General features: G+C 33.0%; 5 protein-coding genes and 1 long non-coding RNA gene across 6 annotated transcripts; 1 reads left to right on the forward strand and 5 right to left on the reverse strand.

The window, feature by feature from the left end:
* Window positions 1–3,142: 3,142 nt before the first annotated feature.
* On the reverse strand, window positions 3,143–5,578 carry LOC139522483 (homeobox protein araucan-like). The gene is made up of 5 exons (XM_071315981.1): window positions 5,511–5,578; window positions 4,811–5,092; window positions 4,419–4,525; window positions 3,810–4,132; window positions 3,143–3,461 (listed from the first exon to the last, which is right to left on the reverse strand). Exons 1-5 carry the CDS (start codon window positions 5,541–5,543, stop codon window positions 3,238–3,240), a joined length of 969 nt encoding a protein of 322 aa, XP_071172082.1. The 5' UTR covers window positions 5,544–5,578; the 3' UTR covers window positions 3,143–3,237.
* Window positions 5,579–21,873: 16,295 nt separating this feature from the next.
* LOC139524305 (iroquois-class homeodomain protein irx-4-A-like) lies at window positions 21,874–25,062 on the reverse strand. The gene is made up of 5 exons (XM_071319046.1): window positions 24,924–25,062; window positions 24,202–24,378; window positions 23,746–23,876; window positions 22,832–23,154; window positions 21,874–22,380 (listed from the first exon to the last, which is right to left on the reverse strand). The coding sequence occupies exons 1-5, from the start codon at window positions 24,981–24,983 to the stop codon at window positions 21,983–21,985; spliced, it is 1,089 nt and encodes a 362-aa protein (XP_071175147.1). The 5' UTR covers window positions 24,984–25,062; the 3' UTR covers window positions 21,874–21,982.
* A 12,119-nt stretch (window positions 25,063–37,181) lies between these two features.
* LOC139524251 (uncharacterized) lies at window positions 37,182–45,284 on the reverse strand. The gene is made up of 2 exons (XR_011664758.1): window positions 44,583–45,284; window positions 37,182–37,473 (listed from the first exon to the last, which is right to left on the reverse strand). It is a non-coding gene; the product is annotated as an uncharacterized lncRNA (long non-coding RNA).
* Window positions 45,285–53,969: 8,685 nt separating this feature from the next.
* Window positions 53,970–54,548, reverse strand: LOC139525191 (craniofacial development protein 2-like). The gene has a single exon (XM_071320381.1). It carries the CDS (start codon window positions 54,546–54,548, stop codon window positions 53,970–53,972), a length of 579 nt encoding a protein of 192 aa, XP_071176482.1.
* Window positions 54,549–57,521: 2,973 nt separating this feature from the next.
* On the forward strand, window positions 57,522–60,044 carry LOC139525192 (iroquois-class homeodomain protein IRX-3-like). Its single transcript, XM_071320383.1, has 5 exons — window positions 57,522–57,560; window positions 58,031–58,168; window positions 58,572–58,678; window positions 59,008–59,492; window positions 59,758–60,044. The coding sequence occupies exons 1-5, from the start codon at window positions 57,522–57,524 to the stop codon at window positions 60,042–60,044; spliced, it is 1,056 nt and encodes a 351-aa protein (XP_071176484.1).
* Window positions 60,045–63,700: 3,656 nt separating this feature from the next.
* LOC139524307 (uncharacterized) lies at window positions 63,701–69,135 on the reverse strand. The gene is made up of 2 exons (XM_071319047.1): window positions 69,081–69,135; window positions 63,701–64,764 (listed from the first exon to the last, which is right to left on the reverse strand). The coding sequence occupies exon 2, from the start codon at window positions 64,758–64,760 to the stop codon at window positions 63,744–63,746; it is 1,017 nt and encodes a 338-aa protein (XP_071175148.1). The 5' UTR covers window positions 64,761–64,764; window positions 69,081–69,135; the 3' UTR covers window positions 63,701–63,743.
* Window positions 69,136–72,089: the final 2,954 nt, after the last annotated feature.

Genomic DNA, 72,089 nt, shown 5'->3' on the forward strand with positions numbered 1-72,089 from the left:
TAGAGAGCAATACAGTTCGGTGTAAACTACTATCAAGGAAAATATGGGTCTTCTTTCAAGAAAACAATATCAACTCGGAGTATACTCTTATAAACATTGGAACTTCTTAAATAGGTGTTGTCCAGAAAACGAAATTTCTTTGAAAATAAATCATGTGTATTTTAAAATTATTTAAAAAAAAAATTAAACGGCAAATTTTTAAAAATTTAGTGCTTCATATATATGTTTGGTATTTCGCAAGATACATGTATATGCTATTGCTTAGAGTTAATTGTTGGTGCTGCTTTTTATTATTTATTGCATGCTACATGCCTTGTTTTATTTGTTATTGCATATGTTTTTATATTCGGTGAAAAGCTCATTAGAGCTTATGTTTGTACTGTTTGTCAATATGCCGAATCCTTACTTACTTACTTACTTACTTACTTACTTACAGTAGGAGTTATTGCCCTTCACTGAAGACTTTTCTACTATTACCTTGAAAACTATTAGATAGATAGAATTGTGAACAGCAGAAATGACCAGCTATACAAGATCTAAAAAGGTAGAAACTGAAAACAGCAAAACATATCAGCAAATATGTCAGACTGTCAGTATGATTGAAACTATTGACCGACACCTTTCAGAAGAAATTGACCATAATAGACGAGTTTTACTTACATTAGATCGGTTATGTATCATCTCTTAAACTATTGAAAAAGAAAGAAAAGATAAAAATTCAAAAACATAATTCAAAAATGACAATATGACCAAATTTTACTTTTTTTTTTTAGCTTTTGCCATTAAATTAACACATAAGAAGTTGTTGAATTCTTGCTAATGCAACAATATCCCAACCACTCAGTTTCCTTATATAAATAACGTAACTTTCAAATGAAGAAATTCAACACGACAGCAACGTCAATAAATTAATTTCATGAATTAAAAAAGTCAAATAAGTTTAAAGAAATGTTTGTAGTAAGAGGGATAACTCAATTGGATATTAACAGAGTGATAATTCAAGTGTTAATATTCTAATCCTGTAGTATTTCTAGATTTTGCAAGGACAGTCAATTGTTTTAGATAGTCTATCATTTAGGTTTTTCCTTGATATAATACCAATAGTTAAAGATTTAATTTTGATAAAAGTGTCAGTCACTTCGGTTACCATCTGCACATCTTGAAGTACTGAGATGAAAGAAGAAAAAAGTGGTGAGATTTCAATTTGACCGGAGATTAACAGCCCAACAGCCAAATAATTATCTCACTTTAAACCTCTAGCTGATCAAAGAATCATGCTACTATTACTGATCTCGAACTTTTGAACTATGATGTCATTCCTCTCTCTTCGTCATCACATCATATGCTTTGCCAATTTTCAAGAGCAAATCCCGTCACCAGCCCCATTTAAAAAAAATCTATACATTTTACATTAAAAAACAAAATGATATCTCCAATGAAATATTAATAAATTAAAAAGAGTATGTAGAGTAAAGAAAAATGAATACCTGTTGTCTCCCTTATAACTTTATTACTTTTATCAGTATTTATGTTTATAGACTAAGTGTCCTCGCCCCTTGGTCTCTGATTGATGGCTCATTGGTCGTTATACCAAATCTCCTTATTTTTCTAGTTTTCATAGGTTGATGGTTGTTTGCTTAAGCGTTCAATTGGATTAACAATCAACTATCAATCAATTATATCTTAAACAACGGAGATGTTATTCTGTTATTGTAATATGCGCCAGTAGCTAAGGATCTTACTCAGTTTCTGTTGTAAATATAAAAAAGAAGATGTGGTATGATTGCCAATGAGACAACTGTTCACAAGATACCAAATCACACAGAAATTAACAACTAAAGTTCATCATACGGCCTTAAACAATGAGCAAAGCCCATATTGCATAGTCAGCTTTATAAAGGCTTTGTACATTCCAAAAACAAACAGACACTAAATACAGGTATAAGAGTACTCGCAGTTACTGATAGCTTGTTCAAAACCAATAACAACTAATAAAAAAAAACCATGCATCTACTTGAAATACTAAATTACCGAGTACCGAGGAGTGTTTTCGGGTGCAGGAGGGAACGTGATAGGAACTTCATTAGGAGTTCTTTTTTTAATTTAATTTCATTGTTGTATGTACTTTTTTTTAAAATCAGTATGCACAACGTTTTATGTAGTATGTATTTTTTCTTAAATTTGTCGTATGTCTCAATACAAAATAAGCAACAACAAAAAAGAAACACTAATTTGCGAACACTCGAGCAAAATCGAAAGCAAATAATACCTTTTTATTTATTTATTAACTATTTTTCGGGGGAGGATGATCAGGCGAGATAAATATCTCATGACGAAATATCGTTAACCATATTGTTTTCTTTTCTCTACATGTATTCTTAGTCTGAAATTCCTTTTTATTAATATTTAGAAATTTTGAAAGTACAAAAGTATTCATTCGAAGAACGGTTGCAACTGATTTTACAGTTCGTTCTGTTGTGCTGCTACACTTATTTCCCAGGTCAAGGGGGAGTTGAACACTTACAAACAAGTTTAACCCCGCCACATTATGTAAGTGCCTGTCCCAAGTCATGAGCCTGTATGTCAGTGGTTGACATTTGTTCATGTCTGGGTTTTTGTGTAAATTATTTAAATTATTATTTAGGCTGTTATTTTACTCATTTGGATTATTTCAAATATTTGTATGTTGTGGCCTTTAATAGCCGACTATATATACGGTATGTTTTTTTTTTATATTGTTGGAATACCGTACAGTGTGACCTACAATTGCTTAAATTCACTCCAATTGAACTTCGGTGGAGAGTAGTTTCATTAAAAATCATACCATGTCTCCTTTTAATTGTATCTATCAGTGTTTCCTTTCATTTTGGGTATATAAACTCATATTAACATTTTGTTTGTCTTTACTGTTGCTTTCTCTGGTCATGTTGTGTACAATACAGACAGATAGATACTCTATAGTAAGAATGGGTAGTTGCTGTTAAATGTTAAACTTAAATGTTATTTTGGAAAACACAGTGGTGAAGTTTGAAACACCAACCATTTGTTTGAATAAAGCGCTGATAATGTGTCTTTGAACAATATTTTAATTAAATACAAACTCATTCAGTTCTACTTTTTATTAGTTTAGCACTATAAAATATCATGAAAGACAAATCACATATGACGTTTCAAAATTATGAATACTCATATAGTCTTATTGCACTGTAATTAAATAACCAAGAAGTCTTTAACAATCTAGCTCAAAATACTGGACATTGACCATATCTTTGACTTTTTCGGCTGCTCCACACATTTATCTTGAGTTACAGTACCAGGTTTTGTTATTGAATTGTCTCCCTTTGAATCTGTGGTTATGACCGATTCGCTTTTTATCAGGGGTTGGTGTATTTTCATTAACTCGCCTCTTTCTTGGATGTAGCTTGGGAAATTAAGCTGTGGTGGTGGTAGACATGGTGTACCTAAAAACGAGAATACAATGATATAATCAAACAATGAAAACAGAAACTAAATAACTAAATTAAGGCAGCGCATTTCATAAAAAAAATCAGTACATTGTTTTTTTGGTAGATTTCTTTATCTATGACGTACATCCCTATGGAGTTTGATTCCTTATTTTTTTCCATTCAAATTTTTTTTATTTAGTATTCTGAACATGCGAACAAAAAGATATTGAAGAATGCATAACTGCGACAGTGACCAAACAATACAAACTTTTAACTACCAAAGACTTCTAACGGTTTATTTCGAACTTATTATCATTCTGTATTGAACTGATTATCAGGATTTATCGAACATAAGATACTAACCTGTCCTCGATTGTAGGCTATCGGTTGAAGTCGGAGATTTACTGAAGCTGCTTTTATCGTCATCATCTGATATATCGCTGATGGCTCCATCTGATGTGTCTCCTTTATCTTTTTGTTGTTTCATTCGACGCCTTGCATTCGCGAACCAATTAGAGATCTGTGTCATAGTCATGCGCGTTGAGAAGGCTAACATGACTTTTTCAGTTTTGGTTGGGTATGGGTTCTTCCTGTGTTCTCTCAACCATGTTTTCAATACTCTGCTACTCTGTTTTGTTGCCGGTATATCGTTTCCGTTCACTTGATTACTCAATTGTTGAAAGTTCCTAAAATGTAAATTAGATATGTTTGAGTTTATAATTTAAGATTGCATTGCTTATAAAAATTTTATAAAATTTTAGTTTGACATTTTTTTATAAATTGTTCTTTTTTTAATTGTTTGATTCTAAATTTCCCCAAAAAAATAAATTTTGGTTCTTTTATGTTTATTGTTATCTTAAACACTAGTCTCTTTTTAATCAGAATTGCCGGAACAAATTTGATTATTATGCTCACACTAAAGTTGAACACACAATTGTTGTTTTAGAATGATATATATTATATAGTAATTACCAGAAATCGTTGACTTGACTTCGCAACAACTGGTCCATCTGAGCCGTTTGAGCATATGGAATTCCTTGGTGGCCACTGTACATGGACAAATCTGCACTTGAAATGCTCTGAAATTATAAAACAAACACGATAAAATATGTTAGTCCATATTATTTTATTTACATTGAAGTAGAATCAATGAATGTATGTCCTGCATCAAATTTTTGTTGGAAAGATGCTGGAACTTCAATTTATAACATTATAATCAATAAGGTATTAAAATAACGGTAGCTAATAAACAAACAACTTAAATATGTTGAGTGAATGCCGGTCGACAGCATCCTCACAACAGAACGTCAGAAGACGATCAAAATAAACATTTTCCACAAAAAATAATTATTATAAGCACATACCGGTGACATTTGTGGGTAAATAGTCTGCATCATTCCATATGCGTCATAACTTGGTGCGTACCCTGGGTATGATGGGTAATGTAGCGAGGATTGAGGTACAGTCTGGTTTTCTCCGTACGGCATGGAACCAAGGTATGAAGGTGGCGATCCCTGTGGTGAGACGCCTGGCAAAGATGAAGCCATCCTTGAAATAGGACTTGTTGTTTGTGCTTGGTAACACCTGCACATGACGGCATTTCTATGTGGATCAAATACTTTGGGACAATATCTGTCTATGCAAACCTACAATGAAGAAATTTTTACATATTGAATTACTTCACTTCAAACCATTTTCAATGGGTGGAAATATCCATCAATACTCAATACAAATTCATAGAAAATTATGATTTCAACAAAACAATTTGAAAATATCTTGGAAAATGTGCACATCATCTTTTTCATATTTCAATATTTGGAACCTCTTTTAGATGGCTGTTAATCAATTTAATTTTTTTTATTAGAAATCTCAAATATATGTACTTTGTTTTTTTTAGTTTTTTTTTTTAACTTATTTTAAAGTTAAAATCATATAAAAAGATGTATCAGTTCAATGTAATATTAAATTGATAAAAAACATATTTTGTTAAATAAAATCATTTAGTTCACTTTTAATAATTAAATTATAAACAAAATAAAACTTCAAAAGATGAATTAAACTTACCATAGGAGATTCAAAACTTTCTTGGTATGACATATTTATATATTAATGTAAGTACTAGATGTTTGCTGTTTGGATGACAAGTTGAAATGATGCTTAAAATCAAAACTGAAAATTATTTATACCAAATACTCAAGTTGCAATTGCAATAAACGGAAAATGGCAACAATTATGTAAATCTGATAAAATCAGAATATAACATAAATCACTTATTATTTACATGGCGTTAATTGCAATCATCATCTCACAACTGCATTTCGATATGTAGGAATTAAATTTCAGCTGCAGGCACGAAAAACAACCATGTTCGATTTATAATTTTCAAAAATTTAAACAATGATATTTTTTTTAAAACAATATCATGTTACGCCCTTAGGAATTAAGGGAAGTGAGACCCTTGTAAATGTCAAAAATTTTATGGTTTAAATCTCACTTAAAATTTGATAAAACTAGATAAAAATCTTGTGCGATTTAAATTTTATTCAAATTTTGTCACATAGTTTTTCATATAGATGTCAGCATTAATCTATTTCAATTTAATTGCGTGTCAAGAAAAATATAAAATAATGAAGATACCATCTAAAAAATTAAAAATATTTAACAGAAATTTAGAATATTTTATTTTTCAAAATAAAAATGATATCATGTAAAACATTTAATTTGATCAGTTATTTTTTGTTTACATCATGTATCACTAACAAATAACATTGTAAATTAATACTTAGTTAAATTATAAAATCAAAAAAATTTGTTCACAAGGGATAAAAAAAAATGCTTTATCAAAATCAAGGATTTGTATAGTGAGACGTCTCATTATACAAATCCTTGTCAAAATGGATCAAATAATAAGAATACGAATATTTATTGTTCCAAATAAGTGTTCTTGGTGGACAGCAAAGCATTTATACACACATATCAATACTCTGTAACAGAAATACTTTATTTTACATTGAAATGAAATAGAACATGTTCATATATAGATATAAAGCTACATATATTTCTGCATCTTATATGATTCATCTGCATATTATTATAGTCAGGATGAGAAGCATACAATCATTACAATAATCATCGTTCATCATGTATATGACTTTTTTCTTACCTCGAAATAATACTGAATTAAGTATATAATTAAAATTTATTTTATTAAAATTGAACAAATACTTTTGAAAACATGAACAGGTGTATTACATTTTACGTGTACCTAATATAAAAAAGAAGATGTGGTATGATTGATTTAAAAGTCAAAATTTGCAATTGAAAATCTAAAAAACTGACGGCTTAAACATGTAAAATGCACACAGACAAACGATTACGGTTCTTCTATGTAAAAATGGTAATGAATCGGTCCTTCTATTATAAACTTAAAACAATGATCATAAAAAAATAAAATAAAACTGTAAATTAAAAATAAAATGAATTAATAAATCATTACAAACAGTACCGTTTAGTAATGAATATTTTTCGTAAGGTTTTAAGAAAATTTCATTCAGTAGTTCAGAAGAAGCTAGTTAAACGGAAACAAAGTGCGCAGAGAGGAACACGCAAACGGATACATGGACAGACACAACGATTACTAGCGGATGATTGGATAATCTGATATTACATAATCTTAATTGACCTGTTTCTTTAAAACAGAAATTAATTGAAATGTTTGCTAAATCAGAAAAATTGGGGATATTCATAAACTACCATTAACTATATTGCTGGTGTCTTTTTTCAATCAATTTTGGCGGATATAACTTGATAGATTATTAGACTTAAGTCATGTCGTTACTGATGTTAATTAGAGCTCTGAGATTTCTATGTCTCGTTTTACATTGTATTGAGGAAACGCAGAACACTCACGAGTCCGTTCCTAACACGGATCCATTACCATAATGGCGCGAATTGTAATTGTACAGGATGATTGCGCCACCCAAAGGAGCACACCTCTAACCTCAACATGTCATATCGTTACTTTTACTCAAATCATTGTTCTGTTTGTTACATCAACTAAAACGCAGAAAAATGTGGTTAATACCGAATATAGAAAAGTCGTGCTGTTAAGTATTGCAGTAAATGGCGAGTTGATCAAATTAAAAACAGCGGTACATCGAATTTATTTTACATTTGTGTTATTGAGTTGAAATGATGGATGAATTTTGAATACAGGATTAACTACAATTTCCCAGTACGACATCTTTATTACTTTTAAATCAAAACATGGATAAAAAGAACATGCAGAAATATATATCGCATGGTTATTAAAGAAACCATACAAGTATTTATCACTTTGAGGTTACATGAAACTCCATGTGTGGTAAAATACATTACGAAATTGTAAAATTTTTGAAATAATTAATATGGAATTAAAGAAATAGACTTAAATACAAACATATAATTTAATCAAATATAATTAAGAAGTTTAAAAGAGATTTTATTTCAGTGCATCTTATCCAGAACATCTGCACAGAGATTTACCAGTCTTTGGAAGTGGTGCTGTCTGTTTGTATTTTCGTATAGACAGCAAACATACTTGATTTGAATTTAATATACGATTGAGAATATAAAAAATGATTGCCAATGAGACAGCTCTAACCAAGTCTAGAGACAAAATTTATGTCACCGTACAGCCTTCAACAATGGACAAAACACACACCACATATAAATCATTTAAAAAAGGACCTTGTGTATTCAGCAGATATCTATGTATTTCGTCATACACTTTGACTTTCAGTTCTTTTGAGTAGCTTCATTTTGGTAGCAAAGTAAATATAAAATGCGAATCAGGTCAGAAATGAGCTCTATAATTAATTTGAATTTTTTTTTTTACAATTGCATATTCTTTTTGTTGTCCAATACAAAGCAATCCAACATAAACAAAAACATCCAACTAAATCTAATGGTCAGCAATCTTCAGCTATTAACAGGTGCCTATGCAATATATATTTTAGCACTAATTCGTCCTTTATTTAAAACGCTGTAAGAAATTTAAACAAAAACTGCCAAAGAAATGCCGCCAAAGTAAAATTCTCCTGATAAGAACCAATATCTTAAGATATGACAAAGGAGGAAAACCACTGGTTTGGAAAGGCACATTAATATGAAGCAAGTATATTCTTATTATTTTATATCTCAACCCTGTACTTTATAATTGACGGGCTACCGCGGGTGAAGGTACGTGGTTGACCTTTAGCGGGCTTCCACGGGTCTCGACCGCGGGTAAATGAAATTTATGGACTAAACGATATATAAAAGAACATGAAATAAACTTTTTTTACAGGAAAACCACTAAATTTATGATTTAAAAAAGATAACAAAAACATCTTGTCTCAAGCAATGACCGAATATACTGAAAGAAAGTGATAACTACATCTGCTTAAATCATTGCATAATACACTATTATATCAAAGATTGTTTATGCATTAGAATTATTCGTACATCAACAGCTTGAACAGAAGTTTAAGACCCCAGTTTTTGAAATGCCACAAGTATATTGTACAGAAAATTAAATACATAAAAATATTGAACTCCAAGGAATATTCGATACGAAAAGTCTTTTATTTCTCGCTACATTGAAGACTTGTTGGTGACCTTCTGCTGTTCTTTTTTTCTATGGTCGGGTTGTTGTCTCTTTGGCACATTCCCCATTTCCATTCTCAATTTTATTTTATTCAATGGCAAAATTAAAAGCCCTAACACATCAACAAAAAGAAAACAACTGTCATATTCCTAACTTGTAAACAAGATTGAGAATGGAAATGGGGAATGTGTCAAAAAGACAACAACCCCGACCAAAGAGGAGAAAACAGCCGAATGTGTCATGCATTTCCTTCTATAGAAAATAGTGTGGATTAAACCTGATGTTATAGCTAGTCAAACCACTCACTTGTATGACAGCCGTTTAGCATCGGAATTTCATGATATTGACAACAAAAACACCTAGATGCCAAGGTGGTAATAAAAACCAGTACTAGGATAAAAATCAGACGTAACTTGTGACAAAAATAAAAGCGACCAATTATAATTAGATCCACAAACAACTTAACAGAAAACAAAATTTTGAACGTAACAAACACTAACAAAAAAGAGGTTCGGTGAATTGGTCAACTAGGTGCTTCAGAGGTATTAGCAGTAGGCTAGTAGCTGCGTCACTAGGGCATCCATCGTTCGACAAATGCTTTGTTGATAAGTCTTATTTGGTTACTTCACAATCGAATAAATGTTGGACAGAGTTAAGGCTGCGTAAAGTGTTACAGATCCGTGTTTATCTGTTACATAAATCAATAACAGCCAAGAAACAAAAATCACGATGCCGTTTGTCAAACTTTCGAAGAAATTACACCAACGTCACTTTATGATGTTTACAAGGAAGCCATTGAACCATAATATTATTATTGATGAACATGTAATACATGTCACTGAACCGTTCACCAGTCCATTTCAATTCATTCATATTCGTCCTGATATCTATAAAATACTTGGCACTGAACCGTAGACCAGCAAATGTCTCTATCCATCTATATTCGTCCTGAAATGTATGTAATAGTTGATACTGAACCGTAAAAACCAGACTTCCTCAATCCATACATTTTGTTGTCACTGTACCTTGAACAGCAGCCAATCGCCATCCACCCATATTTGTCCGTATATGTATGTTATAGTTTTTACTGAACTGTCAATATCAGTCCATATATATCACTTCTCAATATTTGTCCTGGTACAATGTATGCAAGTTATAGTTGTCACTGAACGGTTAACATCACTCCATCTACATCAATCTCTGTTCTGATATGTGTGTAGTATTTGTCACTGAACCGTTAACACCAGCCCATATTCATATATACGTGTTTGTCTTTAAATATATTGTATAGTGAACTCCATACCTTCCCTATCCGTATTCGTCTTGATAGCCATGTAATAGTTGTCACTGAACCGTTCAAACCAATTCATCTCCATTTACACATTCTAGCATTCGTCGTGATATATGTGTAATAGTTGTCACAGAACCGTTAACACCTGTTCATCTTAATTTATACAACATTAACATATATAACATGCAAATCGGGACGAATATGAATTGATAGAGATGGACTGGTATTAATACAAATATTACAAATATTACAAATGTATCACATGCATCTTATAGTTGTCAATGAGCCATATATACCAGTCAATCTGCAACCATCCACCTTCGTAATGACATGTATGTAGTAGTTGTCACTGAGCCATATATACCAGTCAATCTGCAACCATCCATATTCGTAATAACATGTATGTAATAGTTGTCACTTAGCCATATATACCAGTCAATCTCCAACCATCCATATTCGTAATGACATGTATGTAATAGTTGTCACTGAACCATAAACACCAGTCAATCTCCAACCATCCATATTAGTCCTGATATGTATGTAATAGTTGTCACTGAGCCATATATACCAGTCAATCTCCAACCATCCATATTCGTAATGACATGTATGTTATAGTTGTCACTGAGCCAAATATACCAGTCAATCTCCAACCATCCATATTCGTAATGACATGTATGTAATAGTTGTCACTGATCCATATATACCAGTCAATCTCCAACACGCCATATTCGTAATGACATGTATGTAATAGTTGTCACTGAGCCATATATACCAGTCAATCTTCAACCATCCATATTCGTAATGACATGTATGTAATAGTTGTTACTGAGCCATATATACCAGTCAATCTTCAATCATCCATATTCGTAATGACATGTTTGTTATAGTTGTCACTGAGCCATATATACCAGTCAATTCCCAACCATCCATATTTGTAATGACATGTATGTAATAGTTGTCACTTGACCGTTTATACCAGTCCATCTCAAGCCATCCATCTTCGACTTTAAATGTATGTAATAGCGGTCACTGAACCATTTATACCAGCTAATCTCCAACCATCAATATTCATTCTGATATGTACGTTATAGTTGTCATCGAATCGTGAACACAACTCATTCTTCTTCCATCCATAAACGTCTTGAAATGCATATACTTATTGTCACTTGACCATTAATACCACTCCATCGCAATCCATTCATCTTCAGCCTAGTATGCCTGCAATAGTTGTCAGTGGACCGTAAACACCAGTTCATCTCCTTTAATACATATTTGTCCTGATATGCATGTCATACTTGTCACTAAACCGTTAACACCATTCTTTCTCCATTCATTCGCATTCCTCTTGAAAGGCATGCAATAGTTGTTAATTAACCGTTAACACAAGTTGATCTCCATTTCTTTACTCATATTCGATCTGATATAGTGTGATATTGGTCACTGAACCGTATACACCAGTTGATCTTCATCCATTTACCAATATTCATCCTGATATGTATGAATAGTTGTCACCGAATCTGGAACACAACTCATTCTTCTTCAATCCATATTCGTCTTGAAATGCATATAATAGTTGTTACTTGACCGTTTATACCACTCCATCGCAATCCATTCATCTTCAGCCTGTTATGCCTGGACCGTTAACATCAATTTATCTCCATTCATACATATCTGTCCTGATATGCATCTCATACTTGTCACTGAACCGATAACACCAGTTGATCTCCATTCATTTACCAATATTCGATCTGATATTGTGTAATATTTATCACTACTGCGTATTTGATCCCATCCCTTAACCCATATATATCTTGATATTGTGTAATAGTTGTCGCTGAATCGTTTACACCAGTTGATCTCCATTCATTTTCCCATGTTTGTCCAGATATTGTGTAAACGTTGTCACTGAGTCGTTAACACTGGTCCAACCCGATCCATCAATATTCGTCCTGATACATATGTAAGAGTTGTCACTGCACCGTTAATACCAGTCCATCTCCATCCATAAATATTCGTCCTGATACATATGTAATAGTTGTCACTGCATTATTAACACCAGTCCGTCTCCATTCATTTATATTCGTCCTCATATATATGTTATAGTTGTCACTGAATCGTTAAGACCTATGTATATCCGTCCATTCATATTCGTCCTGATATGTATGTAATAGTTGTCACTGAACCGTTAACACAAGTCCATCTCTTTTAATTCATATCTGTCCTCATATATATATGTAATACTTGTCACTGAACCGTTAATGCAAGTCCATCTCTATAAATTCACATTTGTCCTGATATGTATGTAATAGTTGTCACTGAACCGTTAATGCCAGTCTCTCTCCTCACACTCATATTTGTCCTGATATGCAAGTTATTATAGTTGTCACTGAATCGTTAATGCCAGTCCTTCTCCATCCATCCATCTTCGTCCTGGTATGTATGTAATAGTTGTCATTGAACCGTTTTCACTAGTCCATCTCTATCCATTCATATTTGTACTGGTGCATGTAATATCTGTCACTGAACCATAAACACCAGACCATCTCAATCCGTTCATTTTCCTCCTGATTTGCATGTTATAGTTGTCACTAAACCCTTAACACCTGTCCATCTCCATCCATCATTCTTCGTCCTGGTATGTATGTAATAGTTGTCACTGAACCCTTTTTACTAGCCATCTCTATCCAGTCGTAAACTTCCTAAAAGGAAGGAAATAGTTGTCACTGAACCATAAACACCAGTCCCTTTCTATCCATTCATCTTCGTCCTGGTATATATGTATTAGTTGTTATTGAACCGTTGTCACTAGTCCATCTCTATCCATTCATTTTCGTCCTGATATGTATGTAATAGTTGTCAATGAACCGTTAACACCAGACGATCTCAATCCATTCATCTATTTTTGTTCTGATATGCATGTAATAGTTGTCACTGAACCGTTAACAACAGACCATCTCAATCTATTCATCCATGAATGTTCTGATTTGCATGTAATAGTTGTCACTGAACCGTTTATACCAGTCCCTCTCCACACACTCATATTTGTCCTCATATGTATGTAATAGTTGTCACTGAACCGTTAAAACCAGACCATCTCAATCCATTCATCCATGTTTGTTCTGATATGCATGTAATAGTTGTCACTGAACCGTCAACACCAGACCATCTCAATCTATTCATCCATGTTTGTTCTGATTTGCATGTAATAGTTGTCACTGAACCGTTTATACCAGTCCCTCTCCACACACTCATATTTGTCCTGATATGTATGTAATATTGTCACTGAACCGTTAATGCTAGTCCATCTACATCCATCCATCTTCGTCCTGGTATGTATGTAATAGCTGTCACTGAACCGTTAATGATAGTCCATCTCCATCCATCCATCTTCGTCCGGGTACGTATATAATAGCTGTCACTGAACCGTTACTGCCAGTCCCTCTCAATCCACCCATCTTCGTTCTGGTATGCATGTAATAGATGTCACTGAACCATTAATGCCAGTCCCTCTCCATCCACCCATCTTCGTTCTGGTATGCATGCAATAGCTGCCACTAAACCGTTAATGTCAGTCCCACTCACTCCATCCATCCATCTTCGTCCTGATATGTATGTAATAGTTGTCATTGAACCGTTTTCACTAGTCTATCTCTGTCTATTTATATTCGTCCTGATATTCATGTAATAATTGTCACTGAACCATTAACACCATTTCATATTAATCGATTCATCATTCTTCGTCCTGGTATGTATGTAATAGTTGTCACTGAACCCTTTTTACTAGCCATCTCTATCCAGTCGTATTCGTCCTGATATGCATGTAATAGTTGTCACTGAACCATAAACTACAGTCCCTTTCTATCCATTCATCTTCGTCCTGGTATGTATGTATTAGTTGTACTAGTCCATCTCTATCCATTCATTTTCGTCCTGATATGTATGTAATAGTTGTCACTGAACCGGTAACACCAGACCATCTCAGTCCATTCATCCATGTTTGTTCTGGTATGCATGTAATAGTTGTCAATGAACTGTTAAAACCAGACCGTCTCAATCCATTTCATTCATGATTGTTCTGATTTGCATGTACTAGTTGTCACTGAACCGTCAACACCAGACCATCTCAATCCATCCATCCATGTTTGTTCTGATATGCATGTAATAGTTGTCACTGAAACGTTAACACCAGACCATCTCAATCCATCCATCCATGTTTGTTCTGATATGCATGTAATAGTTGTCACTGAACCGTTAACACCAGTCCCTCTCCACACACTCATATTCATCCTGATATGTATGTAATAGCTGTCACTGAACCGATAATGCCAGTCCCTCTCAATCCACCCATCTTCGTCCTGGTATGCATGTAATAGATGTCACTGAACCGTTAATGCCAGTCCCTCTCCATCCACCCATCTTCGTTCTGGTATGCATGTAATAGCTGCCACTAAACCGTTAATGCAAGTCCCACTCACTCCATCCATCCATCTGCGTCCTGGTATGTATGTAATAGTTGTCATTGAACCGTTTTCACTAGTCTATCTCTGTCTATTTATATTCGTCCTGATATTCATGTAATAATTGTCACTGAACCATTAACAACATTTCATCTCAATCGATTCATCCATGTTTGTTCTGATTTGCATGTAATAGTTGTCACTGAACCGTTTATACCAGTCCCTCTCCACACACTCATATTCGTCCTGATATGTATGTAATAGTTGTCACTGAACCGTTAAAACCAGACCATCTCAATCCATTTATCCATGTTTGTTCTGATATGTATGTAATAGTTGTCACTGAACCGTCAACACCAGACCATCTCAATCCATTTCATTCATATTTGTTCTGATTTGCATGTAATAGTTGTCACTGAACCGTATATACAAGTCCCTCTCCACACACTCATATTAGTCCTAATATGTATGTAATAGCTGTCACTGAACCGTTAATGCTAGTTTATTTCAATCCATCTTCGTCCTGGTATGTATGTAATAGATGTCACTGAACCTTTAATGCCAGTCCCTCTCCATCCACCCATCTTCGTCCTGGTATGCATGTAATATCTGCCAATAAACCGTTAATGCCAGTCCCACTCCATCCATCCATCTTCGTCCTGGTATGTATGTAATAGTTGTCATTGAACCGTTTTCACTAGTCTATCTCTGTCTATTTATATTCGTCCTGATATGCATGTAATAGTTATCACAGAACAATTAACACCATTTCATCTCAATCCATTCATCCATGTTTGTTCTGATATGCATGTAATAGTTGTCACTGAACCGTTAACACCAGACCATCTCAATATATTCATCCATGTTTGTTCTGATTTGCATGTAATAGTTATCACTGAACCGTTAAAAACCAGTTCCTCTCCACACACTCATATTCGTCCTGATATGTATGTAATAGTAGTCACTGAACCGTTAATGCTAGTCCATCTACATCCATCCATATTCGTCCTGGTACGTATGTAATAGCTGTCACTGAACCGTTAATGCCAGTCCCTCTCCATTCTCGCATCTTCGTCCTGGTATGCATATAATAGATGTCACTGAACCGTTAATGCCAGTCCCACTCTATCCATTCATTTTCGTCCTGGTTTGTATGTAATAGTTGTCATTGAACCGTTTCACTAGTCTATATCTATCTATTCATATTCGTCCTGATATGCATGTAATAGTTGTCACTGAACCATTAACACCATTTCATCTCAATCCATTTATCCATGTTTGTTCTGATATGCATGTAATAGTTGTCACTGAACCGTTAATACCAGTCCCTCTCCACACACTCATATTCGTCCTGATATGTATGTAATAGTAGTCACTGAACCATTAACACCATTTTATCTCAATCCATTTATCCATGTTTGTTCTGATTTGCATGTAAGAGTTGTCACTAAACCGTTAAAAACCAGTTCCTCTCCACACACTCATATTCGTCCTGATATGTATGTAATAGTAGTCACTGAACCGTTAATGCTAGTCCATCTACATCCATCCATATTCGTCCTTGTACGTATGTAATAGCTGTCACTGAACCGTTAATGCCAGTCCCTCTCCATTCTCCCATTTTCGTCCTGGTATGCATATAATAGATGTCACTGAACCGTTAATGCCAGTCCCACTCTATCCATCCATTTTCGTCCTGGTTTGTATGTAATAGTTGTCATTGAACCGTTTCAATAGTCTATATCTATCTATTCATATTCGTCCTGATATGCATGTAATAGTTGTCACTGAACCATTAACACCATTTCATCTCAATCCATTTATCCATGTTTGTTCTGATATGTATGTAATAGTTGTCACTGAACCGTTAACACCAGACCATCTCAATACATTCATCCATGTTTGTTCTGATATGCATGTAATAGTTGTCACTGAACCGTTTATACCAGTCCCTCTCCACACACTTATATTCGTCCTGAATTTTATGTTATAGTTGTCTCTGAACCGTTAATGCTAGTCCATCTCCATCCATCCATCTTTGTTCTGGTATGTATGTAATAGCTGTCACTGAACCGTTAATGCCAGTCCCTCTCCATTCTCCCATCTTCGTCTTGGTATGCATGTAATAGATGTCACTGAACCGTTAATGCCAGTCCCACTCCATCCATCCATCTTCGTCCTGGTATGTATGTAATAGTTGTCATTGAACCGTTTTCACTATCTCTATCTATTTATATTCGTCCTGATATGCATGTTAGAGTTGTCACTGAACCATTCACACCATTTCATCTCTATATTATTATTATTGTTATTATCATTGTTATGTCTTTTTATGTTATTTTTTTTAAAGTGTTTATCAAGAAGTGTTTGAATTTTTTACTTCGTATCTGGATATCTGGATAAATTAATACGTCTCAGCTCGAGTGTTTAATAAGACAAAAATACCAGAAAAAAACCTATAGGCGATTCGCATTTTTAATATTATATAAGTACGTAAGATGAAAGACACAAAGCCACATTATAATATTTATTTTTTTCTGTTTGTATCTTAAGGGTTTACAAATGGTAATTAGTTGAAATGTTCTTTACATTTTATTGCATGTTTACATTTACCTTTATATTAACATACAATCTGTTTTGTTGTCTAGTACCGCCTTAAATGAACACTGCAGTAAAACAAAGAAAAGTCCCTGATAGGGATCTAATTTTAAGGGTAATCTTTGAACCGCACACTGATGTCACCTGATTAAGACGTGAAGTAAAAATTTAATCATTTTGTTCATCAATATAACGGTCTTTCCTAAAGGTTTATGTCATTTTTAAAACAAAAGATGATATTTAGTTTTTATAATGCGTAGGATAAAAATACCTAATTTGTTAACAGCTGGTATTGGCAGTGAGCAATATATGCATGCAGGTGGGCCTGAAGACAACATCCGACCCAAGATTATGCGTTATCTTTCTTTCTTATGATTTAAAAGGCTAGTACAGATTACATCAAATTAAAAAGCTTCGTATACTTAACTTATAAAATATGAAAAAAGTGTAAAGATATAAAGGGGGTATTGAAAACCAATGTGTCGAATACAATCTTACAACGTCATGGCGAAAAACAACGAAAAGACGAACAAACTCCAAAAAAATTATTCATAGAAAGTTAAACATTGAGCAACACGAACCCCACCAACAAGCATCGGAGATACTTCTAGAGGTCACGCGGCACCGGAAGTCCGGGAGTGTGAGCAGTTCTTACTTCTAGTGCGACATCCACATTCTTTATAATGAACAAAAATGTTTATGAACGAGCAAATTCTAAAAAAAAACAAATCAATCTGAAGTTCCATATGTAAATATTTAATGTTTTAAAAACAATAGGAAGATTTTGAGAATTGTTTCATTGGTAATCATATCCTATCACCTCGTTTTTATTAAAAAGCTTACGAAATGCATTTATATTTAAAGACCGAATTTTGAGAGATGTAAATAAACACCAAGTATTCCCAGATATAAGTAAAACAGACACATTGTTTTGCGTTCGATGAAAAATTCTGTATATGTAAACCTATTGTTTCAATGTACTTACTTCTTATGACACTGTATACCCGGATGACAAAGGCAATACAATTTAAATACTTTATTATTCCAAACTAAAAGACACATTGAAAGATTTAGAATCGATCCTGATTTGTTTAATAAATTGTTTAAGATTGGCCAATGCAGATAAAAGTCTTATGGTAGCTAAATCGTACTTTGTTCATCATGACTCTGATGCAAAAAAAAATCTCTGTTATCATGCAGTGCTTTTAAAGAGTTCCTTAACTAATATTTTTATCATTAATTTTTGTATTTAAACATATAAAAATATTGAAATTAGTAATTTTTGGCGTGTAAAAAAATCATTGTTTGGATGTTTAAGATAAATTAAGTGCTTTTGATAGTTCTTTTGATTCGGTTGACAGTTTTGACTTTTCCACTCTTTATACGACACTTCCAAGCAATCTTATCAAACAAAGATTTCCTTTTCAAATAGTTATCGTTTGATAAATCTGGTTGCAAATTTATTTTCTGCAACTCTACGTCAAGGCCTTTTTCTCAAATGAGAAAGATAAATATGCTAATATAAATAGACTTGCCTGAGGTGTGATGAGATGATTTAACGCATAATTCTTCTCCTTGACAACATTTATTTCGGTAATAAAAAAAATGAGAAGGGAAATGGGTAATATGTCAAAGAGACAACAACCCGACCAAACACGAAAGTCTGTCGACAGATTGTAGGTATTCCTATGGGTACCAATTGTGCCCTTTTAATAACAGAATTTTTCATGTACTGTTATGAATCATAACTTAATTATGGCCAAACTCAGTAAATACTCGTCTAAATTCCATTTAATTGATGAGTTCAATAACACTAACCGTTATCTAGATACATTTTTTCTATCAATTATACTCTAAATATACTGCTGAAATTTACCGAAAGAAACTTTAAATAAATCATTTTTTAAACCGTAACAACTGTCCTTTCCTAGATTTAGATATTTCGATTTTACACGGGAAATTCCAAACTAAAATTTACGACAAAAGGGACAATGTTTCGTTCCCTATTGTTAATTTTCCCTTTCTGGATGGTGATATTCCTTCGGCACCATCTTACGGTGTAAATATTTCACAACTAGTTGTCTCTGCTCGTGTCTTTTGTGACGTTTTTGATTTTAACCAACGTAATCTGTGTATAACTGGTAAATTATTTAGCCAGGGATTTCGTTACCACAAATTACTTAAAACTTTTACTAAATTCTACCATAGATATAAAGATTTGGTTTTGAAGTTTGGTTGTACTTGTAGAAAACTTATTTCAAACGGGATACATGTAGCACATCCTCATTATTACGGAAATGTTGTTTGCCGTGCCCGGACATTTATAAACGATCCTGGTAAACTTATTGATCCTTTAAATAAACTTATTCTAAAATGTTACCAATTCAACACCGTAATTAGATCATTGAATATTGTTTTTATTGGTATTTATATTGATTTTTTATCAGTAAATTAAAAGCAAACTAAATATTATTGTCATATACATATACACATTCAAGGATCTACAATCTGTCGAAACCTGTATTTTGACTTTGCACAAGGTCATGTTTTTCTCTGAATGTTTATGGCATATATTTACTAAATCGATTGGATGTTGGGTGTGTACTGATTGATAATTTAGTCTTAGATGCATGATTTTTATTAGTTGTTAGTGGCTTTGAACTTCATGTAGCAGTCAGTAACTGCAAGTAATTTTAGATCAGCACTTAGTGTCTTTTTGTTGTTGGGATGTATAGGTACCCGACAACGTCCTCTCTTTGTTTTTGTTAGATATATTTCTATTTGTCCAGCTGATGTGTTAAGCCTTTTTCAACTGATTTTATAGTTCGTTCTTATGAGATCACCCCTAGATTTTATAGTTCGTTCTTATGAGATCACCCCTAGTTTTTGGTGGGGTTCGTGTTGTTTATTCTTTAGTTTTCTATGTTGTGTCGTGTGTACTATTGTTTTTCTGTTTGTCTTTTTTATTTTTAGCCATGGCGTTGTCAGTTTGTTTTAGATTTATGAGTTTGACTGTCCCTTTGGTATCTTTCGTCCCTCTTTTTTTGTACTCTTACACCACTGTCCAATGTAAGGGTGAGGAATGGGATCCGCTAACATGTTTAACTCCATCACATACTGTATGTGTGTGTCTGTTTTAAGTCAGGAGCCTATAATTTAGTGGTTGTCGTTTGTTGATGTGTTACACATTTGTTATTCGTTCCTTTTTTGTACATACATTAGACCATTAGTTTTCTCGTTTAAATTATTTTAAATTTGTCATTTCGGAGCCTTTTATAGCTGACTATGCGGTATGAGCTTTGATTATTGTTGAAGCCCATACGGTGACCTACATGTATAGATGTTAATATATGTGTCATTTTGGTCTCTTGTAAAGAGTTGTCTCATTGGTAATTATACCACATCTTCTTTTTTATATACCTATTTTTTTTTATAGAATCACTGGTTTTAATTGTCTGTCTCAGAGATTTATATGAACTCAACCTAGATTTCAAATAGCATTGGCATTTACTTTTTACTTCAGAATCATCTCAATATGAATGAAATATTTAGCGAACAGAAAAATCACATCAAAGACTCTTTTCACAAAAACGATGTAAGTCTTGAACAATTCAGTAGAAATGATTTTCAATCGTAAGATATTTGGTATGTTCATGATACAAATTGAAAATTAATGTTTCCCAAATAAAACCAAACTCGTTCAAGGTCTAAAATATTTGCCACTGGACGTTAGGCATTTACCAGTCAATTATTCCTAAATCATAATTGACTATAATCAGCTATTATTATTAGATATAAGATTTAGTTTTCAAAAAGGTTATTGCACGATGGGCCAACAGTCGAAATGTATCAAGGCAGCTAATGTCCGATTTGCTGATATTTTTCATATCACTTTCATTTCTAAGGGACATAACTCCCGTAAAAATCAATCCTCTCGGCATCAATTTTCGAATTAATCCAAGATACTTGTAATGCTAATGTATTGTCATGTCATAAATTTCTTTGAGCTTCGATAGGAAATATTGGCGTTGTAGTGCCCTCTCAGAATTGCTTGTCCATTTATTTCTTTATTTTCTTTAAAAAAAAAAAAAATTTAATATTTTTTTTTTTTGGGGGGGGGGTCCAAGGGCTTACTCTAAAAAAAAACCAAACTCAATCGGCGATGAGTTTCGTACGTGTTCAATATAATTCTGATTCAAAATATTGGCATACATTTTTATCAAAATCTGCTTACAAGTGTAGTTCTAATAATGTTGATTTTCAAATACTTACATCTCTAAGGAAAACAATTACAACAAAACTAAACATCAGTGTTATTTCAGAGGTTAAATCTTCGACATAGATTTAATTATACCTAAAAAAAGAAGGCACCATCTAGACTTGTGAAACAAAACAATCCAGGTTTAATCATAAACAATAAATTTATTTCTTTAAAGCAGTTAGTTCGCAATCACGTTATACATTTATTCCTAATCGAGACAGTCACTGGCAAATATACATTTAGCACTTATTAAATTTTAACTATTTCGTCATACTTTCATTGTGTCCATTACGGTTCCTTTGTTCATCCAATAATATTAGATATAGACCAGATTTTAGGCTTGCTAATAAGGGGAGGTAAGAACTTTGGTCTCTCAGGCATGCGCATATCTTTAATTCCACTGTCAAAACTGTTTGAAGCCGATGTACTACATGTATCATCATTGGAAGTATTGCAAATGTTCAATTCCTTTTCTTGAATACTATCGTTGTCCTCACTTTCATCAGAATTGCTGGAATCATTGTTCATTAATTCAGTCTTTTTGTCTCCTTTCGGATATTCTGGTAAATTGTTCATATTGTGATCAATTGGTGTTGACGTAAGCGGCCGACTAGCATGAAAAGAAAACGAGGCATAGCTGTAGATATCGTCTTTCGTCATGCCACTATATCCAGGAAGTTCTTGTTCTAATGTTGTATTTCCTGAAGAAAATAAAGAATTATATTTATATTATATTTGTTAGATATAAATTGTTAAACATCTTATACATTTTTATGTTATAATAGATATAAGAAGATGTGGTATGAAGGACTGTGCCAATGAGACATTTCTTCATCCAAGTCATAATTTGTAAAAGTAAACCAATATAGGTCAAAGTACGGTCTTCAACACGGAGCCTTAGCTCACACCAAAAAGCAAGCTATATAAAGGGCCGCTAGTGTAAAACCATTCAAACGGGAAAAAAATATAAAATAATTGGAACTTAATAATAAAGCATTGAAAAAACAACGAAGCTTACTTTGGACTAGTTAGACTAGGTATTCACCTTATTCTAAAAGTTTTTACTCTGAAGTGGAATTATGGAATTTCAGACTTTTTAGATTGCTATTGTTTCCATTGTAAAATACACGACATAAGAATTAATGTATTTACCATTATTATTAAAATTCCTTTCTGATGTACCCATTGGCTCAGGTTTTGAGCTTTCCTCGTCATCACTTGACATGCTGATGTTATCAAAACTGATATCTGATGAAAATTCTCCTTTGTGTTCTTTCTTGAGTCGCCTCCTTGCATTTGCAAACCATGTTGAAACTTGTGTAAGAGTCATTCGTGTGATAATTGCTAACATAATCTTTTCTGCCTTGGTTGGATAAGGGTTTTTCTTGTGCTCCTTCAACCACGCCTTCAGAGCAGCAGTTGTTTCCCTTGTGGCATTTTTTCTTCTTCCGTTATTTGGGTCAATGCCAGAATGCCTAAAATATAGTTAGTAAATTAGTATAAATTACACATATTTTTTAAAGAAATGTTCAGATTATTAAATCTAAAATTTCGATCAAAAAGAAGGCCCAACTCTCTCAGACAAAGTCGAATTCGGCGGGTTTTTGAAAGATTTGCCAAGTAAAGCCGTTTCGTTATTGTTCCAAATATTTTTTTCCAACTTTCCATGGATTTCAATGTTTTTTGGGTGATTCATAACAAGAGTTATTCAGAAAAGGTATTCTAATACTATTATAATATTACATTTCATGCTTGAGGCCGATTTTTGTTGGGATTTGTTTGGTGTTTTGTTTGCTCAACCCCTTTTCCTATGATTTAATAAAAATTTTTTTTTATTAATTCCATCAGTGAAATGCCTAAATTAAACACGAGATATTAACAGTATCAATAGTTCAATTGAATACGTAATTTTGAACCAAAACAGCATTTTCTTGTCTCAGAATATGTGAGGTGTAAATTAATTACAAAAACTTATGAAACTGCAAATGTGAAAATGAAATTGAAGAATTGAATTGATTTTTTTTTAAAGTAAATAAGAAATATAATGTAATTGTATGTGTACTTACATGTAACTATACATTTGTGATCTAAGTATATTGTCGATGTTATGGTGTGCTGGTGACAGAGTAGGAAATGGAGATCCAAACCCCATGGACGTTAATCCAGGATTATCCCACCTCAGTGCAGGATTAGGATGCTGTTAATAAATAAATAACACGATAAGTTTAAATTACTTTTTGCAATCAATTTTTCTAAATTTTAATTTAGTATTTATTACAGAATATCATAAACAATTAATGTAAGATTAAAAATTATGACCTAACTTCTTTTCGATACAGAAATCACAAAATATGCAATGCTATTATTAAACCGTTTGTAAAACTTTTCGTAATTGTTCAAAATTTAATTTACATTTTCAAATTTTCTCTATGTATTTGCACTTTGTTAAAATACTCAATAAAGAATAACATAATTTGGAATAATAGTAAAGATGATAAAATAATTGTAATGATAAAACTTACCATTGGACTTGAAACTGGAGACGGAATATCTCCATGGAGTGGTGTGTGGAAAAGTGCAGCGCTAAAGTTTGGTGGCATCGTTAGGTGACTTTGTGTTGTGCTGGTCTGATAACAACGGCAGACAACCCTGTTTGTCAGAGGATCGGCTACCCGTGGACAATACGGTTCTCCACAAACCTAGAAAAAAAAGAGTAAATATAGAATCATTTTCATAACAGCGTGGACAACCGCAATACTTATGTTGGGTATCTAAATTGGTTATTCTCATCAAATTATTATGCAAAAACAAAGGTTACAGAGAAGTTGAAATAAAAATAAACTGTTTATTTCTGTGTCATTTTGTCTCTTGTGGAGAATTGTCTCATTGGCAATCATACCATATCTTTTTTTTTATATTTACATAGATTAAAAAAAAACATGCATGCACCCCTGGATAATACTGATATCAACATTGTAGCAAAACTTTAGGATCTGGATAATCCTATATATTAGAAATTTTATGTAAACTTGAAAGAAAAGTTTGATGTTATACATAGATATGAAACTCCAACCAAATTAAATATATATTTTTAATTTAAAATTCTATCTTTTTTCGATTTCGTGACGTTCTGAATTACATATACAGGAAAGAAAATTAGAAAAAAGACAATTTTATGAAACAATGTTAAAAAAGTAACATATATTGTTCTTATATTTTTCCCATTATTTTTATATTTACTTACCAAATGATGTGATAAAATCGTTGATCCTGGATGTTCCGGACTTTCTTTATTGAAAGACATTTCACAATATATCCAGTTACCCAAAAAGATGTCTAAATTATATTTCTATATGATAATGTATTCCCAGATGATCATCAAATCCAAAACAGAAAAAGCTAATGAAGTCTTAATAAAGATATCGTGTTTTATATCAGAATATTCATAACGGTTAATTAACCAACACGTGCTAGAAATTCAAATTCACAAAACAAGATCAACGCCTCTGATTGGATAAAATTAAGATGAACTGATACAAAAATTATGAAAATTATATGGAAAACAAGTATTTCAACCCTTTTTCTGCCTTTGGCATTAAATATGCAAGTATCAGATTTAGGAATGATATGCCGTTGCCTAACAGAGCTTTAATGACTTTGAACATAGTAAAATATGATGTCGACAATAAAATATCCTTTGGCATATACTGGTATTGTTGTAAATATGTTCAAAATATTGTTACAATATAAAAAAATATTTTGACATTTTCAGCCTTTAATCTTCTAAAACATTAGAATATTTGATATCAGATAAAATGTATTATGTTTTTGTATTTATAATTACTCTAATTTTGCAATATCATAATTACTATCTAGTATAATTGAAAGGAAAAACAGGTTGTAAATATGTTAAAATCTTGTTAAGAACTAGGGAAAATTTATTTACATTTCAATAAAGAAGTCAATTAAATTGAAGATAGTTACATAGTTTCTTGAGAAAAAAATGTTACATGGCGTTTATATTATTAGTTTATATGAATTTCATTTCGGGTAAAGATAAAGACGACTTTAACCCTGAGTAAATATATATTTGAGGGAATTCCTAAAAATTGTCATAAAATTAGGACATACATGATATGCTTAATTTATGAATTTTATTTTCCCTTAAGAGGCTTGTCTTTAGAGGCGATACAATCTGCATGATGGAGGCGGATTTTAAAATATATATGCCCGATTTCAAAGATACAAAAATGGTTTTCACATAACTAAAAATACATGGAAACTCTTCAAGAAATAAAACCAAACCAGTCTCATTTTGATTTAAAAAAAAACCTGATTATTTTACATGCATTGAAACAGGTTATTTCAAAATAATCAAGACTTTGAGAATTAATACATCTTTGTATTTTTTCTCATTTTTTTTTCAATGGACTTGCAAAGGCAAACTATCTTTAATAGTCATTACATTACGATAGAAAATTTCAGGGGAATATTAACTGCCAGAATAAATTTCTTCCGGCAAAACATCTTTTAATTGAATATTACATTTAGACCTGTTTCAAAGAAGTATTTTCTGATATTCAGACCGTTAGACTTGACAGAATGACGGACGAGATTAAACACCATTTTGACAGATACAAATCCTAGACTATAAATTTTATAAATGTCATAAAATGCATGATAAATTGTTGTCAAACATTGCCATATTTGATGTACAACTTTTAAAAAACAATCAACGTTCGTATTTCAAATGTAAATACATTCAATATTCCTAAATTGTTTTTTTTTAATTATCCCTTTATCGTTGCTGTATTGCTAAAAAGTATAAAATAACAAAAATACCGAACTCCGAGAAAATTTCAAAACGGAAAGTAAATGAGCGAAATCCAAAGAAGACAATGTGTTTCAGTAAAAATAATAAACTGGATAGAAAAATTAAGTAGGTCCGGTAAGGGCCGATTTCGGCCTCAATTTTCAAGTTCATCCAACGAAAGATTTTAGGCACTTTCTAAACACTTAAGTGTCTATTTCAATTGATTCAATTAGTTAATTGGGAAGATTTGAAAAATCTATCAAATATGCCAAAAATCGTCACTTTTTAGATGGTTTTTGTCAAAAATGAAAGTGGTCGCATCCGTGTTCATCCTGCCCCTTTATATATATTATATATTATCATCAAATACAACTTACATTTCAATATTATGAATGAACACGAATGCGGCCACTTTCATTTCAGACGGAAACCGTCTAAAATTTAACTAAAATGCTACAATTGTGAAGATTTCAGTAATTTAGCATGACTTAATGATGCTAGTACCCGATATATGTGCATTGTTTTGTGAAAAACAGCCTATATTTATGTAGCAGAAGCATTCTACTTTACAATAAATATCTAAACGATTACATTTTCACAATTTTCTAAAACTGCTATATTTTGAGGCTGAAAAGGGGTCTTACTGAACCTACTCCTTTTCTTCGTAAAATATTGAGAGAAAAAATGTTGTCGGGAACAAAAAGTTGAATGACGGCCTCTGCACTCAGTGGGCCGATAGGTATTTATTATTTCTGCCTGTAAGTTTCAAAAGATGCTTAAATGCGAATATGCATGATTTGGAGGAAAATAACTTTACAGAAATCTTGGAACACTGGACTATTAAGTGAATGATTGAATGTGCCGGGTGGAATGTATTCGCTATAAACGTAAACAAATAAACCAAAAAAGACAAATTAATGGCTCTATACATGGATTTTTTTGTTTACCAAATCAAATCAAATCAACTATTTATTGCCATATGAACTGAAAACATTAAGTTTGTGACACACCAAATAAGTAAACAATATAACTATAATTCATATATATATATATACAAACAATCATTCACTTATAGTAAATAGTCCAGTGTCCCCTGTCCTCAGTTCTAATGACCTTTTGATGTAGGACCCCAATTTATTTACTTGTGATGGTGTTGATGGATTGAGAATAAAAATCAACTTATCTTCATCAGATAAATCTTGAACAGAAAAATTAAAATCCAAATTGTTAAAAAAGTTGCTTCTTTGTTCCATATTTAATTTAAAATCTAATATAAAATGTTTTTCGTCTTCTAATGTTTTACATAAAAGGCATAATCTCTGCTCTCTAGGAATATTAGAATGTCTGCCTTTTTCTATATTTAAATTATGGCCACTAATTCTTAGTGTTATTAATTTTCTATAAGTAAAGTTTGATGTTCTTAAATAGTCTTCAACACATAAATATTGTTTACAGAAAGTGTTGCATAAGCAGCAAATAGTATGTTACATATTCATATCATTTGTTGTTTTTTCCATAGACGATAATCATAATTCCCACTCAATTTATTCATACATTGCACATAGCCAAATAGCTTTTCATCCTTTATATATACATATACATATTATTAAAAAAATGTAAGTGCAAATTCTGTCACTCATGATGTATATTAAATAACGACGAGAAAAGGGATAAAACCCCCAAAATGGCTAAGGAAAATATCATATCAAAGTAAGATATTATATGCATTGCATTTTTCTTTTCAAGGATTTTATTTTAAAAAATAAACGAAAATTACGTTTCGATGCTTCCGTCGAAAATATGAAATATTTTTAATTGAACTAAATATTTCAAAAGACCCTTGCTCTCAAATTGTTTTCACTGTTTTTTTTTAAATTCTGTTCAGTATCATCATTTAGTATAATTTAAATAATGGTATCAGTATTATCAGTACTTAAAAGGAATTAAGATAAAATAATAAAATCTCCTGAAGGTGTTGATAACTTTTGTTTTCTGGTTTATTCGGGGATTAAATGATTAACACAATAAAAATCCTTACGGCAATTATGGAAAAAATGCATGCTTTAAGTATGTAAATGATATGTTATAGATAAAATAATATTTTGAATTTTTGATTTAAAGAAAATATGTAAACTGGTTGTGAACACAAGAACAAGAACATTAAATATGTACCGACAACGAGGAACAAGAAAGAAAGAATAGAAAGATAAATTTGTTTTTGGAACTTTAATAACAATTCAGAAAAATTGGCAAACTGGTTATACAATAATAAGCTTTTTCGTTCGGTTTAGAGATATATATATATTATATATATATATATGGATAAATCTGTTGTAGAGTTGTCACTGACTCAGACGTACTTATAAATATAATTATTTTCTGTGACTGTATCTTGCATTAATTTGTAGGATCTTTTACTATAGATAATTTAGCTGATCTGTAACAATAACATCTCCATGCCTTATATATCATGTACTGTAGTACGACGCTAGATTAACACTGACGAGGAAAGGTAACACACGGCCACCGAAAGCTTTATTATTTGTGAAGCCCAGGTGGTCGTGTGGTCTGCAGTGCAGGCGATTTGGTGTCACGATATCTCAGTAGCATGGGTTCGAATCCCGGCGAGGGAAGAACAAAAAAAATTGCAAAATCAAATTTACAGATCTAACATTGTTGGGTTGATGTTTAGACGAGTTGTATATAGAATGAAATTCATAACAGTGTAGCTATGGCCATTCATTGACTGGGGAAAATTAGGTGAACGTTCGTCTGTAATGCCCACTGCTCACGACGTACTTATCATAGAAATTTAAACTGTGAGGTCACCAAAGGTTCTAAACGCCTAAATAAAATAATTAAAAATACTAATCAGGAATAACCTTTGTAATTTGAAAATAAATAAAAATGGCCTTCAACACGGAGTCTTGGCTCACACCGAACAGCAAGCTATAAAGGTTGAATACTTAAAATTCTTTACTTGATTTTTTGTTATGGTTTGACCATCAATTTTCCTAATATGATATCGCACGTTCTTTCAGATTATTTTTTTTACTTAATTGGCTTTAAAAGTTACAATGCATGATGTCGTCTGTTTATGTAGTTCATATGTGTTTTTCGTTTCTCGTTGGTTTTCCCGTTTGATAGGTTTTCCACTAGTAGTTTTGGGGCCCTCTATAACTTGCTGTTCGGTGTGAGCCAAGGCTCCGTGTTGCAGGTCGTACCTTGACCTATAATGGTTTACTTTTATGAATTATTACTTGGGAGGAGAGTTGTCTCATTGGCACTCATACCACATCTTCCTATATCTATCTATATCTATACATTTTTTTTCAACAAAAGAATACATCTCAAGAATATAAGTTTTGTAAGAAACGTGAGAAATTGTGTTGGACTTGAAGATAAGGCAAAGTGACAAATATCTGAAAGAATGAATCGTTTTATGGTATTAAACAAAGAAATCAAATGATTTTTTAATTATCCAGAACTCTTCACAAACAAAACCCACATGTATACGCATTGAATAAAAAGTAGGCCATTCTTAAATGATCACACCGTAGAAGTAGTTATTATTATTAAATACTATCATCTCTGAACATTATTATTCTTATAAATGACACGGTTGTATGTGATGATTATAATAAATATTTAAAACAAATTCCTTTCAAGCTTTGTAAAAAGAAAGTTTCATTTTATGTATCGGAATGTGTAACAAGTGAATATTTCAATCCCCACTGGAAGGCCTCTGACAGACTGGGTGAGCATAAAATCATAGCCGTTGACAAACAAGTTACAACCTACAAACGTTTTACTGTCGACCACAGTGTTATGCAATTAATTCTATATAATAGAAATATAAAATCTATTCTCTTTGGCTGAAGTCCTTTTGCACCAATTTCTTTTTTTCGAAATGATAATTCAAACCAAATTTTAGTTTACAAAGGTTTTCAATTGCACTAAAATACGGTAATTGTTTGTGGCAAATCATATTAACACATGTTTATCGAACAAAATAAGCATTGACAACGCCAAAAAAAGCATAATAATATGTAAGGTCTTTCCACCAAAAACAATGTATTTTAATATGGAAGTTGTAAAATCAAGTTGAAAATGTCATTTCAATCGTCAAATGATAGCTTATTGCACGCTGATTCCAAAAATATATGGTTTCTATGCAATATTTTTTTAAATAAGGAAGATAATTTGTTACTTCCGGTTTGAAAAATGTTACTTCCGATAATATTTGAATATTTAATTGACACTGATTCTGGTTCTATATATTTTTATATTAATAAAGTACAAAAAATAGCTACTTCCGGGTTTTTTTTTCAAGGTTAATGGTTTGATAACTTTTGCCAAAAGTCTCATGGCTTTATCATGTATACATATGAGGTAAAAGCAAAGGTCAAAATCTAGAACATCAAATTAAGCTATGACCTTGAGATCAATTTCAAGGTCATAAACCAAGGACCTGAAATCAAAAGACCATAGGTCTTAATTATATTTGGTTAATGAGTTATATCACCATACGCATATTTTTAAATACAAGAGGGGAGAAAACTCCCTTTTACGTTCAACGTACCCTTGCAATCAAAATTTACGTATTATGACATGTCCCAACTAACAATTTACAAAAAATAATTTGTCGATATCTTATATGGTTTCTGGAAATGAATGGAAACAAGCCAAATTCAAAAAAATAGAATATGACCTTGACCTTTGACCTTGACCTAATTTTCATTTTTTTGGACCAAGGACCTCAAATCAAAAGATCCTAGGTCTCTATCACTTATGGTTTACAAGATAGAAATGCATATCACTTATATCAAATGCATATCACTTATATCAAATGCATAAGGGGAAATAACTCTCATATGGAGCGTTCATATTGCTTCGGTCAAAATAGGACAAACTCTTTCAAAAGCGCATAAACTGTTCGATATCATGTACCAAATATCTAAGCGACAGATTGCGAAACAAATATTTATCGCAAGAACAAAATTAGGCGGAAGAAAAAAAAAATAATCAGAAGAAAAACAATAGGTCTTTCCACAGAAAAGTGGAATGACCTAATAAAAGGGGCCTAATAATTGTTGATAAAAAAATAAAAGAAAAGTTTTTCGAAGACGCATAGAACATAAATAAAATTTCAGAATAAATTGTATCACTATTAATGGTAATTTCAAAAAACGAATGCATGTCGTCTTTAAAGAATCTTCTAAAAAATATGTTGCCAAGGCATGCTATTTTCGCTTTTGTCGGACATGGTGCTAAAAAAAAAGAGTACAAGAAAAGTAGCAGTGATTTTAGTAAACGATTTCTATTGTTTTATTAGCTTTTCTCGACAGTTTGGTTGAGGATTTGATATACGATGTACAAAAGTGATAAGAAAGTAGATGCTTTTGCTGATATAGTGTTTTTCAATTATGTTGATAGCAATTCTTTGTTTTCACCATCCATATATATGAACCTTCCCTTCGAACCTTCCATATGAACCTTCCGTATGATAGAGGGGCGAAAGATACCAGAGGGACATTCAAACTAATAGATTGAAAATAAACTGACAACGCCATGTCAATAAAAGAAAAAGACAAACAGACAAATAATAGTACACCAGACACAACATAGAAAACTAAAGACTGAGCAACACGAACCGCACCAAAACTGGGGATGATCTCAGGTGCTCCGGTAGGGGAAGAAGATTCTACTCCACATGTGACATCCGTCGTGTTGCTCGTGTTATCACAAATCCGATAAATAGTCTAATTCAGTAGGTCACATTCGTGAAAAGGGAACGGGATTGTAGGAACATATCCGATATCATCTGTAAAACTAATATTACATAACGGTCAACAAACTCGTAATAGTGTCCGTAAAATTTACGATGGGATAATTTCAACTTAACCATTTGGAACTCTTGGATAAATAGGTTCCTTATAAGCAGCGACCCTCTCTTTAGGAAATCGTGATATGAAATACAATATCGTATCTATTGGGACATATATACTTCGTATGCAGGCGCTACTGGAATGTTGCTACATAGAAATGAAACGTTCACAATTGGGAAGCTGGAATCATCTCTTTTGTCGTAAAGTTTTGTTTTCAACTGACCCTCATTGTCAATTTCTAGATTTAAGTCAAGATATAAGACGGACTTAATTCTATCTGCTGTATCCTTTATCTCTAGTTCGATGGGATAGATGAGTTCAACATAGTCACCAAATTTTGAATTATTTAGTGAGAGAACATCATTTATTTAGCGGAAAGTAAAGTTAAAGGCTAGTGTTAACTTCTTTTCTTTCTTCCTAAGAAGTTCCTGTATGAATTCAGCCTCATACGAAAATATAAAAATAAGGAACACATGCTTATGGGAAAGAACGAACCAGAAACCAGCAATTAATCAGCTAAAGAGAAAAACATGGCAATGGATTGGGCACACTTGAGGAAAGCTGTAGGTACCATCACTAGACAGGCATAAGAATGGAACCCCAAGGACATTCGAGACCGGGGAGACAATTTGCCAAGCTGGAGAAGATCAAAGCACAAGGAGCTGGAAGATATTGGATATACCTGGAGCGAAGCAAAAAGAACAGCCAAAATAGAGTAAGGTGGAAAGCGACTGTGGCAGCCCTATGTTCCACAAGGAATGAAAAGGATTAAGTCAAGTAAGTCAGATTGCATGTACTCTAAAAGATCTTTGGATGCTTTTAGTGTTAACATCAAATTCACTCCATGTCAAGTTTCCAAGTACATTGTCAATATCTAATGTGTTTATCAAGAAGTTTATGTAATGAGATTTACACAAAAAAAACAGTGTTGTTTTGGGCTTTATCTGCTAGGCAACAACATACTTTTCATGGAGGTAGGACAAATGATTGCAATATTTAGGTGTTAAATGATTGACGTAGCATGAGTAATGATATCATGACACATTCAGTTTCTTAACTCTGGTTTGTATCAACGACATCACAAGCCTTAGACAGAACTCTCTCTATTTTCTACCCCTAAAATGACGAAATCGATTTTCACGCATTAGGGAAAGAAGTGTTATAAGCCACTTACATATATACGTGTACATATTACACTTGGTGTGTTATTGATATTTTTCAGACTACAGTTAGTTTGCTAATTCGGGAAAGAGAATATTATAAATTATACTGCACTCGTTCTATTTAAGCAGTCAAAATGCGTTGACCGTATATTTCTATGTCATATACAGTCACTAACCTGATATCACTTTTCCTCATGAATATTTAAATAGAATTTGCCGAAATTATAATTAATTATTCATACGACCTATTCAACCTGTTCTTGTTTCCAATGTATATAACGACTCAAACTGATTTCTTTTGCAATTTTTAGAAAAAAAACTTCTTTCACTTGTTTATATTTTTTGGTTTTCAAACTATAAATCATTATGTTTTATGCTTAATGTTGATATTTTAGTTCATTCTCGAACAAATTCGTTCACCATCGATTGCAGGTTTTCTACAGGTACTGTACATTTCATTGTATTGTATATTTCTCCGCCTGCATGATATGAGGTCTTTTTATGAAAGGGGAAAGTTTCCCCATATTTAAATCAAATAATAACATTAACACATCAAATAACAATTAAAAATGACTTGACATATCAACGATATAAGGATTCGGCCCGAAACGGGGAAAAAGGTCGTCAGAGCCTCGCATTTCCCCGTTTCTAAGCCTCATCCTTGTATCGTTGATATGTCAAGTCAATGCACTATTACTGTCTATTTATCGTAATTGTTAAGTGTCATATTGACTTTGGTAAAAGTCACAGTGTTGTTATCTTAAAATCGTGGCTGAGATTTTTTTTTATAATATCAGTTATTATGGAACAAAACTTTATACCAAATTAAAAAATAAGTCCTAATAGATCTATATTTGTTTAATTCGAAGGGTCAAAATTATTAGAAAGTTGTTTAAACGTACTGGAATTATACTATCAAGGAATTTATTTAATTTTCTAAAAAAATATGCAACAATTTTATTTTCTTGCTACATGTATCAACATGGTATATGCAGTGCTTCATATTTGTGTTGAATATAAATAAGAAGATGTGGTATGAGTGCCAATAAAAAAAATCCTATCCAAGTCGCAATGAGTAAAAAGTAAACAATTATTGGTCAACGAACGGCCTTCAACACGAAGCCTTGGCTCACAACGAACAGGAAGCTTAAAAGCGCCCCAAAATGACTAGTGAAAAACAATTCAAACAGGAAAATCAACGGTTTTATCTTTATAAAAATCGAAACCATATTGTAATTTATAAGAACATATTGCATTTTTTTTTACATGTTTATGTAAAACTTTGCATCGAAGGACATAATTAACCAAAACGAATTGATTTGTTTCTGAAAGACAATATGTACAATTACTTCCTATGGAATTTTGGTTTTGGTTATCAAATGTCCTTTCAATTTCATTTTTTATATTTATTCAAATTTAGTCAATTTCTATCAAAGTTGCTGTGTTGAAGCATCATTAGGCTTTTGGTGTTTGGTTACATGTTCCGAAATATACCAAAATGTTCTAAAACCTTTTCTCCTCGATTGCATCACTCTTCTCGAGAAGCACTTGCACGAAGTCTATATACATAAAGGACAATCTCAACGTTTAGAGAACTATTGGTTCCCATAGGTATGCTTTCAAAGGTACCAGGAATATAATGTCAGTTATACAGAACGTTTTGTTAAAACAGTTTTTTTTTACAAAGTTTTATTGTCCTCTGTAGAAAAAAAATATATTAGAAGCTACGTTGGCTATTCCATATATATTTTTTTTCTATAGAAAACAATAATCCTTATATCTATAACGTTTTTAAAATAAAGAATATTTGTGTAAAGAAAACATATAAGTCAGATTGAATGTACCGGAACCGTATAATGGGTGAATCAAACCGCTCCTAGAGTAAGTATTTTCACAGCAAATATGAAGCATGATTGCTGATAAAAAAAAAAAGATATTAGTAATAATCAATGGGGATTTATAGAGAAGGATGGGTAAATCCAGCAATACAATGTTGATGTACGGACATTTGTTTAATTTAAGGGTTCAAATAAAAATAAAGGAAGGCACAGTTATCATGCATCTTTGGTTGATTTCCGAAACACAATGACAAAGACTTATGATTGATCCGGATTTTCTCTTTAGTCTGTAGTTTTCTATGGTGTGTCTTGTGTACTATTATTTGTCTGTTTGTCATTTTCTAAGTAAGTATTGTTTGAAAATATATATGTCTAGGTTTGGTTTTCGTCTGTGTTTTAATTTTTTTCATGGGTACCTATTTTCGTGGTTTGAGGGGAAAATGCATATTCATGTATATTTAATTTCGGGGTTTTGGCAAATTCTGCATACAATCCATTAGACAATTTGTAATTCGTTGAACATTTAAATTTGTGGTTCTCCCGTACCAACGAAATCCACGAAAATTGCGGTATCCAACGAATATTAATGAATTCACAGTATAATGTTGTTTCGTTCTTTGTGAGCAGGAACAACAACATATTTTTCATGCAAGTAAAACATGTGTTAAGTACCATTTGTGCCTTTTTTTAAATTTTGGTTTGTTTAATCGACTTTCAATCTTGAAAGTTTCAATGAGCAACAAATGTGAGGACTTAGCGTCCTTGTTTCTTTTAGATACCTCAACTTCACAAAGCTCAGTACAAATAACAGTATATTGCCATCTCTTCTGCATGCCCTACCAGACAACTTCCCGTCAGATTCACCACACTTTAGTCCGCTGTTAAAGAAGATTAACAAAAATACAGTGACACTGTTTACTAACGCTGTGGTATTTACCATATGTGTATTCAAAAGATACCAAAAGAACTTCTGGAAAATTCAAAATCTCACTTTTGTTTTGCAATAAATTCAATCACAACCATAGATTTTTACGCCATTTCACCTCTATACCACATGACAAATAGAAAATAGGTCACAATCCTTTCATTTTTAAAAACGGTGACGTATACACAACAAATTTATTGTTTTGGGATATAATTCGGCTTAGTTTGAAAAATGTGCTGAAAAACTAAACATGCTTCACTGAATATCAGTAGGCTGGAGTTTCTCAGTAATAAAACATTTGTTGAATTTGGAGGTCGAATTTTTCCAGCAGGTTGTTGTCATTCCTATGGGAACCAGCTGTGAAACCTTCCCAGATTTCCTGGAAAAAAAGAATGACAGTCTACTAACTATATCGGCAACATTTGACATTTTAATAGAATTTGCCTTATAATTTAAAGTGTTTAATTATCTATTCTATAATTTAAATAATATAAGGCATAACAGTATAAAAACGCTTCTCTCTAAATATCATAGTTTTCATGATAATAGGAAAGAATGAAAAAATGATAACATTTTTCATTTATGGGTAATAATGGGTAAAGAATTTGTCTAACAGGTTTGAGGTGTATGGAAAATTGGTAGTCAGAGCTCATTGATTTGAACATTTTTGCTCTTTCCAGATTTTCTCTTTTTATAACGGTTCCAAAAATAATAGACAACACTTGCATTTTTCCCCTATGTTCTATTTATAGCTATGTTGACCATTTTGATTGGTAGGCGGGGTCATCGGACATATGTTTAAAACTAAATACTCAAATGATGATTGTAGCCAAGTTTGATTCACAGGTACTTGAGGACAGGACCCTATAGGAGCCTTGTGATGCCCCCCTCCCCCTTTTTTTTTTTTTTTTTAATCGAGCAAAAATATCATTATTTTCGCTTATATTCAGCTCTCTGTATGCTATTTATCACTTCAAATGCAAGGAATACTATCAAATACCAGTTTCTAAAATTTGGGGTTTCTGATATATGTATAGGCGGAAAGGTAAGTCACTCAGGTTTGTTTACATTGAGGTACTGCTCGGGATATTTCTTGAAATTTTCTATTAAATTATGTCCTACCTGTTCCAATATCGTATTTCTTCTTCGCCATATATATTATCCTCACTGAAAACATACATAAATAATCAAAATACAGGTATAAAGTCCTCCTCTGGGACACTTTTCACTCGCGATTTGAATATTTTCAACCACATTTTAGTAGAAGCTACGGAAGTGACATCGCTAGCGACATCTGTGCGGTATTTTCAAAAGGGCGGTAACCATTTCACATGTTACCTATTCTGTAACTCCCTCCTAAATCAAGAGAACCATAATCACTCCCGATCGATCGATTTCCGAATGGCAATGACGACAACGGTAAAACGCGAGAATTCCGAATATATTTTAAGTAATTGTTTTGGCGCAAAATTATGAACTGAAAAAGAATGACAAATATAAATGAAATGTCAAATAAGTCTAATTTGTTCAACTGGATAATTGATAACATTGAGGAAGGGGCTATAGATGAATCAATTGATTTAATAGATATTAAAGAAAAAACTGCAGCTGAAGGGACATCAGTTGGAAATTTAATAAAACAAATATATAAAAATGTGAAGGTGAAAAATGCACGCAGCAAAAGTAACTGGTGCAAAATGACCAAACGTTACTTTGGTATAAAGTGGAAAATTAATACACCAGTTGTGCTAGATATAAGCACATTTGGAACACATATCCCCATTGATTTTGTCTTGTTATCAAAAACTTTAAGCTGTATAACTATAGGTCATTTTAACAAAACCATAATAAATGGATTGAAGGTGCTTACTGAAGCTCAGTTAAAATTGGACCAAACTTGGACTTTAATGGTTATGGGTAAAAAGATAGACCCTGTTAGCTTAGGGGTAGACAAAACATTTAATTTACCATCATGTTTTGAAATAATAAGACAGTTGCGTTATTGTAATGGTGTTGAGGAAGTTGATGAGTCAATGCAAAATAAAGACTTCTTAAAAGAGCATGTTTCAAAACTTTTTGATGAAAACTCAGAACAAATTAGATACAGGTCAAAATTATGTCAAAAGGTGCTCCCATTTAAAAAATCACACAAAGCATCAGCATCATGTGTGCATTGTAAATGTTTGGAAAAAGCAGTTATTGTTAAAAATTTTCAACTTGAAGAAACAACGAAAAAACCTTTGAATGAGAATTTAAATTCCACAAATGCAACTTGCATAAGATCAAATACAGATCAGGATGTAATACTATCTACAGAAGATAATAATGACATGTCAGAAATTCTAACAAAAATTTTCCCTGAATGTAGTGATAAAATGAAATTATTTTTAATGTCGCAGAAAATGGCAATTGAAAGAAACCCACATGGAAGGCGTTGGAACAGAGACATCGTTCGTCTGTGTCTAACATTATGGTGCAGAAGCCCTAAGGGGTATACAGAACTTAGAAATAGTCAGTTTGTCATCCTCCCTTCTGAGAAATTACTACAAAGATTTAAAAATACTGTAAATCAAGAAGCTGGAATAAATAATGATATGCTTCATTGGATGGCAAATGAGGCCAAGCTAAAAAATATACCACCCGAGGGTTATGAAGGTGGGCTCATTATTGATGAAATGTCGATTCAGCAAGATCTACAGTTAAAAAAGATAAATGGAAAAATAGAATTGATTGGATTTACTGAATTATCTCCAGAGTCAGTAGTTTTTGATAAATTGAAATCCAACAAGAACGAAAGAATTTTAGCGAGTCATGCACTTCAACTTGTATTCCTAGGGTCGACAGGTTTTCGGTTTCCTTTCGCACATTTTCCTGCAAGCACTGCATCTGGACATGAACTCTATTTATTAGTATGGCAATCTGTGAATAGGTTAATGAACTTTGGGTTTAAAATCATGTTTGTTAGCACTGATGGGGCACAGACTAATAGAGACCTCTTTAAGCTTTTAATGCCTGAATTTAGTTCTGCCAAACCAGTAACATGCTCCTTTAATAATATTTACAGTAATGATAAGATAAGTTTCATCATGGATGTTTCTCATGTTATTAAAAAAATTAGGAACAATATCTTAAAAAGTGGAAGTGAATCTCAATGTAAAAGACATATGAAGTTTGAAGGTAATTTTATTGAATGGAATCATTTCAAAAGGGCTTATTCATGGGATATTTCAACCCATCCCTTTCCAGTGCATCATAAATTGTCACAAGATCATTTTTATCTGACATCAGAGGCAAAAATGCGCAATCACTTAGCAGAAGATGTACTGAATGCTGATATGTATCATTTGATGAAGCTGTATCAACAAACTTTGGGAGAATCAGGCTCTATGTTAAATGCTACTGTCAAATTATTGTCAAATACAAGTGTTCTGATAGCAAATTTTAGGGATAATAGGGCTATAACTGACTTAAGTGATGACAGATTAAGACAGAACCATGATGTAATGGATTTTTTCATTAAATGGGAAAAAAGTATTCAATTGGACACAACTGTCAAGCAAAAAGAAATGTGTATGATATCTCACCAAACCAGGCAGGACATAGTTTCATGTATTTTAGGATTTGAAGAATATTGTCAGTATAGGTTAAAAAACAACAATGCCTCTGTTATCCCCAGTAGACTAAATAGTGACGTTATTGAGAACGTATTTTGCCAACAGCGCACTTTACATAGTGGCGCCAACACAAATCCTACATACCTTGGTTACTGTCATGCAATGAACTCCGTCATCTTGGGCCAAACAACAGTGTCAAGAAAATCAAATACTGGTGGTGATACAGCACAACCTCCAACACAACAAAATCAAGTAAAGGTATAAAATAAGTCACTTCCAATATATACATTATGTACACTTTATCTGTTTTCATGTAGTCCTGAAATTAAAAAGAAATGTCACAAATATAATGCATGCATAAAATAAATAAGAACAATTTCATTACTAGCTGCCATTTATTATGGCGCTTTTGTGTGATGAAAGGGAGAGTACTGTAAGTGATGAGATACATGTATAATTCAAATTTAGATTGAAAAAGTATATTCAATACTACAGAACAAATTACTCATACTGAACATGCTGAATTTAGTAGTTTGAATAAAAAAAAAGATGTGGTGTGATTGCCAATGAGACAACTCTTCACAAGAGACCAAATGACACAGAAATTAACAACTACATGTATAATATGTTACTATACTTCCTTCAACAATGAGCAAAGCCCATACGGCATAGTCAGCTATAAAAGGCAAGAAATGACAAATGTAAAACAATTCAAAAGACAAAACTAACGGCCTAATTTATGTACAAAAAAATATCAAAAAACCCATATGTAATACAGCAACAAATGACAACCACTGAATTACAGGCTCCTGACTTGGGACAGGCACATACAATGTACATACATAATGTGGCAGGGTTAATGGTTGAAGCTCAAAAGATCTTCTTATAATTTCAAAATAAGGTTTATTGAGATTTGTTTTCTTTAAAAGGTAATTATTGGTTTACTTTTATTATAAGAGTAAGGAGGAAAAAAATCACCTCCCCCCCCCCCCCCCCCCCCCCCCACAAACACACACACACACACATTTTCTGAAAAAAAGAATCAAGTTAATAAAATGAAAATTGTGTTAGATGTATTATAACATATATAGATGGTGAAGATTGGATCAATTGGACATCAGTGTTGAAATAATATTTTCTTTGCCAAAACATCTGTAATTTCTTCTTTCCTTTTCTTGGAGGAAATTGTAATTGTAATGTCTTTGCAAATTAGTAATAAGTCTTTTTTGTGAAAGAGCTGTCATTTAAAAAAACAACATTTTGGCTTGCTATATTTTTTAAAGAACCATACCCCTTTCCCTCCTATTGCAAAAAAAAATCCATTATTAACAGAAGCTTTTATTCAACCATCATTCTTAATTTGAGAGAAATTTCAAAATGAGTTTGTATTAAAAAAAGAAAACCCTCCAAATTATTTTCTCTAACCCCTCTTTTAACTTGGAATTATCTAGTTCCTTAACATAATCAAGTATACTTGCTTACTTTATTATAAGCACAAGGGACAAGTGAATGACCCGTCCTCCTCAGTCAAACATGCCCATTCTGCTTCATCCTCTAAATTAACACATTGCCGATGAAACCATAATGTGCAAACATCACAATTAATCCAATCTTCACCGTCTATATATGTTTTATTACATATAGCACAATTTTCATCCTCTATTGTCTCTTCTACTTTCTTGGTTTTTTTCCCTTTTCCTTTCCCCTTTCCTTTAGATTTTTTTTTGCCATAATTTCTTGTCCTTTTTGTTTTAGTCAGTGTTGAAGGAGCAGTCCCAGACAAACTAGTTTCTGGTTCAGAAGAAACATGTAGAGAGCCAGAGGGCCCAATCATGTCATCATGCACTGATTGTTCAGAGACAGGCACAGACTGAGAGATCCCACTAGGTCCGGGCTGAGGTTCATAAGAATCAGGTATATTTAGAGTTTCAATACATGTATCACTATCTAATATTTTCTTTGCCAAAACATTGGTAATTTCTTCTTTCCTTTTCTGGGAGGAAATTTTAATTTTAATGTCTTTGCAAATTAGTAATAAGTCTTTTTTGGTGAAAGAGTAGTCATTTAAATATTTTGGATTCTGAAGAAGTTCTGATTTAAGACGCAAGAAGGATGACTGTTTATTGGTTGATTTGTCTTCGGTATAAAATTTCATGTCAAACTTTTTGATAGATTTCTTTCCCTTTTCAGTCACTTTTTTTCTCAATGCCTTTCCTTTTTCTCTTTTTAAAAAAGCCAGAAAATCTCTTCTAAACTGACTCAAGCTTACTTTCAGAAACAAAGTCACAACTGACTGGAATAAAATGAGAAAGTTGTCAACAGCTGTTGCCATGGAATTAAGTAATGTGCGAATGTCATGGTCATTCTCACATTCATCCTCAGAAGAGGTGGTAACGGATGAGGTCACGCACATTAACCATGCCTCATATAACTCGTAGTCATCAAACAGTTGCTTTAAAGAATCATTATACAAATTTTTACCATATATGACTAAATTTTCATGGGTCAATTTTTGGCGGCATTGAATTTCAAGCTTTTGAAAAAAATCAAAAGCAGAGTCAGAAATATTTGTTAGTCCCTCACGCTGATTTTGTTTACGCTTAATTTCATCTAAACTAGTTTTATCAGTAGATACATCTACTAACTCACCAAAGGTACAGCACATTGAATTCAAAATGTTCATTTTATTTTGTAAATCTTTCAGTTCCTTTTCTTTACCTTTTGCAAATAATGAGTTTCTTATCTTCTGTGACAAATTGTGCTTTAATTTTGCAATCACATACCCACTGATATATCTAATTTTGCCCTTTCCAGCAGGATCTAACTCTTGAGTTAAAGATGGTTTAGGTAAGGGTTCAGGTGAAGTCAGATGCAGATGAGAAGATAAAGTTTCAAAAAACTTTCTTTCAATGTAAAATAATACAGATGTTAAAAGTCTATAAGCTGGACCTTTCAATTCTTGTAGTTCATACTTTTTAAGCAGAACAGAAGTGCTACATTCATATTCTTCTGAATTTATGTGTTTATTGAATTTAATAAAAAAATCATTCCTATGCTTCTGAGTGTATTTATCCTTATCTTCAGGGAAGCAGTTCAGCCCTATGTCATCAATAATTGATGCCTGCTGATCAAACCAATCATTGAATAAATTAAAGTTTTTAAGAATTAATTCTTTAAAATATAAGATCTGCTCTTCTGCAGGGGTATCCAAAAATTCTAATAAAACATTGTCAAAGGCCAGCTTTGAAGGGAGAGGATCAGTAGAGAATACTTTCTGGTTGTCATCAGTTAAAATTGTATCTAAAAATTCAAGTTTTTCTATTTCAGAATCTGAAAAATCTGAATCATTATCAAAATCAATAAAATCTTTCTCAAATGTTTTGCTGCATGCATCACTATCACTAGAAGCTGATTCAGTTTCTGAATATGAAAGTTTTTCAAGTTGAGTTTTATTTCGGCAACATGTTAAATCTTGGTTAAGCTCACCTACACTGAATGATTCATAAAAGTTCAATACATATCCTGGATGCTTTTTGCAAAGATGTTTTTTGAAATTGACTACTTTTAAACCATTTACAGACACTGCTCTTCCCACTGCGACACCTAATTGACCTGGTTGAACACTGTGTTGGCAATTTACTGTTACATTTTCTAAACTCATACCTTGGGCTTTATGAATTGTAAGTGCATAAGCTAATTTTAATGGCAGTTGAATGCGCTTTGCAATAATAATTTTCCCAACAGGATCATAAGTGGAAAAAATTTCTGCTCCAATATTTGCCGTAACTATTTTCTCACCAATTTTGAAATTAACATCAACAGATTTATTATGCAGTTGAACAGCAATACCACGAACACCATTCACTAAAACATCACTAAGATTTTTGATCAACATAACAGGACACCCTACCTTTAGCCCTAAATTCTTTGGCGCTAAAAACTTGTTTATATAGTGTGCAGAACCTTCATCTACTGAATGGTATGTTTGAAGCTCTCCTTGTATTTGATTTAGTTTATTATAATTGAACATATCAACGTCAATGTTTCTAGCAAAAAGTTGGACACTGCCTGCTTCATCCTGCAGAGGTCTATTTAATGATTGTAGAAATGCTACTGATTCATCTGAAGGATCCCCAACCTCTAATTCATTAATACATGTTATCAAATTATGTTCGTCTTGTCGGTGTACAATATGTAAATTGATCTTGTGGGGGAAATAACTCTCAAACCATGGTAAACGAAAACAGAGGTTGCCAGGGTCACCATACAGTTCATTTGAAACTGGTGGAAGCTGATAAAAATCTCCTACAAGAATAACTTGAATGTTTCCAAATATATCTGGAGAGTTCCTAATTTGCCTACACAAAACCTGGACCTGATTTAAAACTTTAGAGCTAACCATTGAAATCTCATCAATAATTAAAGTTTCAACAGATTCAATATTGGATTTGGCAACTGTGTATCTCTCATCTGTTCTAAGTAAATGAACAATTTCCTCTATTAAATACCTTCCGTCCCTTATTCCTGACCACTTGTGAAGTGTTTGTGCACCTAGGTTGCCGTAGTGTGTGGCAGCGATACCAGTTGAACACACGATAGAGACGTTTTTCTTTTGACTATATCTCATAAATTCAACAATTTTCTCAACAAGAAATGTCTTACCAGTGCCTGCTTGGCCTGAAATCAGTAAATTATGGCCATTAACGGCCAAATTGAATGCGAATTTCTGGTCTTCATCCATTATTGTTGTTGTTGTCTGTTGTTATAAAATTTCCCGCAAAATATATTCGGAATTCTCGCGTTTTACCGTTGTCGTCATTGCCATTCGGAAATCGATCGATCGGGAGTGATTATGGTTCTCTTGATTTAGGAGGGAGTTACAGAATAGGTAACATGTGAAATGGTTACCGCCCTTTTGAAAATACCGCACAGATGTCGCTAGCGATGTCACTTCCGTAGCTTCTACTAAAATGTGGTTGAAAATATTCAAATCGCGAGTGAAAAGTGTCCCAGAGGAGGACTTTATACCTGTATTTTGATTATTTATGTATGTTTTCAGTGAGGATAATATATATGGCGAAGAAGAAATACGATATTGGAACAGGTAGGACATAATTTAATAGAAAATTTCAAGAAATATCCCGAGCAGTACCTCAATGTAAACAAACCTGAGTGACTTACCTTTCCGCCTATACATATATCAGAAACCCCAAATTTTAGAAACTGGTATTTGATAGTATTCCTTGCATTTGAAGTGATAAATAGCATACAGAGAGCTGAATATAAGCGAAAATAATGATATTTTTGCTCGATTAAAAAAAAAAAAAAAAAGGGGGAGGGGGGCATCACAAGGCTCCTATAGGGTCCTGTCCTCAAGTACCTGTGGTTTGATTGTATTTGTCTCAGTAGTTTCAGAAGAGAATATTTTTGTAAAAGATTACAAAAATTATCAAATATTGCTTAAAACTAATAATAACTTTGCTTAACATAATTGTTGTTTACAGTTTATCTCTAGCTATAATATTATTCCAAATTATAATCGAAAAATGCAAAAGTTCATTAAAATTACAAATATAGGGGCAGCAACCCAACATCAGGTTGTCAAATGCGTATGAAAATTTCAGGGCAGATAGATAATGACCTGATGTACATTTTCTACCTTGTCGTATTAGCTCTTACTTGCTTAAGTATCAGAGATAATAGCCAAAAACTTCGTTTTACCACCATGATCTAATTTTAGCCATTGCGGCCATGTTGATTATGGGTAGGGTGATGAGAAAAGCTCACTTGGCCTTTTTGGGCCAGTTGAGATTAAAGCAAAAAGGAGATCAAAGAAGCTTTACCATTTAATTTTATATACGGGTATATTGACGATGTTCTTTCCATTACCACAATTTTCTGAATGGGTCATGTTAAGATACCCTCCTGAACTAGATATTAAAGAAACCTCTCAACAATTTCTTCTGCCTCATTTTTAGACATACTAGTATACCTCCAACTTGAATACAACATACATCTCAGTACCAGAATCTATATAAAAAACAAGACGACCTTATGCCACTTGTATTACAGCTGTTCCGGTCGAGCGACAAGAGATTAGATACACATCGGGGGCAAGCTCATCATGTGCAAATGGACAGGGAAGAATGAACTGTAGCATTATGTACCTTTCGGAATGAAGAGGATATTAAGTAAAATTATATAGGAACTAAACTTAATTTAAAACATATTATATAGTGCCACACATATCAAATTTCTAAATATTTTGTTATTTGTTGATGAATAAGTTTTTAATTTGTTTTATTTTTTTTTTTTTACAAAAAACGCCTACTTCAGATTTAATGACAAACGAAAGCAGATTACTTTCAAAGAGAGATAACCCAACTTATGTGCAGATATTTGTACCAGGCTGAGGCTAGCGAACACATATTAGTGTTGCGTCACCACAGGATTAATGTAGATGTGTTACTTACGTATTTACAACAATGTTTACAAGGACAATCCCAGGGGCGTAGCTGCCGTTAGGCACTTTAGGCACGTGCCTACACATATTTTTTTCACAAATATTTTTTGGTTAAAAAAATAATAAACAACGTTATCTGTAGATGAACGCCAGTGAAGTTGTCAAAACTCTTTAATTATCGAATGTCATGTGTACACTAGTCTCTCGTCCTTAGTGAATGGAATATTTTGGATAGAATTGAATGTTTTATATGATTTTATTACCTTATATAGTCAGAAACTATAAACTAGAACTTTGGTTCAGATCATTTCACTTCGGTCATCAAAAACTTAAATGAACCTCAACTTGGACACGTGATATTTTTTAATTAGTTGTTGTTAGTTTTCAACTAGCTTTCCACTTTGTCTTCACCCGACCTACAATAAAACCCTTGTCAATGTTGGTCGTCCGTTTGGCTGTGCAGGATGTATAAATACACAGTCACGTCTGGTCAGAATGGGGACATTAAATCCGATGCCTAGCTGTAGAGAGAATGCCACTCTTTAAGGAGTTCGTTGTTGGTCTACTGAAAGGCAAAATTTCTGCTCCTATCCAATAATCCATCATTTTCTTATGTATGGCATTTTCAAAATTTCCAGACCTTCGTCCTGTATGACATCTGTTACAGGACCTAGCTCCTGTTGTATTTATTTTATTTTTTTTGTCCTGAACTTGCAAAAATATTTGACACTGGATGTTTGAAAATCAATCAATCAACTAGCTTCCAGTAATTTAGAGTAATTCTGCGTGTAATGACCACAATTATTCAAATTCCTTAGCAGGTAGGGATTTTACAGTAGAGGATATAAAGACATAGGAATTTATTGAATTGTGTTACGATAGTATGAACAGAACAGAACTTTTACATTAGGCATCGACTATATGTGTATGTGTTTGTGTGGCTTGGGTGAAGGTTTAAGAATCAAAAGATAGATGGTTGATATCTAGCCAAAAGGAGTTTTATTATATAGCAATATCAGTGTTTAGGTGCTTATTTTTTTAATGAAGGATTGTCAATATGTACTATTAATTAAGCTAAACGTATATATCAGTCAAAACGGAATAGATATGAAAATACCAAACAGGGTGTACTGCTTAATTAAAGGGATACGCTGATCTACGCTTAGCAATGCATATTGTGAATATTTTTTTTTATATTTCCGATTGTACTGCGTTATTTAATTTACCAGCCAAATGTTATGGTAAATTATTCATAATTCTTCGATTTTTTCATCATGTATATTGTAATTTTCATAATTAAATAACCAGTAAATTTAATATTTTTGTACATAAAATTTTGCAGCTAAAACGCTGAAAACCGTTTTCCGTCGGGCCTGAACCTCCTACAAGGGCTTTGCCCTGGACCTCCTGGGGCCTTAAACGGCCCCCTGACCCCCTGTCGACTGGTGCCTACAGTTGACCGAATACCTAGCTACGCCCCTGAATCCCCATTCGATGATGATCCTATCAGAAAAGGAGTACTAGGACAATGGTTAGTCTGTTATTATGGTGAAAGAAGCCAAAGAACTCGCAAAATCACCCTTCTGACGTACTGAAATCTCAAGCGCTCCAAGTCAGAATCGAACTCGGGACCTTCAGCACTGTAGTCATCGGCGTTAACCACTTAGCAATGTTACGAACCCATTTGAAGTTCCAATTCACGACAATACTAAAAGGCTTGATATAGCACCGTATAGTTAATTCCGGACGTTATTTGCGTATTGAAGCGGAGTTGAAAATACGAGTTCAAATTATACTTTCCTTCAAAGATCAACTGCAGGAAAATGATGCATATAATGCTTATAGAGCAAAGGTTGGCGCGATTCTTGACAATTATTGTACATAATTTATATAACATAAACACCTTTTGTGTATTTGAAACAGCATTAACATATCGGGCTCTTGTGTACTTCTAGTTCTCGATAGAGTGTCTTTATGCTATTTAAGTTATGTTTTATAGTGATTAAGATCTTAGCGCAAACTTGACTGCTGTTCTCCAGACGAATGGGTCTAGACGCAGTGAAAAAAATCCCCCACCCGGGCCTTAGCTGGCCCCTAAATAAAAATATGTACTAGTTCAGTGAAAATGGACGTCATATTAAGAAAACTGAAGACCAGTAAAGGTCAGAGGCTCCAGACTTGGGAGAGGCGCAAAAATTGCGGCGGGATTAAACATGTCTTGTGAGATCTCAACCCCCCCCCCCCCCCCCCGCATCTATACATCTAGCCAATATAGAATAAAGAAACATACAGCAATACGCACAGTAAAAGAATGTCTGTTGTTGTCAATATAATGGATTTTTATAAATGTCATTCATGCAAGTAGGGGTCTAGCTAGCTATAACACCAGGTTCAATCCACCATTTTCTACAGAAGGAAATGTCTATACCAAATCAGGAATATAAAGTTGTTTTCCATTCGTGTGATGTGTTTGAGCTTTGGATTTTGCCAGTTGATAATGGACTTTTCGTTTTGAATTTTCCATGGAGTTCGTTATTTCTGCTATTTTACTTATAAAGTTTTGTTTCGCGGTCAACTGAACACAAAATGTGATAATGAGACAGATGTGTGTTCATAAAAGTTGTAAGGTTTGTTTATAAAAAAGGTAGTTTTATCATAAATTAATGGTTGTTAAGCTTACATATAGCGGTATGGATTTTACTCATTGTAGAAGGCAGAACGGTGGTCTATAGTTGGTTACTCGTACGTTATTTGGTTTCTAGTAAGTAAACATATAAAGCTATGGAGATGTGGGACGATTGACAATGATACAAGTACTAGTTATCAACAAATGACTAGTTTAAAATGTAAACAAATATATGGCATTGAACGGCCTTCAACAATGCCCAAAACCAAAATCATCGAGTTAGCTGTAGCAATGCCCTTTTGTATGACAAAAGGTGAACATTTAAGGTTATTAATTCAAGGCTTATTTTTTTCTTCAGAAACAGACGAAAAACAATTAGATAAGACAGACGAACAGCTATATATAATTCTAAGATTTAAAAACGTAAAAAACCATTTCTCTTGTGTTCATTCTGTTGCATGGAAAGTCCAAGGAACTGTACCGTCATAGTTATCTTTCAATTTGTGAAGACCAACATTTTTATTGTATAACCACTTCCTGTTCATATCACAGAAAGAGCCATGGTTGTTTAAATATAGGGATAAGAAAATAACTTCAATCTCTTGCAGTGTTGTCATTTCATCTGAAACAGACATGATGGAGATAGATTGAGTCTTTTAGCTGTACATATGAATGTTACTATAAAAAAAAAGAATATGTAGTGTGATTGCCAATGAGACAACTGTCCACAAGAGTCCAAAATGGCACAGAAATTAACGACTATAGGTCACCGTACTACCTTCAACAATGAGCAAAGCCCATACCGCATTTCCTAGTCCTTATTATGCCCGGAGGCACATAGGACAAGGACTAGATCTTTCCATTCATCTCTGTTTTGTGCTTTCTTTCACCCAACTTATTCCATGTTCCTTCATTTCAGCTTCAACTGTTCTTCTCCAGGTTGTTTTGGGGCGTCCTTTCTTTCTTTTCCCCTCAGATGTCCATCTTAAGGCAACTCTGGCTCTGCTGGTCTTCTAAAAACATGGCCAATCCATCTCCATCTTTTCTGCCTCAATAAAGTCTCTTTGTTGTTGGATCCTGTTGTTTCATGGAGGTCTTTGTTGGTGGTTTTACGTGGCCAGAATATCCTTACGATCTTTCTAAGGCAACCGTTATGAAAACTGGAGAGCTTGTTGGTGTCCTTTTCTGTCATTCTCCAGCATTCTGTCCCATATAGTAGCACTGCTAGTACACAACTGTTATATAGTCCAGTTTTGGTGTTCGTACTGATGTTGCTTGACTTCCAGATGTGTCTTAGTTGTAAAAATGCAGTTCTTGCTTTACCTATTCTGGCTCTGATGTCTTTGTTTGCTCCTCCTTCAGATGTTACTATGCTGCCCAAGTAGGCGAAATATAAAGTGCAATCTAGGGGTGTCCCATTTAAATATATTACAGGAGGCTCTGAGGTGTTAAGAGGCATGACTTCTGATTTCTTGATGTTGATATTCAATCCAATCATACTTTAATTCTTTTGTAACGTAGTGGTTTTGTCTTGCATGTGTGTTTCTAGATGTGAAAGTAAGGCCAGATCATCTGCATAGTCCAGATCTTCTAGGTAGTTAAAAAGAGTCCACCTAATACCTGTGTTGTGACTGTTACTGATGGTGGAATTCATTACCCAATCGACAACTATTATGAATAGAAGGGAAGACATAACACAGCCTTGTCTAACTCCGGATTTTACTAGATGTCTGATGAAGTTCCCACAGTGCATCTGAATTCTGTATAGAACATTTTGATAAGTTGTGCTATTTTTGCTGGTATTCCATAGCATCGTAAGATCTATATCTTTCATAAGCTTTCTCTTTGTATGCTGTCAAAGGCTTTTTCAAAGTCTATAAAGTTAATTATCAGTTGTCTCTGTCATTCTGTGCACTGTTCGATGATGTTTTGTAGCACAAATATGTGGTCACAACAACTCTTTCTTTTTCTAAAGCCTGCCTGTTCTTTTCTGACTTTGTTGTCAATTGCTGTTTTAATTCTGTCTATTAGTATTTTGGCGAAAATTTTACTTGGGATCGGTAATAAGGTGATTCCTCTCCAGTTATTGCAGTTTGTGAGATCGCCTTTCTTAGCCAGTCTTATGATGTTACCTTCTGACCAGTGTTTAGGTATCTTGATATTTTGCCAAATCTTTTTGAATGGTGTGTGAAGAATGTTCGTTGTTAAAGCTGGATATGATTTAAGTAGTTCTGCTGATAGCTTATCGTTATCTTGGGATTTATTGTTTTTAAGGCTCTTTACTCACGGTGTCTATCCATATCGGATCCTTTACGCGCAATTCAGCGGTACGCGGCTCCTTTGTGAACGGATAACGGATCCTTGCCGTAAACATAAGGTGAGTTAATCTAAACGTTCCTTTAAAATTGTGTTTTATTCTGTCTAAACACTCTGGTCAACAAAAAACAAATATCAGGCGGAATAAGCCAACTATCAAGGTAAGTATATAGATGTATTTTATTTCGTTAGCTATTATGATTACGAAATAATCACTGAAACAAGGCACAGGTATTTGGGGCATGGACCCCCCTTTTTTGGACCTCACTAAAACAGAAATTGTTTGGTGTTTTTTTTAATTTATTTTCAATTTTCTACAATGTATAAACATATATCAAGTCTCAACAATCCATTGCTAGTCGATTGCAATAACTTTTTTACTATCCATACGAGCCCCAAGTGAAAAAAGAAGAAGGTAATTACCTTCGATGACTGACCTACTTTCACTTTGGAGGATCAGGTCAGGAAATCGATAAAAATTTCATATAAAAACTCACTTACTTTTCATAAAAAGTACATCCTTAGATTCCTGAGATATTTTTCTCGACGTTTAAATAGGTCACATGGTGATCTGTGGAGGTTTTGTGTCTTGTTTTACTGATTTTGTTCTACAATTGTCGTCCGTTTGGACCTCGATGCACGGAAGTGAAAATACAGCGCCATCTGCGTGGTCTTTCGCTATGTTTCTATAACTCCGTTTGACTAAACTGCTTTCCTGTTAACTGTTTTTTTGAATTTTTAAAAGACCGGCAAAAATACTTTTTTCGAATAACTCTTACCTTTTCTTATAGCTACATTGCATTCGGAACCCATCTGTAAAACTGGTAACCAAAAACAGGAAAGCAGTTTAGTCAAACGGAGTTATAGAAACATAGCGAAAGACCACGCAGATGGCGCTGTATTTTCACTTCCGTGCATCGAGGTCCAAACGGACGACAATTGTAGAACAAAATCAGTAAAACAAGACACAAAACCTCTACAGATCACCATGTGACCTATTTAAACGTCGAGAAAAATATCTCAGGAATCTAAGGATGTACTTTTTATGAAAAGTAAGTGAGTTTTTATATGAAATTTTTATCGATTTCCTGACCTGATCCTCCAAAGTGAAAGTAGGTCAGTCATCGAAGGTAATTACCTTCTTCTTTTTTCACTTGGGGCTCGTATGGATAGTAAAAAAGTTATTGCAATCGACTAGCAATGGATTGTTGAGACTTGATATATGTTTATACATTGTAGAAAATTGAAAATAAATTAAAAAAAACACCAAACAATTTCTGTTTTAGTGAGGTCCAAAAAAGGGGGGTCCATGCCCCAAATACCTGTGAAACAAGGGAGTGCAATTGTATGAAATTGCGAAGTGATGTTGACATTTTCCAGACTTTCAAGCATTTCTTCCCTGTTTTTGCTGATAAAAGTACTGAATTGTATTAGAAATTGACGTTCTTTTATTGGGTAAAACAATCTACTGAAATTCTAATGTTCAGTCTTCTGAAATTAGTTCAAAATGTTATAAAATTTGTGGCAACGGATCTTTATGATCCGTTTCCAACACGGTCTTTTAATTCTATCTGGAGCTTATTGTATACTCTTTTATACTCAATAAAATGAATGAGCAATTAAAAAATGATGAACTGTTTATTCAAATCGATATTGACAGAAATAACATGCATAAAGCGCTGTTTTTTGGAAAAAACAAAGGTTATGTGAGACACTTGCCCACTTTTTCTTGTAAAAATACCCTGTTATTCTTAAAACTATCTATAGTCATAAGAAGAGTGGATCAGTTTGACATTCTAAAGTTCCGTGAACTAAGAATTTAACACAAAATACCTCTCTGATTTGTTGTCATCCATAACTTTCTAACAACACCACGTTGTTTTTATGGCAAGGATCCGTTATCTGTTCACAAAGGAGCCGCGTACCGCTGAATTGCGCGTAAAGGATCCGATATGGATAGACACCGTGTTACTGCTCTGATAATATCTGATCTTGATGGAATTTCTATATTTACTTCAAGGTCGTGTTCTGCTATGGGAATGTTTGGTGTCATTTCTGGTTCTGGCCTATTTAATACTTCTTTGAAATTTTCATTCCATCTATTCTCTTGTTCTCTTTCAGATGTTATTAGATTATCCTGTTTGTCTTTTACTGGCGGCATGTTGGTGTTTCTTTTGTGACCACAAAGTTTCTTTGTAATTTGATAAAGGTCGCCCATTATTTGCTCTGACGCAGCTTTTTCAGCCTCTAGAGCCAATCCTTCGATGAAATCTTTTTTATCCATTCTGGTGGCTTTCTTTACTTTCTTATTACAGTTGGAGTATTGACCCATTAGTCTATCTTTTAGTCTATTAGAGTGAGTGTTGCAGATCTTTTTCTTTAGCTCTTTCTTGTTGTCAATCAGCGTCCATGTATCTTGTTTGATCTATTCTTTGTGCTTTTGGCGTTTGAAACCCAAAATTTTTTCACTGGTCTTTTTAAACAGATCTTCCACTTCTTGCCATTGTTCGTCTACTGTTTCACTTTCTACCATGTTGTTACATTTGAGTTGTTCTAAGAGTTGAAAGCGGTTCTTCAGTACTAAGTCATGGTTGGTTTTCATGTGTCTAAGTTTTCCTGTGTCGAATCTCTGTACCTTGCAAGGTTATGATGCTCTGATAAGTTTGAATTTGATGTTTACTGTGACAAGATGATGGTCACTTCCAACATCAGCGCCTCGGCTTACTCTCACATCTTGTAAGGATGTCCTCCATTTACCGTTAATTGCTATGTGGTCGATCTGATTTTTATCTCTGCCTCCAGGTGATACCCAAGTCAGCTTATGGACATCCTTGTGTCGGAACAGTGTTCCACCTATTACAAGATTGTTCAGTCCACAGAAGTCTACTAGATGTTCTTCATTTTCGTTCATGATTCCACAGCCATGTTTCCCCATTATTCTCTCAAAACCACTGTTATCTTGCCCCACTTTAGCATTAAAATCTCCCATGATGATTGTTAGGTTTTTTTTCGGGATTTTCTCTATCTCAGCTTGGAGCATTTCATAAAATTCCATCTTAATTTCTTTATCAGCTTCATTTGTTGGAGAATAGACTTGGATGATTGATGTCTTTATAGGTTTTGTATTTAGTCTTGCTGTTATTATTCTTTCATTGACTGGATTATACTCAATGAGTGATTTAAAAGCTGAGGATGATGGAAACTCACCCCTGGTGTTTGTCATCTTTTCTACCAGAGTATATGATTGTATCTCCTGTATTTGTCAAGTTTTTTTCCAAACCCTGTCCATCTGCATTCACTTATACCTAGTATGTGCAGCTTGTTTTCCTTCATTTCTCTTAACACTTGGGCTTGTTTTCCTGTCTCATACATGGTACGGACATTACAAAAGCCCAATTTAAGTTTGGTTCTCGCATTCAGGATACTTTTCGTGTGACAAGCTTCCCGTTGGTTTTCACTAGTCCCATTCATATTCGCAGAATTCTGCTGGTATTCTGATGTTACGAGACGAGTTAAATATTTTCTAATCCTTGTTTCCGTAATCAGATGCTGTTTATAAGTAGGGGAGATTATCCCCTAGCTCAACCTCCAACCTGGTGGACCAGGGTTATTTGTTTATAGTTTTCCTTCCAATAGATAGATGCCTTCCTTGGCTTACGAGTCTGATCTACCCGTTGATTTTAATTTTTAGAGTTTTCTTCCCTTAGGAAAATTGCCGTAATCTGGCTGAGACCCTTTCCTGGCCGACTATTTTACCCATAATTAGGGCAAGGTTAATGAGTCCACATACCAATGGGTTACACACTGCATTTCTGGGGACCTTGCCGCCACGAGATCCCCAACAGATTCGCCTAATTTATGCAATCAGTTACCGTGTGTTACCGCGGGTAGGCTACTGCTGAAGTCTTGATAATGCAGAGGCTATGTACTGGCAGGAAAGACTTACTCGGCTTTCTTTTCGCAAAAAGATATTGCTAGCCAGCGGCATAAGACATCCATAGGACAGTCCCATACACTAGACGCATAACATTACCCTGTGATGCACTACCATCACCAACACACAGCCATACCACATAGTCAGCGTTAAAAGGCCCCGAAATGACAATGTAAAACAATTCAAACGTTACGTTTTTTTTATTCAGTGTTTTAATTATATGTAAAACATGATAACTTAAATGCTATGTTGCTAAAGTGCAGTGTTCTATAGAAAAATAATTCAAAAATTGAAATCTACAAAATATTTAACCACAAATGTTCTATAAAAAACTCAAATGGCAAGTATAAAGAAGAGCCGTAACATATATTCCCTATAGTGGATACATGGTGTATCACTTGCATTTTTATAACGTCTATATATTTACTCGTCCCATGCAGAGTGGACTAAACTAGATAGCATAGCCGTTCCCTTCCGCAATGAACCAGAAGAATAATTGTTTTAAATATCTAAAGGAAGTGTTCAGTTCAGCGTCTGTTTGTCGTTTATATTGGTGACCTTACATTTTTTGCAGAATACAACTTGTACCAATTTTTTTTTCGCCGCTCAGTCTAAATTGTTATTTTAGAAACGAAACGGGAGTCTGAATTACTCGATTGTGAGACTGCTTTTCTGAATAATTTTTATTTTATTCTAATATTTTCCCCTTTTTGATTTTCGATTTTCGTGCTTATATTTTGTTGTTCTTCTTGCTCTCAAAAATTTTCGTTATAATTTATTGACTTAGGAGACGATGTCTTTAAGCTGATACAAATAGTGTTATATATACCTCTTTGATCTTCTTCTTCTAACAGAATAATGTCCAAATTAATCTAAAAAAGCCAAGAAAAATACTTAATTGATATTTTTATTTTAATTTTATTTTTCCTTTATTTTTTTATGTACAGTCAAACCTGCTTGAGAGACCACCTGTATTAAGCAACAACATGTGTTAAAAGATCACCAATTTTAGATCCCCCTGTAGTACATTTCATATAAATTGAACCTGTATTAAAAGACCACCAGTCTTAAGAGACCACTTTCTTGCTCTCCCTTAAGTGGTCTCTTAAAACAGGTTTGACTGTATATATATATGTAATAATAGACGTCCATCGTCGTTCAAATTAGTGCAACTTCTCAGCACTGAAAATATAAAAGATTTGCGTAATTTGTGTAAATTCTTGTTTTATGCACTTAATCATATTAGGACCGAACTGTTATTGGTCAATACTTCATATTTATTTGCTTCTCTGATGTATTATATCATATTGTGTTATAAAAATGTATTTGTATTTATTGCACTGATAAGCATAATGCGCTTAAAGTAATAAAGTATTGAATTGTATATCATTTCCGTAAAACTGTAAAAATTGTAAATTTCATAATCTTTCAAAATTTGTCATCAACTAATGTGCAAAAAATAGCTGAGTAAAGTGTTCTATAATGTTCTGTTCAGAGGACTCAAAAGAACACATGCCACTGTCATTCTTAGAATTTGGTTATGAATAACGGGAATTAAAAGATTTTTTTGTGAAAAGGCCGATCTAATAAAAACGGAACTACATATTTATAACATGGAAGAATGTTAACGGTAAAAACTGACAGCTTAGATAAATAAAAATAGCCATATAAGCTCACTAACAACCCCAAGAATAAAACTATTTAGGTAAAATAGATTGTGATAAACATTAATTCTATAAATTGAAATGTACATTTATGACAGTTTATGGCATATTGCCTATCCAAATAAAATTTAATTAATTGCTATTTTGTGGTATCGCATGTTGTATCTCGAGTATTAAAATGATTTTAATTTTTAAAATATTTTGGCATTTTTATTATTCATTCAAAAATAACCCTAAAGACAATGTATACCATGTCCTTACACGGAAATCAATTGTCATTATTTGACCATAATTCCAATCGCGTGTCCACTACAAGAATCACCAATGACCCCTGGGGTCAAATATGAAAATACAATACATACTGCAAGTTTTAATTACAATTTACATGTTTTTTATCTGTACATCTATGTTTTCTTTTGAAATACAATCAGTATACAACGTTTCAGTGATTAGAGAAATTAACACTCAATGTTGTGCCATATAATATAAATATCAAGAGTTTGATGGTAATGTCAGTATTCAAAACTTTCATCCCTTTCTTGCAACAGTTTCATACTTACTTATTTATAAGTGTAAAGTTTTCACAACCATATTCAACATGAATGTTTACAGTCCTTACGGTACACCAGATTTTCAGGTGAGATTCAAAATTAATTCTAATGTAAATATTTGGTTTCACATTAATCACAAAAAAGCGTTGTTTAAATGCAAGGCCCCGTGTTAAAGGCTGTACTTTGAGCTATAATGAGGCCGAACTTTGAGCTATAATGATTTACTTTTACAAATTCTGACTTGGATGAGAGAGTTGTCTCATTGGCACTCATACCACATCTTTTTATATCTATTGTTATATGGTCATTATATTTGATTTCGTTTTAAATGTTTATATATGAAATGAATTATTGCTCTTTTTCTGTCGTTGGGTTGCTTGCTTATTGTATAATCTACATCTATATTTTCATACAAAAACTATAGTACATAAATTAGTTTAAACAATTATTGAAAAAAGTAATTCAAATCAATCCAAATTTCAGTGGCACAATCATGGAGCTACTTTGCTTTGATTTTTATACCTTTGTTAATATATAATCCTTTATTTTATTTCAGATGTATCAGCGAAACTATAATATCAGAGGAAATTACTACCAACCATCGCCACAGACAATACCACTAGCACCAATCCAGAACAATATGCTATCTCCGTATTACCCACATAATACATATCCACACAATGGAGCTGGAATGGTTGGTAGCTTTTTGTTATTATTTTTTTAAGGAGAACTAATAAGGACACGTTTTTTTTTTTCTCTAGGTGTTGTTGATGTTACCAACAGCAGTGATTAAACATGACTTATGCTTTTAAAACAACGAATATGCATGGAAAATTAGTCCCATATAACTTAATAAAAAGAACATTCACTTAGAATCAATGAAATAATTCTGAATCATTTAACTTAAAGCACAATTTCAGATCTAAACTATAATACGATCTTGCATGTAACCTATTTATTATTTTTTTTTTGGCGGGTAGGGGTGTAATTGCATGATTTCAGCCCATCTTATGCTTCACTTATCCATAGTCCATTAGTATGATTAAATATTGTATATTTAAAATGTAAATAAATTATTTTATGAATTATAATTTCAGTATTATCCGATGCAGACACCACAAGAAAGTTCCTATATTACCCAGAATTCAAGCTGTCAGGTTCCTTCTCTTGAAACGGTATTACGAACGCAAGTTCAAGATTATATGTAAGTTCAGATTTTTAGTTATGCTCTAGAAACACCAGGGTAAAGGTGTTATGTATTTGCATATATATTAAACAGTAACCCAACAACCTAATAACATTAGAAAAAGATGTGTACAGGACGAAATTATTTTACTTTAAATTATTCACATGCAAACCATTTGGTTCTTACTTTAAATACTGTTCCCTTGTGTCTATATCTTTTGCACTAAATATACTCATTTGAATAAACTTTTATTCATTGTATTTTACTACTTTTATAATTTATGACAGCGCCGGTTAAAAAAGAATAGAATGTACTTTAGGAAATAACATTACTTTGATATTTTACAGAAAATTAGGACTAGAAAAACAAATATCTGAAGTTTCAGCTTCCAAAGGCAATACAAAAATTTTGAAAGATTGGTTGAAACAACACAGAAACAACCCATACCCGACAAAGACGGACAAAGTTATGTTGGCTTATTCAACTAACATGACCATGACCCAAATTTCAAACTGGTTTGCAAATTCAAGAAGAAGAATTAAACTAGAGAAAAGTGAAAAAGAGTTGAATGACAGTTTGTTGGGATCTTCTTGTGATGATAAAAAACGACTAACATGTCGTGAAGACGTGAGACAATCAGAAACATTATCTAGCGCCAAATTTAAAACCGGAAATAAAGAATGCGCATTGGATTCATCACGTGGCGAAAACGTAAACGAGACATTTCAGAGTTCTTTTAACGAAACGAACATTACTCCAGATAGTGGACTTGAGAGTTTTATAGAGACGGAAGATTCGTTTGAAAAACGTGAGAACGCAAAAGATCACAAAGGTATACACATCTTGATTAATAGTACATCTTAGTTTGATCATATATAATATAACTTGTAACTCTAATATACTAATTTTTTCAAATTGTTTTGCAGAAAATTTCTAATTCAAAACCTGAGAATAGACTTTCAGTAAATTAAACAGCAGTATATATCTGCATTGAAAAAAAAAACAAATTTATAGTATTAACGTTTAGTTCTGCAGATTGTATTAGATACACAGTCAGTTTGTTTGATTGTGTAAATAATACGTTTTATCTTTTTCAGATATAAAGTGCAAGACAAATTTGTTTGGAACAGATCCATTGACAGATGTTACAGTCGAACCATTAGAGACAAAACCAGATACAATAAATGTAACAGTCGAACCATTGGAGATAAAACCACGTACATTAGACGTATCATTCGCAAATAAAGATACAACTGTTTGTTTAGTCGAATCACCGGAGACAAAACCAAATACCTTTGACGAATCATTTGAGAATAAAAGTACAACGGCTGTTTATAGGACATCGAAGATATGGTCTATTACCGATATTCTTAATTCAAAATAACATTCATTTAGTGACGTGTCACGTGATGCATGGTAGTGCTAAAGGGAAAACAATACGCTTGTATACGTTTTACAAAGAAACATGTACATGTATGTATCTTGTAATATAATCATTAGTGCTTATTTCTATCCAATAAAAGAAAACTTGAATACTAATATACTTGTTACTCTTTAAGTTATGATTTCAATATCAACACTGTTCATTATTCTACCAGTCTACTGTGTTTCATATTTTTCATGTCGAGGCCTTTTATAGCTGACTATCCAGTATGTGTTTATCTCATTGTTGAAGGCCGTGTGGTTACCAATAACCACTTCGTTCGAACATAATTGGACAGTTGTCTTATTTGTAATCGATACCAGATCTCCTTATTTTCATATTAACTCACCAGCCACAAAGGATTCTGGTAATGAATGGCTGTTTGACATCAAGAGGCAAATTAAATGCATATTCATGACGAGAATATATTAATGTTATATGCATATTATCCCTGCTTTCTACTATAGACGGACACGTTCAGTCTTAACGTTTGAGTTTACAAGTTTATAGCCAATAGGAAGATATCTCCCCTTTCCCGGACACATTTTTCTGAATCCGAGCCAACCAGTCCTTTCTGTTACTCCTTCAAATCACGTGCTTAGTGGAGAAGCTGCAAATATCAATTGTAGTGTTTGGTTTTGACGGAGGTTTGAACTCACGAATACCCGCACCTATGCGGTATCAGCCACAAAGGGCTGCATGAACTAATATTATAACTGCTTTAGATGTTGACACGAGGACTAAAGCACATACATGTACAACGGGTTGTCTGATGCGTCTGAAAATTTTAGGGCAGAAATGATCGTGAAAAGTTCAGCCACGAGAGTCTAATACTGGCCGTGGATAAGTTCTCGGAGAAGCCAGTCCCTAGTCCACCTTCTCCTCTGCCGTCATCACATCTTCGTCTGTCATTCAGTAGATCGCCCACTGCCTGGTATTTTGTGCCTTATCAATATCCAATTCCAGTCAATTAATTGCAAGCATCATATAGTAAAAGTAATGCGTTCATTTATTACGAGGCAATGTTAACAATAACAGTAGCATTTTACACATAATATTCATATTTGTAAAAACAAATAACTCAAGTCACATTATCACGATAACTTTCGCCTCCCATTTAGTCTTAAGGAGTTTTTTAAATATAGGTGATGCAGATCATTAAATTTCTTGCAGTGAAACACAAAATGGTATTCATCCTCTAACTTGGCAGGACGAGCAACTTGGAAAAAATGGCAAGATGACAATTTCTGTAAAACATTAGAATAAACTAATAAAAGTAGGCAGGACCAAATAGAGTGAAAAACAAAAAAAGCAGGACAGAGATTACAACTAAAAAAAAAAAATACAGGACAACATTTTTCGTCTTATCCCTCCCCTAAGAAATTCAAATGGTAGCTCCCTTATTTTCGAATGCATATACAGTTGCTCCTTTGGAATACAATAAGTTGCTCGATAAGTTATCGTTTGTTTCTACTATAAAAGTCTTATTACTTCAGTACCTGTATTTTTCTTCAAAATGAGGTGCAATATGTGATTAACAAGTGCTAACACGTTTAATTCATATATAACCGCAGGCTGCAGTAAGCTACTTGTAATATGTAGAGGACTAAAACACATACAATGGACTATGTAAAAAATGAGTTGAGCGAAATGGATTACTAGAGGTAAAATGTTTAATGTGAGTAATACTGAGATTTGCACGAATTGTTCAACGATTGAATTTCTTTCATGTAACCCCAAAACGACAATTTTGAATAAGTCAACGTATAAAAGAAGCGAGTGTCCATTTTATTAAAAAAAAATGTTAAGTACAATTTCTTCATGTTGTGTGGAAAAAAAACTTTTTTGCAAGCAGACGACCAGAGATACAGACGGTAGATACTATAACACCTCTGCCGTTAACAGCGTGTAACCAGATGCTCCACAGGGCGGGCGCAGCTTTCTACGACCGCAGAGGTCGAACCCTGAACGGTTGGGGCAAGAATGGACACAACATTCAAGCTGGATTCAGCTCTGAATTTGGATTGTGATTAAATAGTTGACACAGCATAGGTTTCTGACACAGAATGAATGTGGTCTAATGAAGTTAAAACATTTTTTTCTTTTGAGCAATTCACTTTGCTGTTGAATATTAATCCTCTCAAAAAAAAAAAAAATGTTTGAAGAAATTTTCTTTTTATTTCTGAAATTCTGAAATCTGAAATGAGAAAAATTGAAACCCCCCCTCAATTTTTTTTCACCTCCCCCTTTCCCTTTATCCAAAACTGATCTCAATTCAAATTTGTAATGGAGTTTGCAACAATAACTACTCATTTAAATACATCATAAAATATTAAAAATAAAATGTCATACAGTCACGGTTAAAATTAATATTATTTAATAGTAACTTCTAAAAAAATAAATGGGGAATGTGTCCAAAGGGACACAGATGATGCCCCTGCTAGCATATAACGTTATAAAGGGACATAAGGTCCGAGACCACAATTGTCGTCCCTTGGTTTTCGTTGTTCATATAGTCCTAGTGTTGACAGTGGGTTACTTGCCATTAATTTTTATACCCCTTCCAAATTTATTTCTCCATGTTTAATGCCTCAAATTGCAAGTAGGGGGGGGGGGGGGGTGAAATTACACTGTAAAAAAATTTGGGTCCAGAATTTTAAAGGAAAGTAGTGATTTGGTCCAGCTGAAAAAGGTTTAAAATTAGCACTTCGGAAGCTGTCAAAAGATTTAAGACGCCCTAAACATAAAATTGTCCATATTTTGAGTTAGAGCCGATGAAGTTTTCTATAATTTTGATATAATTTGTCCCAAAAGTAGTACAACACACTGTAAAAGTTTCTTTGAGAAAGCGCAGGTGGGACCATAACTCAAGAACTGTAAAAGTGAAGCTGCCAAAAACTGAACTTGAACTGAGCTTAGAGGTAATAAGCATTGTATACACATTTCATTAAATTTAGTTGAGACAAACTTAAGTTAAGAGAACAGAAACGAAAAAAATCTTCAATTTTTCCACTTGTAAAGGGGCATAACCCTAGAATGGTAATCAAAGTGCTTGTAATCACTGAATGGTAAAGATTGTTTTAATTTATTAGTTGGTAGTAAAAGTGAATATTGCATTGTATATTGCATATAGCATTGGTTTTAGTTGATTCAACTACTATTCTGGACAAACTACAAAAATGCTTGTTTTTGGCCCCTTTTTGGCCCTTTATTCCTAGACTGTTTGCCCCATAACCCTTAAAATATATCTCAACCTTCTACTTATGTTATTAAACATTGTGGTACAATTTCAGAACAATTGAAATACTTATACACAACTTATTGTCCTGACACTAGATTGTTTTGCTTGTTTTGGGCCCTTTGGGCCCCTAATTCCTAAACCCTAGGGATCATAACCCCCAAAATCAATTTCAAGCTTCTTTTTGTGGTTATAAACATTGTGTTAAAATTTTATTGATTTCAATTTACTTATACTAAAGTTATTATCCGGAAACCATCCGTCTTCGGACGACGCTGACGACGACGACGACGACGACGACGTGATACCAATATATGACCGCAAAAATTTTGCGGTCGTATAAAAAATCAATGTGGCCTTATATGTTACACAATACATATAAATTATAAAACATTTATTCACCTAAATAATATATATGAAGACTACCCCTTTGGTAACCATAATACATCATATCCCCACGACTCAGACTTTGTGTAGTCCAATTTTTGTTTTGCAGAGCTCAATGAATGTGGTATGAAGTTGTGTTTACTCATAAATTTTAAAATTGTATCTGCAGTTTTTTGTTTTCTATGGAATTCCCATTCCATAATAAAGCCAACGATTTTGATTTTTTCGAAAAATAACGACGCCCCTTCCATGGCCTTAGCTTCAAAGCCTTCAATGTCCATTTTAACTACCACTTTCTTAAAGTTCTTTATTCCTGGAATTTTTAAAAGATCGTCCATTTTTATCGTATGAACAGTACCATATGTTCCTTGGGCTCGGCCTTCTTTTAGTTTCTTAATATGATCCGAGTCTACATCGACAAATGTTCCTCCCATATTGTTTTTATCTACTCCTAGATTAACAACACCGTTACTGTTGGATATGGCATTATGAACAAGAGTGACTTTATCCTGTAAGCCACCTCCGGCAACAGACGCACAAATGTGACGGACATTTCTGTCTAAAGCCTCCACGGCCAAAACCTTTCTCCCCATTTTAGCAGCAGAGAGCGTATAAACTCCAATGTTAGCTCCTATGTCTATTAGATTTAATTCGGGGTCGGATTTCAACAAATCAAACATTATACTGGATTTCTCTGCTTCGAAGTGTCCACTGCTTATCAGTATTCCCGAGACCCACGGATCTTGGGCTGCTGGATACACAAAAATAGGCGTATTCCCATATGGAGTTTTAAGAGTTGCTTTTATAAAATTTTGACACTCGCTGCATACTTTATTATTTTTACTCCAAGTAGTTAAATCCATTGAATACACATTTGTGAAATCTACTTTACATACGGGTTTTAGAACGTTTTTACCACCGGAAGTGTCGTCACTTGTAAGAACACGTGTGTCCTGTACCGTCTGCAGTGTTCGATAGTTCTTTACTATGAGCATCATAATAAATCCTCCCATAAAGAAAAAAGACAAACCTATGACAACTCTTCCTCTCATGATTCTGAAAATAAACAAATAGTTAAATGATCGAATACAATATTAACAACATAAAGTCATGTTCTAATAAAAACTCATCAAAACAGCGCATCCCATTTAACTGTTTTGGTACAGTACCATAGTGGGTCAAACAAACTCAGCCGTTCAGACTGTCAATTTTCATTTAGTCCATTGTTAAATCTGTTAAATGATTTGAGGTATTGTTATTTTGATAGCCCGCAATACATTTAGATAGACAATGTATCATAGCTAAACTGTTTAGAAAACATTCATAAATTATTACTTCAAATAAAAAATGAACCCTCTCTATCATAAATACACGAAGAAAAATATGTGACGCTTATCACAGGGACACAGTTACATGTATCGTCTATTGGTTTTCTATAATAATAATATAATAATATAACTATAATAACTCAATATTCTCCATTGAAATTTTATTGATTACATTTTGAATCTTTTATCTTATCTACTAGTCGTTATCAATATGTAACAGATTGCAGGTCGAGCAGATGTTCATTTTTTTTAATTTAAAAAAAAATATGAATATACCAATAAAAATCACATGTACATGTATATGATATAAAAACAAGGAGATGAAACCATGCACTCAGGTAATAACAATAAAAAACATCACTTCCAATTTGATGATATAAAATATTCTGGTCAAACAGATCACAAAAGCCATATTTTTTTTTATCTTTGATCTTTTATTGAAAATAGACATTACCAGCACCTACGTAACGCACAAGTATTGAGTTTAACTACTATTTCAAAGTAGAAGGCTAACCCGAATAATCCAGTCGTTATATTACGATTACTACTATCACTCCATTAACTAGAAATGTAGTGGATAGAGGGTGTTGAATTATTCGAGTTAATACAAAACAAACATAAGAACTTGAAAACTCGACAATAATAATATACATGTTAAAAACAGTTATTGGTCGTCTTTCCTCAGTTCTAATGACTCTTTAATAAAAAAAATTAAAGAAACAACTGTTTTTATATCATTTGGGGTTGATGGATTTAGTATAATAACGAGTTTATATGTTCAGTTACGTGTATTAAAATTGACATATTGGAGTACATCATCTAATATATAATATACTGTTATATATAATTGATTAAAAAGTTATGTTTGTTGAATGTCAATTATTTTCATTAAAATGATACTCCGTTAAACTGGCACTGGTTAAACAGACAAATGGGTTATAATAACCAGTTTGGGTTAGCATAGCCCATTTGGATATAAAGGTTCATTATAACCTTTTCGCAAATACGGCCATATTTACACTACAAATTTCACTGAGTACAGACAAACCTGTGCCTCTGAAAAATTTATACGTTGGGAAAATGGGTGAGGCATGCAAGAACTGATTTTACTAGAATTATGTAAAGAGGGGGGGGGGGGGGGGCAAGGGGTTTAACTGTTATGCTGTTATGGGGTAATTTAATTCTTTGTTATCTGTTATTCTTAAAATATATTTACTGTTAGCTGTTATGGTCTTATTTCTTGTTATCTGTTATAGGACTATTATTTTTATTGTTATCTGTTATAGGACTATTATTTTTATTGTTATCTGTTATAGGACTATTATTTTTATTGTTATCTGTTATAGTGAGATTGTTTTGCTGTTAACTGTTATTGAAAATTGGAATGTTAGCATTTTGACAGCCAATCTTAAGTAGAAATTAAAGAAAATTGAACATTGTGATTTGGATGGAAAGATGTGTCATTGGCACTCATACCACATCTTCTTATTATCACTATTGGGGTCTTTCCATTAGTGATATGGAGGTCACGTATTTGCAGAAGGATTCCAGTAACAAACATCACATAAACATATTTAAAAACAATGGGGTCGACCATTCCGGTATACATTATTATTACTCTTTGTAATAAATTCCATTGTCTGTGAACATGTTTTTAGATGTAAAATTTTGTACAAATTATAGTTTGTTTTTTTTACTTTGTACACATTTTTCTTATAAATTATAATTTGTATTTTGACTTTGTACACAGTTTTTGTACAAATTATAATTTGTGAAAATGGCCATTTGTATAAAATTTGACTATAAAAAATCACTTTTAAAAATGTATAACTTTTACAATAACTTATCATATGGATAAAAAAAAAAGCCTTGATACACGTATATAATTTTAATTCAATGACAAAATAATAAACTTTTTGTTGTACTGTTACACCACTGTCCAAGGTTAGGCACCAACTAACATGTTTAAATCTGCCACATTATGTATGTGCCTGTCCCAAGTCATCAGGAGCCTGCAACTCAGTGGTTGTTTTCGTTTATTATTTTTTTAGATAAATCAAGCTGTTAAATTTCTCGTTTTGATTGTTTTTCGTTTGTCATTTTAAGGCCTTTTATATCTGACTATGCAGTATTGGTTTGTTTCTCATAGTCGAAGGTGGTATGATGAGCTATAGTTGTTAATTTCTGTGTTTTTTTGTCTCTTTTGGAGAGTTGTCTTATTGGCAACCATACCACATCTTCTTTTATACTTATTTACAAAATACAAAAATAGTATATATGTATCATTTGTTTGAGCATGTGAGTGAAATGTTGCCTTTGGGAATTACACGACATCTTTTTCTTTAGCATTCACACTTAAAAGTGCTACTCCTCCTCTTTGTATTTACATGAAAGAGAACCCCGACTACCAATATTTCGATAGCTTTTTAACTGGTTCACATAATGAAAAGTGAAGCTTAGAAACTGTTGCTGCAAATAAAGATGTGTCTTTAACAGCTTCAAATATTTAATTTTTCCACAAAATATCCTTAAAATAAGTGAATATATATGTCTCTGTTAAGGCCTAGCAATCCATACAACCAGTTATAATAAGATGTACTGACTGTACTGTATTGGTCCTTGTTGGACTGATAAATTTCATTTGCTGTTATCTGTTATTGTCCCTTTTCAATTCCTTGTTATCTGTTTTAAGCCAAATCAATTTACTGTTTTGCTGTTATTGGAACCCCCCTTGCCCCCCCTCTGTAAATCCAATGTATTTTTTCTTTTAAAATTTCTTAAATATGTATTTTTTCAATCATTTTTAACACAGAAGTTGTAATACTATGCTTATTGTTCTAAAAAAAAATTACCAAATTGACAGCATGGTAAATTTGTCACGAAAAGCAGCAACATTTTATAAAACTTTCTTATATTAGCACCTACCAATAGCTTTTTAAAGTTAAATTTATTCATATTAGTAAAAAAAAACTTGTGTGCAATTTTCTTCACCAATTATTTTTTTACAGTCATATCTTTTTGGAACAAAAAATCAGGTTAAGAAAAAAAGTTTAATTCTAGAAATGTTTGGCTCCTCAGAGGTGTACATCATTAATTTGCCGTATTTTCCAACTTTTTTTGGCACAGTAAATTTATTTTATAACTAATTTGGCCTATTGGTCCCAACGTGTTCAAAGATTTTACATTTTTTAAGCAATTGGGAGAAAAAGTCTTGTTTTTTGTTCATATATGCGGTCTTCTCGATGTATTTGAATTAAATGTTTCATATCGAAATAAGGTCCGTTTGAATTTCCCTAGTGGATAATTTTAGGATCATGTACCCTTGTGTTGATTCCGAATGCTAAACATATGGAAATTTTATAGAAAATCCACAGCTTTTATCCTTGTACTCTCATATTTGGCAAATTAAATGACTGATAGATATAGCATTATTGCATGCAGTGCTAGTAATGATTTCCTTAAAACAAGTTTATTAATATAGTTATTAGTTAAAACAAATAAAAATACGGACCAAATCAAGTACACCTTTTAGGGTGCGCTCGACATTAGTGAATCAGCACGAGGTATTTTGGAATTTACAGGTTGATTAGAACTTTTCGTAAAAAATAAACACTAGCACATCATAGAAAAGCAAGTGAGTAATCTATATTTCAAATTTTATAACAAAAATTTCTGTATTGAAGGCTGTGGATTTTCTATAAAAATCTTGGTTTATTTGCCACAAAGTACTCTTTTTCTATTAAATGCAACGAAACAGTAAATAATAATGCTTTGCATCAAGTTTCCCATTGGTATATGTGCAAAATGGCCTATCTCTATTTTCTATTATATCTGTAGTTTTGATACAATTGAAGTTTGAAAAGTTCGTACAAAAATGGCTAAAGAAGGGGTCATAAACCTTAAGTTTTAGTCTTTTACTTCATATTAGAATCAGTCGATTTGTAGACTGCAAATCTTATCGTTTGCTCCTTTTCTAATTGATATCAGTTTATGGTAATGACTTTTTTTTTTATCTTTTTAACGTTGCATGTGTTGTTTACTTACAATAAATCTGCCACCGGTGTCCCTGGCTGCAAAAAACGAGCTAAATTTTGAACCGCTAAATTTTTTAGTGATGACAGGGGAGGTAATTTTTGTTTCAGATTTTGCACTGCGGAATTGAATTGATTTTGATTTAATAACAATTTGATTTGATTTGTTTAATAATTTATAATATATATATATTGATAAACTGTGTTCCAATTTTCATTTATAGCATTATTTCATGTCACTGAAACGTGTAAAAATGGGGAAAAGTTTTAAATTACAAAGATATTTTTTTTCTTTAAAGACTAAACTTATATAAACTATAAAAGGGGAAAATTGGTTCTCATGACAATACCACATATTATAACGGATTCATATTGTATTTCTTACAACACTAATGTTTACTTTAATAACACAACTGTACAATATTTTATGTGTATTTCTTGCTTTTTTGTGTGTCATTCTCTGTATTTTTTTTATAATTTCACTAGCTTACGATAGTTACAGTTCAACTTGTATGAGTGATTCAATTTTCAACTGATTAGTGTAAACATATTCAATTCTTAAAGGGCGGATCCAGCCATTTATAAAAATGGGGGTTCCCAACCAAGGATATTAGAGGGTCCCATTTATATATTCCCATTCAAATGCATTGATCCTCAAAAAGGGGGGTTCCGTCACTGATTCTAATGAATTTGAATAATAATTTAATATTATTTTTCACTGGAACCAATACGTCATAACTGAACTTGAAGTGAGTGAAGCTATAAAAGATTTAAAAAATAATAGAGCACTGACTTAGACTATTCGCCTCCTTTAATAATATAGTCTAGTATCTATTTATTGTAAATTGTTTACTCTCATTTTGAATACAGTAGTATACCTGAAAATTGAACTTCTGGTATTATTAAACCAGTTTTCAAAACCAAGCCAGGGAAGCCAAATTGAACCTGATAGGTATGGAGTAATTACTCTCATCATCAGTTGCCACGGGAAACTGTTCACGTCCATTATAAATACTAGACTGAAAATCTTTGCAAATGAACTGAATATAACATCCAAGAACCAGACTAGTTACCGTAAGGGATATTCTACACAAGAAACTATTTGTGTATTACACACACTTGTTGGACTTTACTTTTTCTTTTGGGAAGAGACTCTTTTTTACATTTGTGGATTTTAATAGGCATTCGATACTGTTTGGCGTACTGGGTGGTTGGAAAAATTACAAAACAAAGTGAAATTACAGCGAATTTCCTAATGCTTGTAGAGTAAACTTTGTTTGCCTTGCTTGCTTTGTTTGTACAAACCTTAACTTAAGCTTTGTAATTAAGGTTGGCAAGTCAAACAATACATATAGGCGTAGTTTAACCTGTATACACTATATTCTAATTTGACTGGACGTTATCCCAATTACAATTGTACAATATACAAACAAAGCAAGCAATCTAACCAAAGTATTACTCTACATGCTGTAGGAAATTAGCTGTAAAGGGAAATGTTTTAAAGTTGTGTATAATATGTACAGTGGAATTAAGTCTTGTGTTCAATGTAATGACTCTCAGTCAGAATACTTTCCATGTTTATAAACTTATCAGAAATGAGACTTGAGAAATGAGAGTTTTGTTTGGAAATTCACTTATTGAGACTTAGTGAGTTTAATCGAACGTGGTTATTCAAACTGCGTAAATCTAATTTACATTTACCTATTATAGCAACTGGTCGTTGGTACAATATCCCAATGGAGGATAGAACATGTAACTTATGTACAAATGGTATTGCAGATGAATTCCATATCTTGTATACATGTAAAAATGAAAATATTGTGTCATTAAGAACCAAGTACATACCCATGTACAATGTACTACACAGCTTAGCCGAGCATTGTCAGGTTTGAAGGTTTATTATACTTATTGTAATACTGAACTATTCAAAAAGCTATACTTGTTCATCAGAAAAGTTAATGTATTTCTTTGATTTATGTCATAACGATCCATATATGTTGTTTATCTTTATGCATCTCATTCACACTGTTTGCTGCTTACGAGCTAATAAAATAATTGTTCTTCTCTCATTTTTAATTACATATATTGCATTATATATAGTTGACCTCATGTTACACGTTTAAATGTGGGTTTTCTTATAAATCGTTGATAGGAACTAGCAGAGGTAGATTTTTTTTTGGGGGGGGGGGGCTTAATTTGCCTAGACAGTTTAAGGACCCGCGGGCCCCCTTTTTCAGAATCCTGTATCCGCATCTGACTAGGTCTTTATAACAGGAAATGTTCACCAAGCTTAAATAAAAGTTTGACAGCGAACCAAGTGATATTTTAAAAATAATATGTAAAATAAGTTGATTTCACAGTAACTATGTTAAATAAAAAAAATAGAATAAACAGACATACAATTTTGTCATCTTTTTTAACAATGAATTGTCTCAGAGCATTTCAAAAACTTACCAGTGACAGCCCTTACAGTTGGACTTTTCATATAACTAAGGGGCAACACATGATTATATAATTTAAAGCCAAGATGCGACCTCGAAGTACAACTTTTCAAAATGACTGTGAGTTCGCTAAATATTTTAAGTCAGGGGCGTAGCCCCTGTGTTAATGAAGTGGAATCACCAACCGAAGGGCGAGGGATCTGGTAGGGGGCCGTGGGGGCGAAGCCCCCCCCCCCTCCTTGACGCTCAGCATATATAGCGTATTAAAACAATTACGACCGTATCAATATTTGTACATTTTTGTTGTGGTTTTTTTTGTCAATTATTTGTTAAACTTCGAAATGTTCGAGTCGAATGAAGACTTTTAAAACATGTTTTTTTGTGTTTTTTGTACGACGTGGGAACTTTTAAAATCACGGAGATTTTGTCCATATATAAGTATTTGTATTGAGCAAAGTAGATATAAAAATAAGGAGATGTGGTATTATTGCCGATTAGACAACTATCCACCAAAGTGTAAATGGAAGTGGATGTAAGAAATTTTGTAAAGTTCAAATGATGTGGATGTAAGCAAAGATGTA

The sequence above is a fragment of the Mytilus edulis genome, chromosome 5, assembly GCF_963676685.1.
Source record: "Mytilus edulis chromosome 5, xbMytEdul2.2, whole genome shotgun sequence".
Lineage (NCBI taxonomy): Eukaryota > Metazoa > Mollusca > Bivalvia > Mytilida > Mytilidae > Mytilus > Mytilus edulis.

Bases quoted from the DNA above. Each gene is read 5' to 3' on its own strand.
- LOC139522483 (XM_071315981.1), bottom strand. From the start codon at position 5,543: ATGTCATACCAAGAAAGTTTTGAATCTCCTATG. The intron at 5,093-5,510 runs GTAAGTTTAATT...TCTTCATTGTAG, and splicing joins AAAGTTTTGAATCTCCTATG to GTTTGCATAGACAGATATTG. The intron at 3,462-3,809 runs GTTAGTATCTTA...TCTCGTTTTTAG, and splicing joins TAGCCTACAATCGAGGACAG to GTACACCATGTCTACCACCA.
- LOC139524305 (XM_071319046.1), bottom strand. From the start codon at position 24,983: ATGTCTTTCAATAAAGAAAGTCCGGAACATCCAGGATCAACGATTTTA. The intron at 24,379-24,923 runs GTAAGTAAATAT...TTTTTTTTCTAG, and splicing joins CGATTTTATCACATCATTTG to GTTTGTGGAGAACCGTATTG. The intron at 23,155-23,745 runs GTAAGTACACAT...ACTATATTTTAG, and splicing joins TCACAAATGTATAGTTACAT to GCATTCTGGCATTGACCCAA.
- LOC139525191 (XM_071320381.1), bottom strand. From the start codon at position 54,548: ATGACAAACACCAGGGGTGAGTTTCCATCATCCTCAGCTTTTAAATCA.
- LOC139525192 (XM_071320383.1), top strand. From the start codon at position 57,522: ATGAATGTTTACAGTCCTTACGGTACACCAGATTTTCAG. The intron at 57,561-58,030 runs GTGAGATTCAAA...ATTTTATTTCAG, and splicing joins ACGGTACACCAGATTTTCAG to ATGTATCAGCGAAACTATAA. The intron at 58,679-59,007 runs GTAAGTTCAGAT...GATATTTTACAG, and splicing joins ACGCAAGTTCAAGATTATAT to AAAATTAGGACTAGAAAAAC.
- LOC139524307 (XM_071319047.1), bottom strand. From the start codon at position 64,760: ATGAGAGGAAGAGTTGTCATAGGTTTGTCTTTTTTCTTTATGGGAGGA.